The 54,122-nt window shown below is 41.6% G+C and overlaps 1 non-coding gene across 1 annotated transcript; it reads left to right on the top strand.

Annotated features, from left to right (window-relative positions):
* Positions 1-6,844: 6,844 nt before the first annotated feature.
* On the top strand, positions 6,845-6,951 carry LOC116523766. Its single transcript, XR_004257128.1, has one exon. It is a non-coding gene; the product is annotated as a U6 spliceosomal RNA (small nuclear RNA).
* Positions 6,952-54,122: the final 47,171 nt, after the last annotated feature.

The raw sequence follows: 54,122 nt of genomic DNA, 5'->3' as shown, positions 1-54,122 counted from the left end.
ATGGAAAATAGATGGAAAAGAAAGGATAAGTTGATTTATTTTTAAAGAGAAGGGAAAACTACATTGTCTATAGATGTTAAAAATTAGAAATTGGAAAATATGAGAAGAAAAGTAATACGGCTACAATTGGAAATAATGGAAATATAATGTAAAATGAAATACGTTTTTTGTGGGAATGTTAAAGGGGGAATCCAGACCCACATTCTGTTCACAAAAGAATCTTTTATTATGTAAAAAAAATGAAATAAAAAACTTTTTATATAAAAAAAAGATTATAGTTGCCAAGATCTAAAGCAGAGAATGTAGCCATGTCTTTAAATGAATTGGTCTCCAAGGTTCCATTTCCCAGGAAAGAAAATGCACAGGCATAGTGTAGATTTTCCAGTATGCAGCAGAATGGATAGTATAGGCAGGACAGTGTATTTTCCAGCAAGATTGCTCTCAGCTTTAGATGGTTTAACTGGGGGAATTGCTTGACGAGAAGGAACATGCATCTTTCTCAATGGATGTTGGCTCTTGATCACAGAACTTGAATCACATTTACAGAGAACTGGATCGGGATATATATGGGATTGTCTTTTTCTAAGAGTCTTTCACATCTAACCAGATCGAGTAGAATGGGCATGCTGAAGATCCTATCAGCCAAAGAATATCAGCTGGAGGGCATTAGACCTTGAGCTTTCTCTGCACCAGCTCCTGCTCTGTGGAACATCCTCTCTTAATACAATACAATACAATACAATAGAAGAGTTGGAAGGGACCTTGGAGGTCTTCTAGTCCAACCCCCTGCCTAGGCAAGAAACCCTATATTGTTCCAGACAAATGGCTATACAACTAAAGACTTCCAGTGCTGGGGCATTCACAACTTCTGGAGGCAAGCTGTTCCACTGATTAATTGTTCTATCTGTAAGGAAATTTCTCCTTAGTTCTAAGTTGCTTCTCTCCTTGATTAGTTTCTACCCATTACTTCTTGTCCTACCCTCAGGTGCCTTGGAGAATAGTTTGACTCCCTCTTCTTTGTGGCAACCCCTGAGATATTGGAACACTGCTATCATGTCTCCCCTAGTCCTTCGTCTCATTAAACTAGACATACCCAGTTCCTGCAACCGTTCTTCCTATGTTTTAGTCTCCAGTCCCCTAATCATCTTTGTTGCTCTTCTCTGCACTCTTTCTAGAGTCTCCACATCCTTTTTACATCATGACAACCAAAACTGAATGCAGTATTCCAAGTGTGGCCTTACCAAGGCATTATAAAGTGGTATTAACACTTCACATGATCTTGATTCTATCCCACTGTTTATAAAGCCTAGAACTGTGTTGGCTTTTTTGGCAGCTGCTGCACACGGCTGGCTCATATTTAAATGGTTGTCCACTAGGACTCCAAGATTCCTCTCACAGTTACTACTATTGAGCAAGGTACCACCTATACTGTACCTGTGCATTTTGTTTTTCTTGCCTAAATGTAGAACCTTACTCTTTTCATCATTGAATTTCATTTTATTAGATAGTGCCCAATGTTCAGGTTTGTCAAGATCCTTCTGTATCTTAAGCCTATCTTCTGGAGTTTTGGCTATTCCTGCCAGCTTGGTGTCATCTGCAAGTTTGATGAGTTCCCCATTTATCCCCTCATCCAAATCATTGATGAAGATGTTGAAGAATACTGGGTCTAAAACAGAGTCTTGGGGTACTCCACTGCATACTTCCCTCCATGTAGAAATCAGAATGGCCAAAACCTTGTTAGCCTTCTGTAAGACCCTAAAAACCTGGCTATGTATGGTGCTGAATGTGTTAAAGGCCCTTTTTCCTGACTGTACTGCTAACTGGCCAAGTATCTTGCTCCTATGTATATTTAATCTGGCTGTATTTATTGTTTTAAAATATTTTTAGTATTTTTAATGTTGATATTAAATTAATGTTGTGTATGTGGTGACTCAGTGGCTAAGATGCTGAGCTTGTCGATCAGAAAGGTCGGCAGTTCGGCAGTTCGAATCCCTAGTGCTGTGTAACAGAGTGAGCTCTGGTTACTTGTCCCAGCTTCTGCCAACCTAGCAGTTTGAAAGCACGTGAAAATGCAAGTAGAAAAAATAGGAACTACCTTTGGTGGGAAGGTAATAGTATTCCGTGTGCTTTCAGCATCTAGTCATGCCAACCACATGACCATGGAGACCTCTTTGGACAGCATTGGCTCTTTGGCTTTGAAATGGAGATGAGCACGCCCCCTAGAGTCGGGAATGGCTAGCACATATGTGCGAGGGGAACCTTTATCTTTAATGTTGATATTTTTTTTAATTGTAAGCCACCCAGAGTCATTGACTAATGCTATAGAAAATAGATGATAGATAGATAGATGTTAGATAAATAGATAGATAGATAGATAGATAGAGATAGAGAGAGAGAGAGAGAGAAAGATAGAGAGATAGAGAGATAGAGAGATATAGTTTAAAGCTATATAGTTCTTCTCTATATCTACTGGAGCATGAAAACATGCTCCTCTAGATACCAAGAACTATGTAGCTTTAAACTATATCTCACAGTTTATAGTTGCACATCATCTAATGCATTTCATTAGTTTTAGGATTGATTTAACTATAAGATGTAGACCAGTTCAGACTGAACAAGATAACCACAGTTTTTTCTCCTTTTTCTGTTATTTTATGGACATTAAACTCAGAACCATTGATACCAGATGTTATTCACAATAGCCTGAGAAGTCTATATGGACTTCATCTTAAAATCTGGGGTTCTGACTGTTATCTGCAGTTCAGCGGTTCTAATCTCACCGGCTCAAGGTTGACTCAGCCTTCCATCCTTCCGAGGTGGGTAAAATGAGGACCCGTATTGTTGGGGGCAATATGCTGACTCTGTAAACCGCTTAGAGAGGGCTGAAAGCCCTATGAAGTGGTATATAAGTCTAACTGCTATTGCTATTGCTATAAATGTATACAATCACATATTTTCCTGCTGCACACCAATTGCAAATGCATGGATCACCCATTTTTCAAAAGGACAGTTCAACAATGACATTTTTATCTGGCAGAATTATACTTCTAATCCTGATTCTTTGGTGTTATCTTCAGATCTTGGTTTTGTTTGTTTTTATGATCTTGATTTTTTTAAAAACTGATAGACAGAAACACAGTCACTGAAGGGCAGGTGGATGATTTGAGAACTTGGAAAGAATGAGGAACCTTGAAAGAGACCGGCTCCTTTTGCACACTAATGCCATGCAGAAGGTGTGAGGTGCAACTTAATACCTTTGAAGTCTTAAGGAAAAGCACATAGCAACAAGCTCGTTAGATCAGTAAGTTACGAAAGATGGTGAAATGTTACCTAAAACAGTGCAGAGTAAGCATCTGTGGGTTTTGCTTTCAATCTGAGAATCATATAGCCATGCCCTGTGGCCTCTTAAAATTCCTGACATTAGGCACAGCAAAAAATGTACACTTGTCTGAACCCCAATCAACTAAATTCTTCTAAGGTTTATGGATATTTATTTATTTGAAATTTTGTTTTATAAAGCTTGCCCAGTTCAGATTGGCTGAGCTGTGTATAATTACAACTAGCAAAATACCTGAAAATAACAGCAGTAAAAATAAAAAACAAAAGAAAATAGTGTAATGGGAGAGAAATACATATTACAGGCAAAGCCAACAATATCCATCCAATGGGGGTACCATTAATCTCTCCAAAAGATTGAGGAAAAGGCCATTTTTTTAAAAAAAGAAAATATTTTAAGATTATGGGGTCAGGGTTGTGTGATGGGGTCCTGAGGGGGTCAGCCTCAGAAGGCTTTTCTTCGTTAGCATTATTTGCTAAATGCATAAATTCTTGTTTAGTCACCGTTAAAGGTAAATTGTCTTAGTGATGCATTTCATCTCCAATTTGCACTTGTTAACATAGTCTATAGAAAAGCATCTTTTCTATTCCTGAATTTGGGCTTCAATTTGTAAAGCTACAGATTTGCACACAGTATACAAAAACAAGGGATAAGTGGACTTCCCTGCTGCTGAGAGGCTATCGTATTGCTGTCTCCTTTAAGCAGAGCATGGAATCTGCAGATTTAACGTACACATTCTTGTCATTTTCTTGGCAACAATATAGGAGTAGTTTGTCACTGTCTTCTGAGAAGTTTTTTGAACTACACGGTCTATCTTACAATCATAATATTTCCTTGTAGTCTCCTATCCAAGTGTGAAACAGGTCTAGTCTCGCTTACTTTCCCAACCCAGACATGGCTGGGCAAGCTGAGATACTATATTATTAGGCTGAAGAAAGATAAATGGATTGTCACACACTTTTACTTTGGAACAAATGTTTAAAGGCTACAAACATTGTTCCTTTTAGATTTGAGTTGGAATTACCATTGCTTCTGTGTGAAGGGTCACCATTGGTCTGGAAATCAATCAATCAGTCAGTCAATCAGTCAGACAATCAATCAATCAATCAATCAATCAGGATGAGGCAGTTGGAAATGAGTCTTGAAAGCACTACATCAGAGAAGGACTTGTGTTCGGTCATTGACAACAACTTGATCATAAGCCAGCAGTGTAAGACAGTTACTGAGTCATAGTGGCACAATGGTTAAAATGACGTATTGCAGGCTAATTCAGCCGACAGCCAGCAGTTCAATTCTCACTGGCTCAAGGTTGACTCAGCCTTCCATCCTTGCAAGGTTGGTAAAATGAGGACCCAGATTATTAGAGGCAATAGGCTAATTATAAACCAGTTAGGGAGGGCTGTAAAAGCACTATGAAGTGGTATGTCAAAGTGCTATTGCTATTACTTGAAGAGCTAACATCTTGAGATGGATTTAAAGATGTGTAAAAGCTTTATTCCCTTCTCTTCTGCCTGGCTGTGATAACATCTCAAGTTCTGGATGTTATGTTAGCCACCACATTTCCAGAATGTGATTCTGGCAGGTTCAAATAGGTCCAGAGAAAGGTGACAAAGGTGTTATAGTGACTTGAAAACAGGTGGAAGTAACTGGGGTTGTTCAATCTGGAGAAAAGAAGATGAAGAGTAATCCTGATATCAATGTTCAATGACATGAAATGGTGATGATCAATAACAGTTTTCCATAGGTCCATAAATTGCTGCGAGCTATATTTTATTTACAATTAAGGAAAAAAACTTTTGATGTTGAGTTCCATAAAACAATGAAACAGTATATTATGGTGGCTGTAGTTCTCTATTTCAGGAAGTTTTTAAGAAGAGATGAGCTAGCTATCTCTCAAAAATAGATTGATTTCAATGCACCTTGCAAAAGATGGGTGCTCCTTCTAGTCCCCTTCAACTCCACAAGTCTATGATCCTGTGATTTGGCAAGGATGACAGCAATGAAATGCCCTACAGAGGTGCCATATGACACTAAGACTGCTATTAATCATACCATAGAAAAAAAATCATTTAAAACTTAACCAGCACAATCTGTTTCATTTCCTCAGCAAACAATCAGTAGGGTGAGAATGCATAATGTTCACCAACTGATGTGCTTCTACTTATATGTGGACTCATATATATATTTGGTGTTTTAAGCAGTACACAGAAACCATGATACAGGAAGTAGGAGGGATACTCTCCAATGTAAAGTATTCTAGCCATCATCAGATCACTGGGAATAGAAATGAAAGGACCTTGGAGGGATCTTAGTTCAAGTTATAGGATCTCTGTTGTTTACCTACATGAAGGTTTTTGCCCTTGTACCTCAAATGCTAACAACAAATAAAGGTTCTGGGAGAAACTTTTATTCTTGATTTATGAAACAGAATACCTTCTGAAAGAGCTGAATTAGAAATAGATCCACTCCCCTTTGTACTGAAATTGGATTTTTAGCCAAAGAATTATTTTTCCAGTGTTCCACATGCATAGCAATAGCAATAGCACTTAGACTTATATACCACTTCACAGTGCTTTACAGCCCTCTCTAAGCAGTTTACAGAGTCAGCATATTGCCCAAAACAATTTTGGGTCTTCATTTTACCCACCTTGGAAGGATGGAAGGCTGAGTCAACCTTGAGCTTGGCGAGATTCGATTTGTCAAATTACAGGCAGCCACCTTTCAGCAGAAGTAGCCTGCAGTATTGCACTCTAACCACTGCACCACATGTACTTGAGGAAGTACTGAGATGAAGAATAGAATGACTATACCAACAATATAAATATGTCCCAGGCTCATAATTTCCTCTTCGGCCATACAGATACATTGTCTTCTCTCTTCTCCATCCTAAATGAGATAGCCTTAATTGTTCTGGTCATAAGATTTAATATTTCTTTTATATAAGAGCAGCCCAAGAGGAGTAAAATCTGGTAGACTTTGTCACCTTGAATGGAAGTCTGGTAGTGATTGGAAACAATGGAGCAATAGACAACAGAGGCAAAATATGGATCTGCAATAGGGATAGAAATACCATGCCAGTTTAATTTTCTGTTTAGCTCAAGGATAAATAGGATTGTAAATCCATAATGGAGAATGGCACAGTCATTTTGCTCAACTCTTTATGTCCCAATAAATGTATGAATCAGAGGTCCTGGTGCAGTTCCTAGAAGCTTCAGATAAATCATCAAAACTGGCAGCAGATTTGTTCTATCTGCAAGTAGGCCTTTGGGATACAGCAGGAAAGCAGGATCTGTGGTTATTACTAACTTCATCTGGAGTGTTTTCCCTTTTCCCTTTTTTACAGCTAGATAACAAACTCACTTGTACCGAGTAGACATGGAATCTAGGTCTGCCATTCAAATTATCTGAAGATGCTGCATCCAGTTTCTTAAAGGAGTTTGTTTTGTGATGAAGAAAGAATACCTGCCTAAAATTCTATGAAGGATGAAAGAAGTCAGAAATAGCAGAGTGCTCGCTTCGGCAGCACATATACTAAAATTGGAATGATACAGAGAAGATTAGCATGGCCCCTGGGCAAGGATGACACGCAAATTCGTGAAGCGTTCCATATTTTTACACAAGCCCAAAACCTGAGAGAAAATTTTTACAAGATGTTCTATAGATGGCATTTAGATCCTAAAAAGTTGGCTTCTATGTATTCGAATTTACAACCCAAATGTTGGAGATGTGGTTCTCTCGGTGCTACATATTTCCATATGTGGTGGACTTGCCAAAAGGTTAAGGCATTTTGGATAAAAATATGGTGGATTATGCAAAATATTCTTTAAAAAAGGATTAGGTTTACTCCTTTTTTAATTTTTGTTAGGTATAATTACTGACTGTACAGCGGTAGAGATTAATTTGATTTTGCACTTGATAACGGCAGCACGACTGTTGGTGGCGCAATACTGGAAGAAGGAAGACTTGCCTACAATTCAAGAATGGACATTGAAAGTCACAAATTTAGCCGCGATGGCTAAAATATCTGCATATCTTAAGGACCACTCAAATGAGAGATATAAACGAGACTGGAAAAAATGGATTGATTATATACAAAATAAATACGGGACTAAGAAATTACAGATAGCCTATGCTTAAGATCAGGAATGATTTAAATTGTTTAAACTTAGTCTAGCAAGGAGGAGCTAAGTTCAATGTAAAGATGTTATTAATCTCTTATTCTTTTTTTCTCAATATATCTTAGACTGTGTTTGTTAAAAATCTATACCGTGTACGGTTTCTGGGAAGTCGGGGGGGTAGGTTGTGAGGGGTCGGGGGGTCGGGTGGGGGGGATGGATATATATCAGGCTAGATAAGACGTGTTAGATTTCATGTAATTTGATTCCACATGTATACTGTTTTTTTTTGTTTTTTTTTACTTTTTCTTTAAAAATAGGATAGGCCAAGTATATTGACATGTAGTGGAAATACACCAAGGAGAGGAGGAGTGGGAAAGAAGAAAGATGGGCAGAGTGGGATGGGAGAGAGGGGGAGAAGATGAGAAGGATGGGGGGGAGTGGATTATGGAGAGAGGAGGGGTAGAGGAGGAGGGGAAGTAGAGTAGAGGGGGATGATGGAGGGAAGATAGGAAGTTGGAGGGTGGTGGAAGAAAGAGGTGTGTGGAGAGCGGAAGAGCTATAATGGGTTTCTATTTTGGGGGCATTGTTGGCAAGAGGAACTGATGTAATTATTGTTTAATGCTGTATGGTGTTGGCTATGTGAGTGCGTGTAATGAAAATGAAAATGGAAATAAAATATTCTCAAAAAAAAAAAGAAATAGCAGAAAAATGATCTACGGAGGAGGGTCACTGTTCATAGACAATGCTGATTCTCCAAGTAGAACTTTGGCCATGAGGAAAAATATGCTTTTTGTGAGCTTTTGTCATTATTTTACACACGCCTTCTAATATTTACTGGTGAATTGACTTTGTGTTTTCTAAATACTATGAGTAAGATTATAATCTCGAGACTCCATAGCTTTAAATTCTCTGATGATAACTGATTTGGATCCCCCAAAGTCAGGGGTGGGCTGCTCCAGATTTGTCCGGGTGATCCTCTGTTGAAGATTCTGCGTGGTTTGGCGAATCCTCAAATCCCACTCCTGGCTGGCCCCTCCCACCCTGCCCCTCCACATGGCCTGTTTTGGATGCAAGGTAAGTGCAGGGCTCAAGGAGGGTGAAAAATGGGCCTCCTCGAGACTCTGGAAAGTCAGAAATGGGCCTGTTTCCAGTCTCCAGGGAGCCTCCGGAGCCCGGGGGGAGGTCATTTTCGCCCTCCTGGAGGCTCAAAGAAAGCCTCCAGAGCCCAGGATGGGCGGAAACAGGCCCCCAGCCATAGTGCAGGAGGCTGACCAGGCGACACCCACCATGGCCACACCCAGCCAGCAACCCAATGCTAACCTTTTTGAAGCCCACCCCTGCCCAAAACCTAACCATATAACATATACCAGAGTGTATTAAGTATTCCGTTGTATCCTGCTCTCTTTTAATTTGGACTTTGAATGTTAAAAAGTAATAAAATGTGGCCTTTTTCAGGGATTTTACTGTGACATATTCCTTAAAGCCAGGCAATTATATTGCAAAGAATGTATGTCACTAATAGCATCTCCATTCACTTCTATTCGCTTATACAATGCCAGAAACATGATGGGAATAAGGTCATTACAAGGACATCTGGGAAAGAATCAAACCTGAAACTCCATAAGGCGATATGGGTGGGATCTGATATTATCATATCTGTGTGGGAGGTTTTGTTTTTGTTTTCTCCAGAAGACAAGGTGTGGATTCAGTCTCATGCCAGCTCAGATGCCCGTAAAGGGGCATATGTCCAGACTTGCTCCTGATGAATGCAATTGTAAGAAAAAAATAATGCTAATTACCAAATCATCATGCTATAAGGGGGAAAACAGCTTTTCTGCATCTGGAATATAAACTTCACCCTAACAACACATAGCTCACAGGTCGTAGTTTGATTGTTGCCTTCTTCCTCACAACTTTCCTCCTCATCTATATACATATATGCATGTTTATAAACATACATTGTCCCTGGGATTTTTTTTTCCTCATCAGAGACATGTAAATGAGAAAGAGAAAAACAAAAATGAGTTTAAAAAGCAAAGGATGAAGGAAGTCAGAAAAAGCCTCTGAGGAAGATAGGAAGCTGTCAAAGATAGTCAGTGCTTGGGCAGGGAAGGTATTCTCAATTGCCATGGAAGCAGTTTTCTTTCGCTTAAACTAAAAGTAGAAGCCCTGTTGGCTGTTTATATTTAACCAACCGGTTGATCTCAAGGCTAAGTCAGATTGGATTTGGTTACCTTTTAGATGGGAGAATAATAGGAAATCCTAGCAGTGTAGGCTAACTTGAAATTTGGAATAACACTTTGGCTGAGGCAATAGCAAACCACTTCCAAAGAATTTCCAAACAAGCTACAGAGATATATCTATTAATCAGTGAGAGTCAGACTCAACTTCAGGGGGATTTCACTTTAAGAGAAGTCTACTATTTTAGGGGGTGACTGTGCCATACAGTATTCCTTCCCTATAGTAAGTATGATCTATCTGAATAAGTAGCCTTACTTCCACCTGTTTCCTGATTCCACATGGCCAACACATTTGTCTTGTTATTTTTGATGTAGATGTTTCTCATCCAGATGTTGGCTGGTGTGTATGTGGAAAAGGGAATCTAACTGTGTGTTGCATTTCACATGCTGCTGGAAGTTACTTTAAGTCCCATATTTGAGAGGAAGTTCAAAATGAAAGCAGTTGTAGGAGGGGAAATTGAAATTTACCTGTACTTGAATCAGACTCCCATATCCTTACTCTGGAAATAATAAAAAGGCATAGAATTAGTCACATGGTACAAGTGTGACTTAATGGATAGTTGAATTAGTGAGTCACCATTTAAAACTGCCTCGTGTATTTTTTTTTTTTTTTTGGAAAGGGAGTTCATGGCAAGCAGTGGTGGAATATGACGGGTGTAATGGTGCTTGCTGGGAGCACCAGGTATTGTTCCGGTATGGTGCTCCAAAGGGCCCACCCACCCACCCACTTTACCTGTATTTGAGCCGATCAGGGCTTTTGCACAAGCACACGGAGCGTATGGCCCCTGCGTGATGCTCCGCCAAGCAGCTGGAGTGTCACGGGTGGTAAGAACTCATGCGTGTGCTGCACATGTGCTGCACACATGCACGTGGTGGACGCCCAGCCTGTTTCACCGTACTGGTTGCACCAGAATCCGGAACCCACCACCAATGGCAAGTTATTGTATATGGATGTGCAGGAATCTGATTTGAAGGGCAGAATATGATTGATATGACAAGTTGGCATGTATATAGCACCTGTTAGATATTTCTTTTTCTAGGATCATCTATCAGCTATGTGATATCAGCATTTTTTAGCCAGGAAAAGATGCAGCTGCTTTAAGATAATTCTTTTTTAAAAAAAGTTTGCTTATTTATTTATTTATTTATTTATTTATTTATTTATTTATTTTTAAATACAGGTTTACATATATTATAGAAACAAAGTGTTGTCCGGATCTTCCTTTTTATGTCCTCTCATTTACATAATCCATTTTACCTCATAACTTGGTTTTCAATTTCAGCCATATTATTTTCTTCCATTATTTTCCATTTTTATACTCATAAACAATATCTTCAATTGCCCCTTCAAAAATTGCACCAAATTATCATTTCATATTTCTCCATTGGTCTATTTTATTATAAACAATATATATCCTGTAGTTACATTTTGACATAGAGAGCATTTCTTTTGTTTTTTTCTGCAATTAACAATGTATTATACTTTCTTTATTTCTCAAGTAGTTGCGTAACAAACCAATCATACTAGTATTCCCTTTAATCTACTAATACAAATCTTCCCCCCCTTCTTCCTTTTTTATTCATTTTCTCTTGGGCTCCCACGAATTCCATTTTTAATCATTTCTTCTTCTTGCTAGAGGCAGTAGCCAGGTTGGTGGTGGAGTTCCCCAGACTAATGGTACTGGGGGACTTTAATCTGCCATCTCTTGGTGAACACTCTGATGGGGCACAGGAGTTCATGGCCTCCATGACAATCATGGACTTGACCCAAGTAGTTCAGGGTCCAACTCATAGAGCAGGACACACACTCGACATTGTATTTCTCTCGGGGCAGTGGAGACGTGATCTTGAGTTAAGGGGAATGGAAACCTCACCCTTGTCATGGTCATATCACTCCTTGCTGAGGCTTGACTTCAGGACGCTACTCCCCCATTGCAGGGAGGTGGAGCCAATTAAGTGGTTCCGCCCCAGGCATCTGATGGACCCGGAGGGATTTCAGAGGGAGCTTGGAGAGATACCTGACTCCCTTGTCCGCAATCCGACCGAGTCCTTGGTCGCTGCCTGGAATGTTGCAGTGGCTGAGGCACTGGATCGGATTGCGCCTTTGAGGCCTCTCCACGGCAGTGGATCCAGGAGGGCACCTTGGTTTACCGAGGAACTCCAGGAGATGAAGCGCCAAAAGAGACGCCTAGAGCGATGCTGGAGGGCTAGTAACTCTGAATCTGATTGAGCACTATTAAAGCCTTTATCAGGACTTACCTAGTGGCGATATGGGTGGCAAAGTGTACACATTTTTCCGCTCTTATTGTATCTGCGAAATCTCGCCCAGCCGCCCTGTTTAGGGTGACCCACTCCCTCCTGAAAGGTGAGGAGGCCGGGGAACCCCTGCAGGGAAGAGCTGAGGAGTTCATTCAGTTTCTGTCGGATAAAATCACTCAGATTCGGACAGACCTGGAAGCGGATTATCTAGACTCCTTTCAGTCTGGTTTCAGACTTGGGTACAGCACAGAAACCGCTTTGGTCACACTGATTTATGATCTCTGGCGGGCTAGGGATAGAGGACATTCCTCTATCCTGGTGCTTCTTGACCTCTCAGCGGCTTTTGATACCATTGACCATGGTATCCTTCTGCAACGCCTGGAAGAGGTGGGAGTAAGAGGCACCATTTTATGGTGGTTCTCCTCTTACCTCTCTGACAGGTCGCAGTCGGTGTTGGTCGGGGGGCAAAGGTCGACCCCCAGGCCCCTCAAATGTGGCGTGCCACAGGGTTCAGTCTTGACCCCCCTCCTATTTAACATCTACATGAAGCCGCTGGGTGAGATCATATGACAGCACGGGATAAAGTACCACCAATATGCAGATGATACACCACTGTATCTTTCTGCCCCGTGCCAGCTCAGTGTAGCGGTGGATGTGATGTGCCGATGCCTGGAAGCCGTCAGGATCTGGAAGGGGGTGAATAAACTTGTGCTCAATCCCGATAAGACTGAGTGGTTTTTGATGCTGCCCCCGAAGGACAGCCTAGACAGTCCATCCTTAACCCTGGGGGAGTGAAAATTTACACCCCTCAGAGAGGGCCTGCAATTTGGGGGTCCTCCTGGATTCACAGCTGACACTGGAACACCATCTGTCCACTGTGACCAAGGGGGCCTTTGCCCAGGTTCGCCTGGTGCATCAATTGCGGCCCTATTTGGATCGGGAGGCACTTCAAACGGTTACTCATGCCCTTGTCACCTCAAGGTTGGATTGTTGCAATGCGCTCTACATGGGGCTACCCTTGAAAAGCGTTCAGAGACTGCAGCTAGTCCAGAATGCGGCCGTGCGAGCGATATTGGGTGTACTGAGATACACCCATGTTACATCTGTCCTCCGCGAGCTGCACTGGCTACCAATTGGTCTCCGGACGCAATTTAAGGTGTTGGTTATTACCTTTAAAGCCCTACATGGCTTAGGGCCAGCGTACCTGCGAGACCGCCTACTGCCACATACCTCCCAATGGCTGGCGGGCCCCCTGTGGCTGTTCCAACTCTTTGGAATCAGCTACCCCCAGAGATCCGGACCTTACCGACTCTCATGGCCTTCAGGAAAGCTGTTAAAATCTGGCTGTTCCGGCAGGCCTGGGGCTGTTGACCTCATTGTTGAGGTCCAGCCCCGATTAGAACGAATGCATGTGTTTTGTGGTTTTAAACTGTCTTTTTCTTATTATTTTTTCTTTCTCTTCTTTCTCCTTTTGTAAGCTGCCCGGAGTCTTTCTTTTTTCCTCTTTCCTGTTTTTATGGTTGTAGTATCTTTTCTTCAGAGTATTCATTTTTATTATTCTGGTATCTTTCCCCCGGGGTTTCCCCTGTTCTCCTCCCCTTCTTACTATCATGGTTTCTTTTTGGGGGAATCTCCCCCTCTGTCTGCTTTTTCTTTGTAACTCTAAATCCCAATAAAATCATCTGTGCTTTAAGCCAATTCTGAGGATGTTGTGTTCATGCCTTGTGTGTGCCAAAGCACATTTTGCCATTTGCCAGATTTCTGCATACCATAGATCTGGACTGTTGTCTTAGATCTGAGGAAACATGGCCTTTTTCTTGTATAGCCTCCCTGGAAAATCATAGGTTTGCTTTAGTCAAGCAAATTTTAAGTCATTACCCAAGGACACATTTAAAAAATATTGACTTATATATCAATCCTGCTCCTTTACATTTTGTCTCTTGCATGCAATAAAAATATTCAAATGATAGGTTGTTCCCTGATCATATATATGGGGCTTTTTAAAAAAAAATATTGGCCACAGGTTTCTTCTCAGTCAATGCTACACTTTTTTTGTGGCACAAGAAAATGCCTTTAAATAATGTCGTATTCTTCAGCTTTCTACCTGTTTCTGGGGCAGTACAATAAATGAGCCACCACCCATTTCTCTGCCTTTGCCCTGAAGTACAACAAACCAATCCTTTTCGTTTCAGGCTAAACTTATCCCCATCTCTTGATCTAGCATATCTTTGTGTGAGGCCAGTCTCTTCAGGCAAAATCTCTGTGAAGCTATATTTAGAGGTAGTCCCCAGATTTGTTTCCTGATTATGTGTTGCTATAGTTCACCATACCAAACTTGACCTAGGAATGTCCTCGGTTCATTTTGTGAGCACTTGAGCATGATCTAGCAAAATTGCTAAGTATGATTGAGAGTTCAAATGCTTTACTGCTGAAGGCAATGGGATATTCTGTTATTTAAGGGAGTGTTGTGTAATTAATTGCTGCCTTGAATTGGAATATTTCAAAATCTTTAAAGTCAGAAGTTGAAAGTTCACAAAAATAACTTTAAAGTTATTTGGTTCCTCTTATAACTAAAAGGCATAATGGGAAGCTGGAAAACATAAAAGGAAGTGATGATAGTGATGGGGGTCATCCCTCAGACAAAACATATGGAGATTTATTGTCTAGGTAGGTGGAGGTACTTAGCCAGCCTTGGTTAATTTTAAAAAGCTAAACAGGGTTGAATCTGGTTAATATTTGGATAGAAACCATCAGAAAAGGGATATTAGTTCTGACCAGGAACTGGGGCAGAATAAAAGTTGAAAAGCAGTATCAGTACAAGACATCACTGGAGAAGAGCCTAATGCTAGGAAAGATTGAGGGCAGAAGAAGAAGGGGACGACAGAAAGTGAGGTGGCTGGATGGAGTCACTGAAGCAGTAGTCATGAGCTTAAATGGACTCCAGAGGATGGTAGAGGACAGGAAGGCCTGGATGAATGTGGTCCATAGAGTTGCAATGAGTTGGACACGGCTTCGCAACTAACAACAACAAGACATCAAAGCTACTTTTCCTGTGAACAGCCTGCCCCCATTTCCTTCTACATTTCCCTCTGGAACATTACAGGAATAGACTTTTCAGAAGGTAGCACTGTGGCAGGTTTGTAGCTACCAGAAAGGATAGATATAATTGAACAGTACCTATGTTTAACCTGTCTTATTATAAATACATTGGTTCAATCCTTGAGAGGTTAGCTGATAACATTAAACTCTGTCAGAGGAGGCTATGCAGATGCTAAATAATGTAGTTAGTTGGTTTGTTAGTTCAGGGGTCCCCAACCTACCACGCTATGGCCCACAGTGTGCAAAAGGAGCTGTCTGCATGCATTTGTGTTTGCCCGTCGCTCATGCAGAACCATCCCCTCTTTTACACATACCACTGCCGGTCTGCAAAGCCAAAAAGGTAGAGGAACTCTGTAGGTTTTTAAAGGTTTTTTTATTATGTTTATATAGGGTAAGTTTTTAAAAAAATGACACCAGGAAACATAATGCAAATAAAGCAATAGTGCTTAGACTTATATACCACTTCACAGTGCTTTTACAGGCCCCTCTAAGAAGTTTACAGAGTCAGCCTATTGCCCCCAACAATCTGATTCCTCATTTTATTGACCTCGGAAGGATGAAAGCCTGAGTCAACCTTGAGCTGGTGAGATTTGAACTGCTGAACTGCAGCTAGCAGTCAGCTGAAGTAGCCTGCAGTACTGCACTCTAACCACTGTGCCATCTCGGCTCTTATATAAGAGCCAATAAAAATGCAAACAGTTATCACTGTGGTTGGCAGAGGTGTTCTCTAGAGCACCAGAGCCATGGTGGCGCAGTGGCTGGAATGCAGTACTGAAGGCTACTTCTGCTGACTACTGGCTGCCTGCAATTTGGCAGTTTGAATCTCACCAAGCTCAAGATTGACTCAGCCTTCCATCCTTCTGAGAAGGGTAAAATGAGGACCCAGATTTTGGGGGGCAATATGCTGACTCTGTAAATCGCTTAGAGAGGGCTGGGAAGCCCTGTGAAGCAGTATATAAGTCTAGGTGCTATTGCTATTGCTAATAACTGCACAGGTAAGGGCAGGAACCTATATAGTGGGAGATGATAAGGGATGTGGGCTGGTGGGGGAAGGGAGGCAGACAGCAGAGAATAGGAAAACCCTGTTTTCCTTCTCCACATTCCTATAATAGCACCAGAAACTGTTATCTTGCCCTTGTTTTGAAAGCATGGCAAAAGAGGCCCTGTGGGGTCAGCAACTTTCCATTTTCTTTTGGCCTTAAGGTTGGTCTTCCTGTCTGTCATTGCTGATGAGTTGGAGAACAGCCCTAAGTAAAGCCTTTCTATGATTGCCATCAGCCTAAATTTAGTTAGCAGAACCAGTTCGAAGGAAAATTCCCTGAAGATTATTGAACAAAGGCTGCTATGGGGAAGAGGCTGTTCTCTCTTTGTTATTGGCCTGTTTTGAAGATGTAAGTTTTAAAATGTCAAAAGCATCCTGTAGTCATCAGGCATCTGTTCCAATAAGAATAAAGCATTGCTATGACTGAGGTCTTGTTCCAAAAACAATAGATGGACCTCTGAATAAAAATAGGTTGCGACCGACTCAGGAAGAGCAAGTTCAGGGGAATAGTTGCACCTTTCCTTGGGCCCCATAATGATGTGGTGCTCCCTGAAGGAGGGAGCTGCATCTTTCGATTAGCTTTGCAAAGGGTGAAAGACCCTCAAGCTCATTTTGGGTGACACAATGATATTTCTTTTTTTTTTCAAGTGTCATTTCAAAGCACAGTTGGAGAAGTTGCCCTTCGCAACCTCCCCTTCTGGTATTTAAGAGGACACGAATCATAGACATGGCTTTCAGCCCCTGCAGAAACTTTCAAATACAGATGACATTCAGAGTAAGATCATGGAGGATAAGCGGAATGTTAATCCTCTTTCTCTTTCATCCTCATACACTACTTGATATTACACCATGTTGTAACCACGCTGTATACATACATACATACTGCATTTGTACTGATAAATAAATAAAGGGAGACTGGTATATATCTATTTCAAGCTATGTAGCTCTCATCAGCTAGCCATACCCTTACTGGGATTCGAAACTGGGTTGTTTTTACATGTTAGGCAGTTGTATTAGCCTCTAAGCCACAAGCTCTCATCCCTTAGCAGCTGAGCCAAAGAAATGATTAAGTGTTATATCAAAGCACCTGGAATGCCCAAATATGGGAGGGAATATGCTGCTGATGAGAGCTAAATAGCTTGAAATAGATCTATACTAGTCTCCTTTTATTTATTTATCAGCACAAATGCAACACAAAATGCAACACAAACGCTTTCTGCCTGGAAGACTCCTAGGGTGGAGCTGAAAGGCAAAAGGGAAGCTGTATGCTCCCTCCCATATTTGGGCATACCAGGAGCTTTGACATAACACATACACACATACACATACACACACACAGAGACACACACACACACACACACATGTACACACCTATGTCTGTCTGTCTGTATATGTATATATGTGTATGTGTATATATTCTATCTATCTATCTATCTATCTATCTATCTATCTATCTATCTATCTATCTATCTATCTATCTATCTATCTATCTATCTATCTATCTATCTATCACAGGTGGTATTCAGCAGATTCTGACCAGTTCTGGAGAACCGGTAGTGGAAATTTTGAGTAGTTTGGGGAACTGGTAAATACTACCTCTGACTGGCCCCGTACCCATCTATTCTCTGCCTCCTGAGTCCTAGCTGTTCCCCATCCCCAGGGAATGGGGATTTTGCAATAACCTTCCCCTGGAGTATGGAGGTAATGGCATTTTTGCAGTATCTTTCCCCTGCCATGCACACCAAGCCACGTCCACCAAGCCACGTCCACAGAACCGATAGTAAAAAAAATGAATATACATATTCCCTAACTTCTGCCTTCTGGGTAGGTTAGACCAGTGGTCCCCAACCTTTTTATCGCCGCGGACCAGTCAGCCTTTGATAATTTTACCGTGGCCCGCTGAGCGCACGCAGGGGTGGGGGGGCGTTGTTCTGCAGCGATCATGGCCCCCAGCCATTAATGTCTAAACTGCTGCAAGATATACTTAAATATTTATAAAATGTGAGGGGGTGTACTCACTTCTGTGATATCTATCCATCCATGTCTGTCTCTGTCTCTGTCTCTCTCTGTGTATGTATGTGTGTATGCGTGTATGTGTATATATCCTCTATCTATCTATTATCTATCTATCTATTTATCTATTTATCCATCCATCCATCCATCCATCCCTCTCTATCTATCAATCACCTATCCACCATCTATCTATCTATTCTAGCTGGCTGGGCAATTTGGGGAGTTGAAGTCCAAAAGTGTTAAAGTTGCTGAGATTGAGAAATGAGGACGAAACAAAAGGGAAGAGAATGAAACAAGGTCGTAGAGAGAGATTGCAAAATGAAAGGGCAACTTCTCTTTTTATTTCCTTCCACCCCCACCACCCCCACCACCCCCACCGTGCCTCTTTGGCAATTGGCTGCCCAGGAGGTGGGGAGGGGAAGATGTTTCACAGACAGCTGCCACCCGCCCATCTCTCTCTCTCTCTCTCTCTCTCCCCCCGCCTCCCCATCTGACCTCGGCTGCTCCATGGCGGAGACCCCAGAAGGCAAGCAAAAAAAAAAAAAGGGCTCAGGAGTGGGGGAAGGAAACAAACCCCATCACGTTCCTATCTGTGAAAGCTCCCCGCTCCCTTCCTGGGCAGCCAATTGCCAGAGAGGCAGTGTGTGTACGTGTGTGTGTGGGGGGGGGGGTTGGCAGCCCGCGGCGCGCCTAGTCCGCTGTGGAACACGCTGCCACCCGCCCAGCGCTCGCTCTCTCGCTCTCTCCCCCCCTCCAATCTCCCGCTTCTGCTTCGACCGGCCAGCAACTTGTCCCCGCTTGCCCGGGGACTGGCCTCTGATTGGCTGGCGGGGAGAAAGCCTCGCCAGGGAAGGAGGTGAGGACTCCGCGGTGACGTCATGGGGACAGCGCCCCCAGGTAGCGGCGAACCGAACGCGCTCCGTCTCCACGGGCTACCAAGGTGGCCGGGCGGGCGGATGGGGTGGGAGTGGGGTTTGGACCGGAGAGGCGGCTCTCGGGTTCGAGTCCCGGGGTTGATCTCAGGCTGCGCGTGTGGGTGAAGAGGCAGCAGCGATCATGGCCCCCGGCCGCTGTGCGGCCCGGTGCCAGGTACTCCACGGCCCGGCACCGGTCCGCGGACCGGGGGTTGGGGACCACTGGGTTAGACTACAAGTCCCATAATACTTCAGTCAGCATGAGAGATGGTCCACCATATTTGCATAGCACGAAAAGGAAGGAGAATATACCATAAGAAACAATCAAGGGCTGAAAGAGAAGACTTGGGATTTGATTGATAAGTAATCCTGTGAGCTGAATTATGGTTTGATGATTGCTGTGGAATCCTACTGAACCAATGGTAGTGTTCCAAAATTGATACATAAGTTGATACATAAAGATTTACCATAAATTAATGTGTTTGTTAAAGTATTTATAAAAATGTGAAATATTATAAACAGATGATTTAAAAGATTTTTCATTTGAAAAATAAATTAAAACTATAAGGGATTCCACATAAATGTGGAGATAATAATTTCTCATATTCAAATTTCACAGACAAATTTGAGGGGGGGGGGAATCCAAACTTTAAATGTTCATTTTAGCACTAGCATAATAACCTTTTTGGAACCTTCTGCTTATTTCTCATCTTGGAACGCCATCCTAAACTAAATTTCCTATATCTCTGTACTTTGCATCCTCCAGCTTAATATGGAAATTGAAACATAGGGAAGGGGTAGAGAGGAAGTGTCCTCTAACAATACCAATAACAATAATTGTGCGCATATACATACAATCCTTCAGAACAAAACTGTCAGGGTGGATAAGCATATCACCCTCTTTAAGTAAAGAAATAGACTGTTGTACCTTGATATTACAAATTTGAGACAGTTGTTCTGGTCAATATTGTGGAGAAATACAGCCACATATCCAATGCAAAGCAGTAGGATCCACAACATCACACATAGTTTATCCAATTATGCCATCCTGCTGGTAGAAGCAAGATCACTCCTTCTGTTCTCTATTTGCTGGTTGCTAAGCAAATCCTGGGCTCATAGAGAGTCTGGAAGAGAGACAATAGATCAAGGCCAATATGTTGTAGGATTGGTTGTGGCCTGTCATTTAAAGCAAGCTTGCCATTGATCTCTAAAGGTCACCAAGTTTACTATTTTCTCCCTCTCTTTCAGAGAAGGATGGAGAGGGGGGAGGAAGACAAAGCAGGGTCTGCAACAGAGAGCTCGCCTAAAGTCCTTCTTGACTCAAAGATGTACAAGAAGAAGAAGAAACAATTTTGAGGATTCTTCATCTATGAAGTATTCTCTTTCTTTTTCTTCCTCACTATTTCTACTAGTGAAGAAATAGTCTGGACAGAGGCTAAGAAAGTCGGTCAGGGGAATGAGAGATGAGGGAGAGATTTAGAAATGGATACAGAAGCAAGAAGAAACAAAACGTGAAACTTGTTGTGCTATAATGGATAGAATGGCAAAAGGATTCCACTTAGACATTCTGTAGTGCTGGATATCTTCAGTATTTCTATGTAGACATGAAATCTGAGATCAAAATTCAGGAATCCCAGGAATGGTTTCTACAAACATGGGATGAATTGCTATTTTTTTTAAAAAAAATATATAGCTGTCCAGCTCACATGTGACTTGGAGCATTGCTTTTGGTTAAATAACAAAACAAACCAATCAACCAATTAAAAAACAAACCGATTAAAATGCACTTGAAACAGTTTAAAAATATAAGAACAAAAAAGTGTGATACAATTATCTTCATATTTCTTCTCTTTGCAAATACAACTATTTATCTTGTGTTTTGCACAAGACATGGGGAAAATGGGAAATGTTTTCTATGAAATGCAGAATGTTGATGCAGCTATGAAACTACTTATGAAATATAAGATTTTAAATATGAAAACAAACAAGGTCCCAAAATAATAATTACCTGTCATTAAGTTCTGGAGCACAAAATGAAAAGATGAGCAGGACATACTGAAACAGTCTAACAATCTCTAAATGGTAATCTATCAAGCTTACTCTGATGGAGAGTACTAGCCAGGTTTGTGTGTGTGTGATATATTATAGCTCATAGAATTCAGTTCTTGCAAGAAATTGAGCTTTGGTAAGGCTTAAAAATAATAAATTTTAGTACTAGAACAATGTAATTTAGAACAGCTTCATTTAATTTATATAACCCCAAATTTCATTTAATGCAATGTTGTCTTTCCTTTCTCAAGAGCATTGGAATGCCAGTTGTGCTTCAGGATGTATTGGAATTTGTTCCTTACTAGGCTAGGTCTGCATGAATGCAAATATCCAATCCAATTGTGAATCTAAAGAATTCCATCCTAAAAACCTGTTCTCTCAAAATGCACCTGTTTGCAGGCATGTCAAACTGATCATATACATCTGCCCAGTTCCATGATTTGGCTTTCCCTGTCTAACACAGGCACCAACAAATGCATTGTAAAGCTATTAGTGAACAGAACAGATGTGTATTTTGAATGTGATATGACCTGGGAAATGAGATGCAAGAACTCACAAAAGAGAAAGCTGATTTTAGGCCATTTTCTTCACAGTGAAATGGTGTGTGATAAACTTCCATCCAAAACTGCAATGGATCGATAAACATCTGAGAATTCATTAAGGAAGACGGAGACAATAGTAGAAAAATGTTGAAAATTTGGAGTGAAAAGTATAGAAGAACAAGCTTTTAAATAATCTTAAATTTTATATGGCCCAAGACTGAATTGAATAGGAAGTTTTAAGTGGGAAACATTTAAAATCCAATCTGGGCAATCTGGAGGCAATATTTTTTGGGTGGCATGGGATGGAGGAGGATGTATTAGTTTAATTTTTTTATTAAACCTATATGTCACTTGATTCCCAGTGAGTCTCAGCAGTTTAGAAATGATTTAAAATATGAAAAATGTAACAATAAAAACAAGAAACAAAAAAAGGTACTGATGACAGAATCAGTGGAAAGCAAAGTGAACAACCTACAGTAGGTTAAAAGAAGGCCTGGATAACCCCACCCTTCAAAACATTAGCAGGCTTGGGGCCGTTTTGATCTCGGAGGCTCCACATTCCATTGGGGAAGGGGCTGTGACAGGGAAGGTCTGCTTCTGATGCCCTGATAGGTGACATTGCTTAATTGAAGGAACCTGGAGCATTCCAACTCTGCTAGTTCTAACCAGCCAGGCAGATGCTATGGGAGACAGGCAGCTCCTCAAATAACCAGGCCTTGTGCTATGCAGGGGATACCAATCAATATCTTCAATTCAGGGGTGGGTTTCTCGCCCCGTTCCAACTGGTTCGGTTGGAACGGGGCCAGCGGCGTCCTCGTGCACGCGGGCGGCGCGCGTGTGCACGCAGGCGGCGCACATATGCGTACTAGCGTCTGTGCAATGCTCCAGCTGCTCCTGGAGGATCGCGCAGGCGCTGTATGCGTCCTGCGCATGCGTGGAAGCGCAGAACTTGTCAAAACCGGGTAAGGAGCGCGGGCAGGCGGCTGGGCCCTTCGCCGTTCCCGAAAGTTCCTTACTTCTGGGTTCGCCGACCAACCGGTTCGCAGGGACCGCCGCGAACCGGTTGAAACCCACCCCTGCTTCAATTGCAGTCTTATGTCAAATATTTATTTTATTTCTTTTAAAAAAAACACACACCCAAATATTTCATCATTTGTCAATCATTAAGACATTGAAGTACAATTTTTTGTGTGTGCCCCTCCCTCCCTCCACCCCCAACCCCCTCCTCCTTCCCCCCCCCCCGACTTCCCAGAACCCGTACACGGTAATGATTTTTAACTAACACAGTCTAAACTTCAATTGCAGTCTTATGTAAAAGTGAATTGCAGTATTTTGAGGAGACCAGAGCATGAACGGCTTTCTTAAGGCTCCATCAATCTAGGAAAGGTGCAACTAGTGGCCGAGATGGAACTCTGCACTATAGACAGTATATATGGTTTTTACATTTAAAACAATGCAGCACCGCGAAGTCGAAGTGACCGTACAATTACATTATATACAAATAATCTCATCCAAAAACTGTTAGCCTACTTAATAAATTATCTATCCTTCTATCCAATCACATTATTTAGAGTTTGTTCCAGTGTTGTCACCTTGTCTTATACCAATAATAGAATCTGTTCCAGACTTCAAAATATTCTGATTCCCCTTTATTTTTTTAGTTCAAGGGCCTATCTGCTTCCGCACAGGCCAAATTTTTTCTAAGTATATATAGCCTGCGTTAGATTTTTTGTGACAGCAAGCTGGGTTGGGGGGGATGCTCTTTGGGAAGTTCTGTCTTTTTATTTTTGCTGAACAAATATGGAGAGCAGGGGCACTATGCCTATTTTGTTTTAGGTTCATTTTCCATTGAAAAAAGGAGCAAATAATCTTCCTAATTTTAACTAAGCTACTGCTGCATTTTGGCACTTTGCTTTTGGAGAATGAGAATTAATGCCTAATTTATCTGCTTAAAGAAAAAGCTTTACAAAAACATACTATTGTTATAATACTGAGTTTCAGAAAGCCTTGCTGATCAACTGCGTAACTTATTTTCGTATCTCTGCTTCAAGGAATAGAAACTGTGAGCTCTACATGTGTTGCTCCCACAATTGATTTCCTTTCTAGGTGAATGGGCCTTCCTCCAGGCTGCTCACTTGTGCACACTTGCCACATCTCATAAACATAATGTCATAATGTATGGATCTGACAATTGTACTTTTGCAATGGTATTTTGCTTAGGTTGAGAATATCAATTTGCATGATTTATGTAATATATGCATCTTTGTATACATCCATATGTATATTTAAATACACACTCATCCATATAAAATTAGTGTGTGTATGTGTATGTGTGTATATATATATATAGGTATAAGTATATCTACAAATATATATATTTGTAGATTTTCATGGGTGTAGGTATGCTGGTCTTGTTGTATTTGGGTCTTTTCCCATATAAAATTGAGATTGTCTTGGCAACGTTTCAACGAGGTCTCACTCACCATCTTCAGGCTGGTATTTTGGGCTTAAAGCATGATTGGAGCTGTCGTCCCTCTACAAACCTTCGGTGGGGGAGTGCCTAACCCTAACTATAAGTTAGAAACAACAATTGACAAATAATAAAAAACCAATAGGGGAAAATAATAGGAAAGATGAGAAATGACACAGTGCTGTGGGAATTAAGTGTTCAGCAGAGTGATGCAGATGTGGTATACAGCCGGTTCTCCCGGTACAGGCGAACCAGTAGTGGTGGCTGTGGGAGGCTCCACCCACCTGACCTGACATAATGTGCGACCTTCTGACCATGCGCAGAAGGAGGTGCGCATGCGCAGAAGGCGGTGTGTGTGCTCACATTTGTCAACCGGTAGGGAAGGTAAGTGAATCTCACTGCTGGATTGATGGCATGGGGGGAAATTATGTCTGGTTATTTGGGCATGCAATTCTCTATAGTGGAGTCTATATGTACAAATGATGTTGAACCAATGAGCAGTCTGGAGTTTGCTGAACATATTTTCTTTGAGAAAGCCAGACCGAAGAATTAATCTGAAAAGGATAAAGTCTCCTCTGAGTTCAACTCAGAGTAGACATTGGCAGTGAAACTACAAATGAACCCATAGGTTTAAAGTCTGTCTAGCAATCTTAGGAGCAGGGGAAAGCCTGAAATTGTGACTCTAGAACAGTTTTCTGGAATTTTGCAGAAGAGAGCAAAGTTGTAAGAGAAACTACAGAGTTTTTTTTTCCTTCTAAAATAATCTTTTTATTCAGCAGCCAGGACCCTATTTTGCTTTGCAGGCAGTCCTCTGCCATGGCTCCTTAAAACTCCGGCTATAGAATTTGTTCATAGCAGTTGAATTCTTTGTTTGGATGAGAGTTATGGTCTCACACATGAAAGAAAGAGATGTATTTGAGAGGTTGGGGGTTGGGGGGAGGAGACTCAGAATGGGTGTGCATCATTGTGAGCACAGGAGCAGCTGGATGTGGCAGGCGTGAAATTAGAGCAAGGACTTTATCATTTCTACAGATGAGGTGATGACTGCATCGAGGAGGAGGAGGAGGAGGCGGCGGCGATGTCCTCTGTAGGCTGCCTTACTCCATCTCCTTCCACGAACACCACAGGAGCAGATGCATTTTAATTTCCTTTTATTGTCAGTGACCCAAATGGATATGGGGTAGTAGGGACCCCTGCCTGTGCCTGCCCAAGGAACAGAACGTTTATCAGCCAGAATCAGTGTTATTGGTGACCGTTCATCACGCTTGCTCAGTGTGTGATAATGGAACTGTGTGCTTCCCTAGGACAGCCTTTGGTTGGCATAAAGACCATGACACTGTTGAATTCATGGCCAACTTGAAGCGCTTTCCCCCTGCTTTTCTTTTCTCCCCCTTTAACTTTCCTTCCTACGGTACCATTGTCTTCGGCTTTGTTGGTGATGATGGTGCCTGCATTCTCTTTACTGCTCGATTTCATTTCAATCTTCTTTTCATGCCACACATTCAGAAAGTTTCTCTTGCTTTTTCTAAAGTGGGTGGTGGAAGGTGGGGGAACCCAATGGTGTAGAGCCTTTGGGCAGAGGGCAGTTTTGTTTTGTTTTTCAACAGGACCTATTTTTAAACGTATACAAAGTTGTACAAACACAAAGACCTACATAATTGGGTATTGGGGGGGTGGGAGTTGTGTGAATATACCAATTGACATGACTTTTGGTTTATTCTCTTGCCCACCCATCCCCATCTGCAGCTGTTGAAATAATAGAAACACACATCTAAGGTTAAACATGCTCCCTTGGAAGTAAGTTCCGCTTATTTTGTTGCTTAAAGGTCTTTGGGATTATAGATTTAAATTTAAAACATTTTCTGTAGTTTTCATGAAGAAAATTTTAAAATAATGTGACCTCTGCCATGAAAAATAAGCCTATCCTTTCTTTCTCTCAAAAGTCATTATTATAAGGGGCTTCAAGATATGGGCAGAAAAATTGAGGACAACTAGATGGCAGCAGTGTTTGAGTTTTGCGTAGCTTCTCCCTCTTTTGTAGTCCAAATCTGATAACACCACTAAAGCTCCCTTCCCAGGTGGGGTGAAAATTCTGGGAATTATAATTCCAATATGTCTGGAGTGCCAGCATGTCCAATGTCAGAACAGATTATTTCAGTAGTGGGATTCAGCCAGTTCACACCTATTCGGGAGAACCGGTTGTTAACTTTCTAAGCAGTCCAGAGAACCGGTTCTTGGAAGAAATCTCCTTTTGTTTTTTTACACTTTACAGGGCTAATCCTGTAAGCAAGGCAGAAAAGAAACATTCTGGTGTTTTTTCTAGCCTAATCTTTATTGCCCTGCTTACAGAAACTGCCTCTCTCATTAACCCTTATTACATTGTCACAGATAAGGTGAAGTGCCCATCGACCTGAGTGACGTTAAGTTGGCCATGCCCACCCAGTCACATGACCACTGAGCCCCGCCTACCCTGCTGGTCATTAGGGCAGAGAACTGGTTGTTAAATTATTTGAATCCCACCCCTGGATTATTTATACTAATTCCATCAGCTATATTATCTCTACTCATTATAGCCTCTTTGTTTCTTCTGGTCTGGAAACAACCTTTTATCTCACAGTCATGTAATATCAGGAAAAATGCTCCCATTTTGAATCCCAGTTAAAAAAATGTGAAAAAGATCAAATGGTTCATATATTTTTCACCCGGGAAAACTGTCTGTCCAACCTAATTTGGAATTTAGAAAAATCATCAGTGCCACATTATCCTCAGTATTCACTAATGTCTGTTTAATGGCTCACATGTTAAAGTTGGCATGTCTGAGAAAAACCAGGACCCTCAACTTATCTCCATTGCTCATTTTTCACCAACATGGCAGAATTATAGTCAGACTGTCATGACACTTCCTCTTATGTGGCTGATTACTATACTATGTTAAGGCTGAAAGTAGATGAAATAAATATATGGAACAGAACTTCAGCCAGATATCAGCAATGACAGTTTCTTTGGCAATGAAAAGAAATAGGAAACTAAATGAGACATACATATAAGCAACAAGGGAGTTCAATAGATGTGGTAGAAGAATTCAGGATGTGAATCACACATCAACAAATCAAGTGGAGCTTCAGTGGTACCAGTGTGACCTCCCTCTTGACTTTATGATTTGTTTGGTTTTCACCATACCCTGTAGACACTCCACAAGTGAGAGGTCCCAGTGTATCCTTTGAATACAACCTTCAGCAAATTCATGGGTGCCAGCCAGATGTGGGAGTGGCCTCATAGTGTGGCCTATATTGGAAACTGGAATAAATTGGGAAATCCAAAGCAAATAGGCAAACATTTGATTTGATATGTCTTGTTTTAGTGCTAGCACTTAGAGATTTATATATTGCTTTATAGTGCTTTACAGTCCTCTCTAAGCAGTTTACAGAGTCAACATATTGCCCCCAACAATCTGGGTCTTCAATTTACCCATTTCAGAAGGATGGAAGGCTGAGTCAACCTTGAGCCTGTGAGAATCGAACTGCTAGCAGTTGGCAGAATTAGTCTGCAATACTGCATTCTAACCACTGTCGGTTCTTTTTCTGTTTTCCAAAAACAAAGAGTCTGCGGTAAGTCTTCGGCACAACTGAACCTATTTCAGTCCTGCCACTTTAAGGTTATGACCAAGTAAAGATTCCCTGGTATGAGTTATTAATTATTCCCCTTCACACATGGTACTGCGTTTTTGCTTTGTTCATCATCATACCTGGTCCTGAGTTCCAAAGAACTCAAAAGCTTGCTCAATAGTTTGTAACTTTAAGACAACTAAAGGAAGATATTGCTCTAGTGTAGCTTTTGGAATTTTACTGATGCATGCCTGGAAGAAAGCTAGTCTTCTCCTAGCCTGTAGTTTGCTGTGTTTGAAAATGAATGATTACATTTTGTTTGCTTATTTACTTTCTGATATAAAGGATCACTCAGAAATCAATCAACTCATGAACAAGGCCTTCCTTGTCTTGAAAACCTTGTAAAGGAAAGAATGGGGCAACAGAACCTTGCACTCAAAAGAAAAAGCATCTCACATACCTGAAGTGGAAAAGGTGTATGATTTTCCTTTGGGCTTCAGCCCACCTTTCTAAACTCACAGTACCTTCCAGCAGACATTCAACAGGTGCAGACCCAACCAGATGATTCGCCTCCAGAAATTCCTCCCTAAGAAATTCCAACTCCATCATTGAGGAGAAGGAATTTATTCATAAAAAAGGTTGTATATGTGCATGTGTGTGCATCAGAGGTGGTTCTCAGCAGGTTCTGACCAGTTCTGGAGAACCGGTAGTGGAAATTTTGAGTAGTTTGGAGAACCAGTAAATACCACCTCTGACTGGCCCCGCCCCTATCTATTCTCTGCCTCCAAGTCCCAGCTGATCGTGAGGGAATGGAGATTTTGCAGTAACCTTCCTCTGGAGTGGGGAGGAAATGGAGATTTTACAGTATCCTTCCCCTGCCACACCCACCAAGCCATGCCATGCCACGCCCACTAAGCCATGCCCACAGAACTGGTAGTAAAAAGTTTTGAATCCCACCACTGGTGTGCATGTGTGAATGACAATTCTTCATGTTTTATAAATTAGGAGGGAAAAAAAGGAAAGAAGACTGGTTTTTGAAGGGCAAGTTGGCACAGGTTAGTTGGAGTTGATAGAACCTAACAGAGTGGTAGACTTCCATTTTTGCTTCTATTCTCATGCTTGACCCATGCAACTATTAAAGCGACACAAGGGGGAATGTTGAAACTCCTCCTCCATCCCCTCCCTCCTCCTCCTCCCCATTGGGACACCATCTGTTGACTGTCAAGCTGCTGCCACCCCTGAGTTGCTCCTGAAAGACAATTGAAGTAAAAAGAAATGCTGGGCGGCAGTCGCCATAGAAGCATTGAAAAGAACATCTTTCTTTCCCTTGCTAATTTAGGGGTCAAAATGTGTGTGTTAGGAAAAGAGGGGGTCAGAGGAGGAGGAGAAGTTAAAGGCCCTGACAGTGTACATCTGATAAATCTCTGACAGGAGTAGGAATGGAAACCAGCTCTCTCTTTGACTCCAGAGATACTCTTGCGCTACCCTATTTCCCTTTCCAGTCACGGGGTACTGCTGCCTGATTGGAGGCAAACAAACCCAGTTCAAGGGACAATATTGTCTCTCTTAGATGCTTTTGATTGGGCTGGGGGACTAGGCTTTGACTGGCACAATGGGCTATGCATAGAGATAGAGTCTATCAAAACAGAGAAAGCTACCTTCTCTTCTTGGGTTCTGAAAGGAAAATAGTGGCTGTGACTTTGTCCTTGTATTTCAGACTGAAAACTTACAGATGTGTATCTCATCAACAGACTCATTTAACTTGGATGTTGTGGTGTGGAAGTTGTTATGCTCCCTAGATACTTCTATGCAAAGCAATATGATTAATAATCATTTGTTCTGGGTTCATTATAACTGTGCTTGAAAGCTTGAAAGATTTCCCAAGTAAATGTTAAATATGTGTGGGCTTGAGATATGTGTATTTCTTGGTACATGTACACAAACAATACATATATGTATTCCTTGGTACGAAAAACACATCATGCAATTGTCTACCCAATTTTAAACCGAGGCAGCACATAAATATTAAATTGGAGCTTATTGTTTTTATCGGTGATGTGGAAATGAGATATGCAAAGCCTGATAACAATGCTACTTGCTCCAGATCTAAGTATCTAGATGAGTCCTTTCAACCTGATACCCTTTAGGTATCTTGTCCCAAATATTATCTCCCTCCTGATATTTTTATGTGCAAGAAGAGCCATCTCTATCGAGTCATTTTGTATGAATATACCTGTGATGGAGAACCTATGGCACATGGAGGGCATGCAAGCCGTGTACTTCCCATTGGCCAGCTAGTCTTTGGGTCTCTGCCACGCATTTGGGTACATGCGCGCATGCGCAGGGGATGGAGGTGGTTGCATGTTCATACGTGGGGGTGAGGTTAGGTACACATGGAGGGGTGGGGTGGGGTAGAGTGTGAGGGGACTGCTAGACCCAAAATGGGTGCAGGGTGTGTGTGCGATTTCGGCACACGAGGAGAAAAAGGTGAGCCATCACTGGAATATACAAATTTTCCAGACATTGAAGCAGATATTTTGTCAATTTAGCTCAATGGTTTTTTTGGCATCTTATCTTTTCTTAATCCTTTTATATGTTGCCCTTCAAGTGGAATATTTTCTCAGTGACACTTTTTTTAAAAAAAGAATAGTTATATTTCTCTAAGGAGCATAAAACTATGTGCTTCTTTTTTCCTTCTGTGCTATATTTTATCATCCCAGTAATCCAATAAGATAGATGATCACCCCCCCCCCTTAAATGAATGGAATTGCATATGCTTTTGGAACTTCTAAAGACACTTAATTTTTGAAGCAATTTAATCCAAATATTAATTCTATTAGAGCTTGATTCACAGTCCAATTTTTCTACTTCATTTCTGTTGTGTGAAATGAATACAACCCACTCAGTTCAATTTCTTTATTTTTGCACCTAGGAGCCTCCTTATGTAGTTTTTTTCCCCAACCTGGTGCCATTCAGATACATTGGATTACAGCAGGCCCTTGTAATTTAACACACCTGAAGAATATTTGGTTGACTACTGCAAATTGTGTAAGCTTTTATTTTCTTTCACCAAAAAGAAAAAGATATCATTTTACCTTCTTTCTTTCTTTCCACATATTTCAGCCAGGGCAACAAAGATCCATTTTCATGCAAATACCTCAAGTATTCAAAGTTCAAAGGACTCTTTGAATTGTGATTATAGTCCCGTCTGCACAGTTTTTTTGGTTCGTTTTCAACAGAAGGGACTTGTCCCTAACCGGTAACACATCATCCATCATTACCATTAACTGTCTGATCTGTTCCATTAAAGTTGTTCATGGAAAAGACATAGCCAATTTTCTTTTTCAAGTTTGTCAGTTCACATGACCAGGATCAGAAAGCTTTCCTACAGCTAGTACAATTGCTATATACTATTGAATTATATTTTCTCAAATGTAGCATGAATATCATGTGCCTTGGTAAACTTGGAATGATTTGTTATATTAATCATACAAATTGGGGTTTATTAATGTAGCATAGATCTATTAATCCATATTTTACAGATATGGCAAATAAAGGATATATGTATTGTTTGGGGTTTGATCCAAAATCTACAGTATATTGATTTAATTATGGTATATACCAGTGAAAACTCAGAGTAGTTTATAGTATCCCATCAAGTTCACCTATAATTATTCCAAGAGCAAGTAGCAACTATTGCCACCTCTTCAGGAGGATCAAAGCTTTAGACCAGAGAAGAAAGGCCATATTAGACAGAATTTGGACGCTTGCATAGTTGTTTTTTTAAAAATATGTGCTGATCTTCTATCATAAATTTCAAGTATGCTTAATCAGAATGATATTGACATCTTCATAGGGCAACGTGGAACATCTAGGCAAGGCACCATTCTATGTCTCTTCCGAGGGGATCATTCTGTCACAAAAAAACAAATGAATGGAGTAGAAAGTTTGGCAACCTTAAGGTGCGAACAATATCCTTGTAAAAACAAATATTGGACTATGAACCAATCCAGAATCCACCCCAGTTTTCATTTTTTAAGGTTGGTTGATATCACAGAGGGATATGAAGCCTATACCTGGTCCTCCCCAAAGTTCTCTCATCCATCAGGTGCAACCTTCCTCCTACAGAAGCCCCCCTTACTAAGCCATCCTCTCCTCCCAGGAGTCAACCTGTATAATCCAAGCCACTTTGGATTGGTCAACTGGCATGATCCTGATGAGGTGGGCACACAAACAGCCTTCTAGGGGTTTGAGCAAAGAAATCAAGCTGCTGGAGTGCTACACACTGGCTGGGGAATTCTGGCAATTGAAGTCCACCCATCTTAGAGTTGGTGAGGGTTGAGAATGAGTGAATAGATAGTGCATACATTATAATGTAACATGGGTTGAACAGTAGTCCTGAAGCAAAGGAGTTCTTGCTTTCTAGAGCAAAACATGGATGGTTGCACTTCTGAAATATTTAAGCATTTTAAAATCTTGTAAACAACAATCAATAGAAAAACCAGTTTTGAAAAAAATCAAAAACTTGAGCGCCAACTACTTCCTGTTAAAAGACTGATTTTAAAAATACATTTATAGGTTGCTTTCTAGATCATTTTTTATCCATTATTGTCTATTAGGACCAGGGATGGGTTCCGGCAGGCACTACTGTCAGTTTGCTTGTGGATGCGCTGTGCGTGCATGCACAGTGCAATAAAAATGGTTCTGCGCTTCTGCAGAAGTGAAAAACAAGATGGCGCTGCCTATGGCACCACCTGGAGAACTGGTTCGGGAGCATGGCAGGCCTGGGTTGCTGCCAGTTCCAAACCAGTAGGAACTCATCACTGATTAGGTCTCTACAAAAAGTAAGGGTTTCTGTATTTTTCAAGTTCTGGTTTGGGTAAAAAATAAATAAACAGTTGCTTTTCACTGATTTGCTAAAATGTCCTGACAAGCCTGATTGGCTTTGTTCAATAAAACATTATTTATTTAACTTAATGTTCATTGATAAGGGTTAAATATGTCAGTGCTTGCATTGATGTTTCATTAGAATTGTGACTGGATATGGAAAGTAAAACTTAAGAGTTTATTTTATATATATATAAAATAAATATATATTATAATATACTGTATGTATGTATGTATGTATGTATGTATGTATGTATACACACACACACACACACACACACACACTTGGCATAGTTCTTCTCAGGTGATTAAGATACATAGGTGTCTAAGAGAGGATGAGGAGAGGAGGTATTAAAAAGTCAAGTTGGCTACAATTATATAGTTGAGGTTGTTATCATGACTTCTTAACCCTCCTCCCCCCATCCCATCCCCATAAATTCACATCTAATTTATCTTTTATCAGCCATTCTCATGATGCCTGTGGATATTAGGCCTGTGGGATATGAGTTGGCTTCATTCTGACAGGGTGCTTCATGCCATGAAGGCAACACCATGTGCCTTATCAAAGCACTTCTTGTCATCTTGCAGCCTCAATCCACATTTGGAATAGCTGGAAGAGTTTTCAGTGCAGAAGCAGCCATGTGTAAATGTCTCTTCTAGCTGTTGGAACAGCCAGAGGAGGTAGCATGAGCAAAAGAATGTGGCTTTGCTTCATTCTTATAAGGGGGCTGCATTGCTTCATCAAGCAACCTTGAAATACGGCTTCCTCAAGAGTTCCTTGAAGTGAGAACCTGTTCAAAGGCCCCCTGTGTAGGAGGCCTCTGATCCCCTTGTTTACCATGTACCAGTGTTTGTACCTCCAGTAACCTTGTGAGCTGAAAAATCAGATGGAGTTCCTACATGGATAGATATTCAGTTTTATGTGCTTTATAGAAGCCTTACTGAAGGACACTTAATATTGCCTAGGGATGATTGATGCAAGACAATAGAAGAAATCATCATAAAACACTTCCTCAAACATTCCATCTTAGAGAGGCAGCAGATAGTGCAAGAGAGATAAATACATTTTAGATATTAATTTGTCACTTTTTTAAAGATGCCACCACCTTTCTAATAATGTATTAAAAAAATGAAATGGAAAAATTTATTTTACGTGTGGTGAAATGAACAAAAGCCATTTCACTGCTTTGTATAAATGTGGCCTGTAATCATATCTTAAGCCCGCTTATTTAGTTATTGAGATGTATGGTTACTGTGAAATGGGGTGAATAAGCTTAACTTCAGGGAAATTGCCTCTCTCCAATATAATCAAATGGAATGTCTAAGGAGGCCCAAAACCTGCTTTCTCAAAATTGGAAGGCTTTCATGGATCTTAGGTGTGTGACCTTTTACGTTTTATTTAAAAACCTGTTCTCATGGCCCCATCGTGTGGTCAGTTTTATGTATTGCCTAGATGTGTGTCGATTTGACAACATTCAGTTTGTGATATGTTTTCATCATTAACTGAAGGTATATTTATACCTTCAAAAATCTATAGTCTCTTATTATTAATGCTTTTTTTAAAAAAGTAAAGGTTTCCCTGTTAGTCATGTTGGAATCTAGGGCACAGTGCTCATCTCCGTTTCTTGGCTGAGGGAGCCATATTCTAGTGAGCTGTCTAGATACTTTCCATCAACATGTCTCCATTGTCAAATTATTTTATATCTTTTTATTTATTTCGTATATTCCCTTTCCCCTTTACCATCTTCAAAGTAGTTCACTTTTTGTAAATCAGGGGTGCACAAGCAATAGTCATGCAATTAATATTGAAACAGAAAATAACCAAGTTCAGCAGGAACTATGAGCCCATGGGAGATTGGGAGACACTCTCCTAAATGTTCATCTGGGAGACAGGTAAATGCCTAGAGCTGGATTTTGGGTATATAAGCCTAAAATACCATTGCTATTTGGTTTCCTTCTTTCAAAGTCTAGCTCTGGCTTCTTAGAGCTTGGCTTCCTAGAGAGATTATTTTTTTAGTGCAAATGTTTGCAAAATGTTTCTTTCCTTTTTTTGTTTTGTTTTGTAGTTTATTAGATCCATAAGCAAAGTGGAGATGGTACATCAGCCATAAGGAAGAAAGAAAGCAAAAGGAAATGTCAGAACATGCAAAAAGGTTAGTATTCAGTACTTTTGCACTTGGAATAACAACTTGACCTTAAGGAAACAACTCAACATTTTAGTAGCTCCAAAAAAGACTTAAATTTGGGCCTGAAAGTTAAGAGTTGCCCTGGTTCCATAAAATTCATGCAACCGTTTGCCTATTATGTGACTAATGTAAGTTTAATGAATTTCCTTGTGTAAGTTGTTAGGTATCAACTTTCAGGTCCATTTATCTGTAGGTTGTGACCGTAGGTATCAACTTACAGAAGTAAATTCATTGAACTTAAATCAATCACAGAATACACAAACTGTTGCATGAATTTTATGGAACCAGGGTAACTTTTTAACTCTCAAAACTTTCAGGTGTTAAGTATCTATTATGTGTTCGCGATATACTTGGATCAGTGATGAAGATTGATAGCATTAGATGCAGGATAACATATTTATAAGTTATGTCTAACTATAACACACTTAAGTGACAGGTTTTGCATTCATTCAGCAGTTGGCTCCTCCTGAATATGGCCAAAGTAGCTCAAATATCCACTATGGTTTGCATTAGGATGATTTATGTAACTATTATCAAACTACAGGTGAGTAGTTCAAAAGCTGTGTCTTAGTAGATGTTGTCAGAAGGTCATGGTGCCTGGGGCACAGACCAACCATTTCATGATTAATTACAAGGTGTGAATGGATCTCCTAAGATGCTGATATGTAACTGAAAGACCTAGCATGGATTTACCCATGCATGGCTGCCACTTGATTACTTGAGAAGTGGTGTCAATGGAATAATTGCTCTCCTGCTGAAATATTTTCTACAATTGAAAAAGATAAATGATAAAATGTGCAGCATTTTCATTTCAGAATGAGTATTTTTTAATGCCCTGTGCTCCCTGGGTCCTGAAGTTCTATCTCATTGTGGTGGTGATGATGGGCAGGATAGTGTCCTGGAGGGAATCTATGCCAAGCATATATACTCCTAATAGGGCCACCCAAGATATAAAGGTCATCCCAGGTACCCAGCTAAAGCAAGAAGGCACTTAGATAGATCAACAACAATATAGAAAGTTGCGGGAAGGGAATGGTTACTTCAATGACAATGGCAAAGGCATTATGTTATATTGCACAGGAGAAGGCAATAGGAAACCACTCTTGTATTTTATAAGGAAAACCACATGGACAGAAACTATAAACTGGTTCAGAGGGTAATGTCAGATGATGACCCCTTCGAGTTAGACGGTGCTCAATCTCGCACAATTCTAATGATAATTATGACACAGATTAAATGCCTTAGAGATATCTAGTTGCTGATTCCTCCATGCAGAAAAAAAGCGCCAAACTGCAAAAATAGGATTCCAGTGTGAATAAGGAATGTAGACAGAGGTGGTATTCAGCCGGTTCGGACTGGTTCGCCCAAACTGGCAGTGGAAATCATGTGTGGGCCTGCCCACCCACCCTGGCTCTATGCTGTCCGATTTAGGCATGTTTTCAAGCTGCACACATGGATGCAAGCCATGCATACGATCAAAGAGCATGGAAGGCCGAGTTCATGTGTTGATGGAGCGAAGCGAGCATGTGTGTGCATGCTGACATTTGCTAACTGGTAGAGAAAGTAAGTGAATACCACTCCTGAATGTAAAAGCATGGAAATACCACAATAGAGCAAAAGATGAACTGACAGCCCATTGACATCATAGGCATCAACAAAATCAAATGGACTGAGATTAGACAGTCAGAAAATGAAATTTGGGAAATCAAAAACAAAGAAGGAACAGTGCAGCCCTAGAAAGAGAAAAATATAGTTAGATTATATGGTCTAGAAAACCAAAATGAAGCAGGAGAATGATTTATCCATTTCTGTCAAACTGATGATTTCTTCACTGCCAACAACTCAAACAACTTCTGCATACATGAACATCATCAAATGGAATACACAGAAATCAAATTGACTACATTATTAGTACAATGAGATGGAAGAACCTCAGTTATTTCAGCAAAATCTTGGCATGGAATGACTGTGGAATAGATCATGAACTACTGATGTACACTTTCCAATTCAAGCTAAGCGAAGAAGAAAGCCAACAATCGTTTTCCATGATACGCCCTAGAGCAGAAATGCACTATTTACTAGGAGAACGTAAGAAATCACATGGAAATCCTGAGCCTCATTGATAGAGAACCAGAGGAATTGAGAAATTAAATTGAAGAAGTTGTTAAGGATGGATATGAAAAGAGATTGCCAAAGGCTAAGCAACAGAAGAAAGCAAACGGGATCTCAGCACACACGTAGTGTGCAAACCATTTTACAATGTTCTTAATTTTATATACCGTACTAAGAAAATAATCATTAAGTTCATCCAAAAAGATTATAATATTGTACATGGAAAAAGAGATGACAAATGTTTAAGATGGCTATAAAAAAGTCCAAGGAACAAGAGACATTATTGTTGATGGGACATTGGATGACTGAGAAAGCCAAAACGAAGTCAGTATATCTTCATTGATTATAGAAAGGTCTTCAGTAGTGTAGTTTATACCTAATTTTGAAATATTATTGGGAAAATTGGAATCCCAGAAGATCTCATTGCCTGGTGACACATCTATATGTAGTTCAGGAACCAATTAAGATAGTATTTGTAGCTCATGGTTGAAATGAGGGGTCCTTGGTGCTCTCTGGACATGGTTGTTTTCTTGCAGATGTTTCATTATCCAAACTAAGTAAGATCAACAGTGCCTTATAGCTCAGGAAGCCACGGTCCATACAGAACATGTTGAAACAAATTGGCTGCAGGCTGTAGCAGTGTAATTAATTATGACATTTATATAATCCAACATAGCTATTCAATAAGAAGACATATGTACATCACTGATAGAAGATAATCAGGCTTTGTGGAATAAGAGATTGAGAGATTGAGATTGAGATTTGTTTTATTTATATGCCACCCTATTCCCAGCGGGACTCAGGGCGGCGAACAACTCAAGGGGGAAAGGGAACACAAAAGTACAAGACAAGCATTTAAAATAGCCAACAGCCACACAGGTCGAGAGGGGAAGGGAGCTCATCAACCCCAGGCCTGCCGACACAGCCAGGTTTTAACGGCTTTTCGGAAGGCCTGGAGAGAGGTGAGGGTCCGAATCTCTGCGGGGAGTTCGTTCCAAAGGGCCGGAGCTGCCACAGAGAAGGCCCTCCCCCGGGTCGTAGCCAGATGGCATTGGCTGGTAGACGGAACCCGGAGGAGGCCTAATCTGTGGGATCTAATGGGTCTTTGGGAGGTAATTGGCAGCAGGCGGTCTCTCAAATAACCCTTAGAATGCTTGTATTTGAGCTACTTAAGTAAGAGTCACAAATACTTCTGGCTACAATTCCTCATCGTAAACAAACTTTATTCTAAGAACAGTTCATGGGTTTTTTTTTCCCCTTTTACTTGGAGCCCTGACAAATCTTCAGCTCTTAGAATATAAACCAGAAGCAAACAATCCGTTGTCCTTCAATGTGACAGATAGAATATTTATCGAACCGTTTAGTGGGAGATATAGACTACTTGACAAATGAATCAATATATTTGCCTGGGTTTCATATCCAGAGCAAAACATGTCGAAGCACTGTCTGGAGGTTCAATTAGAGTTTCCTGCCCTGCTGATATTTTTTCCTGGTTAAATCTCTTTGCTTTTCTAATTGAATGTATGTGTAATACAAGGTTGTCTTTATATTAGAGAAAAATGCTAGTGCTTTGCTGAACACTTAGAATTGGAATACTTTTATTAACTGTCCCCATCCATAGTTCTTGCAAAACAATTGCTTTTCAATGATGGAGAAACTGGAGGTAACATAAGAAAGATCTAGGAAGACTTTTTAACATCTTTAGATACAAACTTTGGGGAAATTATAAATGCATTAGTTATAAAGATGCACTCACTCAGAAGCTGGATATCACAGTATTTGATTTGATTTGATTAGGGTGCACAGTGCTTTGGATACAGAAGCAAAATAATTTGGAAAGTATGGGAGATCTCACATCAGGGGTGGGTTCCTGCCAGTTCTAACCTCTTCTATAGGTTCTAGAGGTTCCCCAAATATGCAGTGCTGTTTAGAACCGGTTCCAGCTCCCTCCCTCCACCCATCTGCACATCATCAAGATGAAGAGCGAGAGGAGGAATTCTGGGAGTTCAAGTCCACAAGTCTTAAAGCTATCAAGTTTGAATACCCCAGGGTTTTTTTTCTAAAGGTTTAGGGGTGCAAGGGTCTTGTAACTTGACCGCTTTAAGACTTGCATGCTTCAAATGCCAGAGTTTCTGAGCCAACATTTTGGTTGCTAAGCAAGAGCATTGTTAAGTGAGTTTCACCACATTTTATAAGTTGGTCACGCCCATCCAGTCACATGGCTGGCAAGCCACTCCCACCTGGTCACATAGCCAGCAAGCCACTCCCACCTGGTCACATGGTCAGCAAGCCACTCCCACAAAGCCGGCCATACCTATAGAAGAGGTTCTAAAAATTTTTGAAACCCACCACTGGCTCACATAGAATCTGTCTGTAACTTCTTAAATCCGTTGTGCCTTTCCATGGAATCACATGGCTACTTTCTGTACTTTCATGGCTGTAGCTGAATTCTGGGAAAAGATGCATTTCATTCAACAAATTACAGACAACAGCCTGATTGTATGCTTCAAAACAGGTTTTTGCTTCTGAATCGACTGTATGCAGCCCAGCCCTATTATTTGAAAGGTATTTTTTAAAAGAAATGTAGGAAGAAATTTCTAGGACTGTGATGGCTAACCTATGGCATGTGTGCCATAAGTGGCACGCAGAGCTGTCTCTATGGGCATGTGCGCCATCACCAGTTGCTCTTTTGGTTTCTGGGGCGCCAGCTGGTCTTTGCATGCGCCGGAGTGCCGGAAACCGAAAGACCAGCTGGTTGGCATGCTCATGTGCACCAGCCAGTTGGTCTTTGGGTTTCTTGTACTGCGGCGTGCGCTAGTGCACATGTGCGTGCACACACACACACACACACACACACACACACACACACACACACGTTCCAGTTTGGGCACTCGGTGAGAAAATGTTCACCATCACTGTTCTAGGACTTTTAATCTTTATTTCAAATTGTACAATCTCTCACTTTACAAATTTCATAATTACAATATGTAAAGTGGGAGATAGAAATCTGGGTACACTATGTTGCTTTCCTGTGTTGCGAATAGTCATGTTGTGACAGCAGCATCAACATTTTTAGAAGGAGTTTGGCACTTGTTTGCATGAAATACCTTGATTAGAAATGGGAGAGAACAGGTGATGAATGTTGTGATGTATATACATTCTTGACGAATGTATCTTTTCTTTTATGTACAGTGAGAGCATATGCACCAAAGACAAATTCCTTGTGTGTCCAAACACACTTGCCCAATAAAAAATTCTATTCTATTCTATTCTATTCTATTCTATTCTATTCTATTCTATTCTATTCTATTCCATTCCATTCCATTCCATTCCATTCCATTCCATTCTGTGTGCAGATCCCTTGCAATCATTTTCACATCATTTGCAACTGATGGCAAGAACATGGAGCGAGAATGATACCACTATTTGCTTTTTCAACTGTTTTCTGCTTTGTTGCTACAGGTAATTCTATGGTTTAGTGTGCCATTCTTGCAAATTGGTTGACTGATTTATTGCCTTCTTGCAAATTGGTTGACTGATTACCAGTGGTGGGTTTCAAATTTTTTTAGAACCTCTTCTGTGGGTGTGGCCTGTTTTGTGGGAGTGGCTCGGTGGCCATGTGACCGGATGGGCATGGCCAACTTGGAAAATGTGGTGAAACTCACTTAAGGACACACTTGCTTAGCAACCACAATTTTGGGCTCAATTGTGGTCATAAGTTCTTTCTTTCTTTCTTTCTTTCCTTCTTTCTTCCTCTTTCCTTCTTTCTCTCTCTCTCTTTCTATCTTTCTCTCTCTTTTTTCTCTCACTTTCCCTCCATTCCTTCCTTCCTTTTTTGTGTGTATCTCTCCCACTTTCTTTCTTTCTCTCTTCCCTCCCTCCCTCCTTCCTTCTTTCTCTCTTTCTCTCTTTCTCTGTCTCTTTCTTTCTTTCCCTCTTTCTCTTTCTTTCTCTCTTTCTTTCTAAATCACTCTAAGGTTTGATGAAAGTTTAGTGTGAAATAAGTCTTTCTCCAAAACTTAAACCAGGATTTCAACAAAAACCTCTAGGTCAACATCAAGCTCAGGTTTTGACTTTTATCCAGAGCCCACCAGCTTCAAAAGTTTGGGACAGACCAGGTTTCTCCAGCTTAGATTTCCCAAATAGTCCTGGCAATCAGGAAACCATGGGTGTGTGCCACCTCTGAACCCTCAGCCACCCTTGATACTACAAGAGGACTTATTGATGCTCAACTATCATAGGCTTTCGGAGAGTGGCCACCACAAGGGATGGAAGGCAAGCAAGGCTAGGAGGCATCAGAAAGGAAGGCTAGGATGAGAGATGTCTATGGAGATTCTTGGTCATCCAGGATGTCCCAAAGATGCTTTTTTTCCAAGAGGCAGCTGGACTTTCTGCTTTTTCTTTGAAGACCTTTCACTTCTCCTCCAAGAACCTTTTTCAGCTCCTCAGAAGCTTCTTCAGAGCTGAAGAAGCTTCCTGGAGGAGAAGCAAAACATCTTCAAAGAAAAACCAGAAAGTCCAGTTGCCTCTTGGAGGAAAAAAAGCAGCTTTGGGAGAAACGGATGAGGGCACCTGGTCCTAGCCTGTGCCCCTTGTGTATGGACATCCATCCCAAGGAAGGACTCAACCTGGCTTCAAAAAGGGCCCATGCTCCACAGCCAGCCAATCTGCAAAAGCGTGGAGGTGGGCAGGAGGGAACGCTCTTGTCCCGTGTTCAAGACCAATCATGTAATGCTTGGACATGCGGGGGAGGGGGGGTAGGTGGATGGGCAAGGGATAAAAGTTGCGGGTATGGCATCCCCCCTCCCCCGCAAAAAGCATCCCCGCCTTTGCATCAGGTGGTTTCTTCAACCCTCGGCTGCGCTGAGCTTTTGCAAAACAAGCCTGCCTCAACTGAAAGCGGGTGTGTGGGCAGCCACCATTGCTACTGTTGTTGCTGAGCTCCTGAAGAGCCATGCTCATGCTGGCAATCTGGAGGGCAGGGGGAAGAAGATTCTCCTCTGCCTTATGACCTCCTCTCCTCCTCCTTTACCCAAAGCGAGACATTGCTAGCGGAGAAAACCCTGTGGTAGCCCAGGGCCAAAATGCCCCATTTTAAAGTTGTGCCCTTTTCTGTGCCAAGCAGGAAGGGAGCGTAAGCAAAGGAGGAGGTGGAGAGCTGGGTGGAGGAAGGGGGAAACCCTAGCAAGGGCTGCCTGCCACCAACTATAAGCCAGTTGATCAGGGTGGTGTGCTGTTACCCCTTGTGCCACACTTTGCAGGCGCTGTAGCCCCATGTGGACCTCTTATGGGGTGTTGGACAACCTGGTTCTGGGAATCCCCCCAAAAAAGACCCACCACCCGTCGCTCTCGTTCTTTCGGCTTTTGGGGGTTTCTTTTAAAAAACACCTCTCCAGATGATTGGATGGGCAGCATCATTCAAGATCATCTGAAGAGGCCTTTTTAAAAAGAAACCCCTGAAAAAGCCGCAAGACCTGGAGAGATCTTTTGCAAAGTGTGGCATGAGTGGGCAGAAGCCCCCGAACCCAGCGGGGAGCCTAAGCAAAGGAGGAGGCGGAGAGCTGGGTGGAGGAAGGGGGAAACTACTGTTACTGCTGGAGCTGCCTTTCCCCACTGGGTTTGGGGACTTCTGCCCCTCGTTCTGCGCATTGCAGCCATCGGAGCAAGATGTCTGTGCAGGGTTCTAGTGGCTGCAGAGTGCGGCATGAGGGGCGGAAGTCCCCAAACCCAGCGGGACAATGCAGCTCCAGCAGTAGCAATAGTTTCCCCCTTCCTCTGCCCAGTTCTCTGCCTCCTCCTTTGCTTAGGCTCCCCACTGGCTCTGAGGCTGCAGGCACCCAGGAACGGGAGGAGGGGAAAATGCTGGCCATCTGCCCCACTCTCAAAGCAACCATGCAAGTTTTCAAGATCCTCTGGAGAGGCTTTTTTTAAAAGAAACCCCCCCAAAAGCCACAAGTTCTGGAGAGATGGGTGGGTAGTCTTTTTTTGGGAGGGGAAGGGAATCCCAGGAACCAGGTTGCCCAGCACCATGAAGAGGTCCATGTGGGGCTCCGGCGGCTGCAAAGTGTGGCACGAGGGGGCAGAAGCTCCTGAACCCAGCAGGGAGCCTAAGCAAAGGAGGCGGAGAGCTGGGTGGAAAAAGGGAGAAACTACTGCTACTGGTGGACTGCAATAGACGTCCAGAAGTGGTGGGGGCTGTCAGGCTGGAAACCCAAGTCCCATTAGCCCCAAAAGCTGCTGCACCAGCAAAGAGCTTACTTACCTCCTTGGCAGGTAGCAATAGAGAGCCAAGGACTCTCTATAGGGCTCTTAGAGGCGTGGTGCGGATGGGGGGGGGGGTGAGTGGACCAACGGTGACCAGATGGGCAGGGCCCGGGGGTGAGCGAGCGAGGAGACATTCCACTGTTAGAACCTGTTCTAAACGGCATGTTAGATTTGTGGAACCTATTCTAGCAAACCGGTTAGAACCGGCAGGAACCCACCCCTGCTGATTACCCCTTTATTGCTAGACTTTCCCTTTATTGTTTGATCTTCCATTACTTTCTTCCAAAATTACATTCCTCTCCATTTTGCTTCTCACCCTTTTCTTTCTTCTATATAGTGAAGGTCATAGTTTAAGGCACAACCTTTTAGGCAACAGGGACTCGTTTCATGGAGAACAGAGGAGTCGTGTTTCTGCATGCTGCATGCATCTCGCGGATGGAGCTTTGCTTGTTTGCATGGCCCAGTTGCTGGCATACTGCAGCCCAGTGCCAGCTCAGTGCCAGACCGGTAGTTGGGGACCCTTGTTTTAAGGGACAGTGGGCTTCCCAGGTGGGAGGAGACAGAAGGGGGAAGGAAGGAAAGAAGTCTGATTTTTTTCACTGATGATCACCCCTAGTGGCTGTGCATTTTTTCCCACAGTCTTAGATATTGACCACATAGTGTTAAGGGCAATGCCAGATTCTGAAGTCATTCAATGAATTTGAATAGAGATTTAAGAGAGAGAAAAAGAAATATTTCACCACAGTGCAATTAATTCATTTGCTGAAATTACTACTACTGTGGTAAATATACTTTTGGTAAGTGCCTTTGAAGGGGCTCTAAGTGTGTAAGGATGATTCAGGACTCAGACCAAGTGAATGCCAAATAATAAAGAGAGTCTTTATATGTCAACGTGAGGGAATTCTTGAAAATAATTTTACTGCTGTGGAAAAAAATACTAGTTTACTTGAATATTTGGTCTGATTCAGGGGCAATTATTCTATCTCTGCCTTAGGAAGGAGGCAATGGTGAACCACTTCCAAAAAATCTTTCCAAGAAAATTCAGGGACTTGTTGTCTGGAGTCGAGACTACGTTGAAGTCCTCCCATCCCTCGCTCGCCCCTCCCCCCCAAAGTTTGCAATCTTCCACATCTCTGTTTCTGAGAAAAGTGAACTTTTCGCAAACCTTACAGGACTCAGAATCTCATATTCAATTTGGCTAATCCTGTTTTTAAAAATCACCCCTTTTAAAAACCCTCCTCCCGTTTTAAAATGACACAGATACAGCAGTGGAAATGCAGAGAAACAGAATTTATTTCCTCCTCATATTCCTCATCTTCTCCCTGACCACTTGCTCCCACCCAGCATATAAGCCATTGTTTGCACAAGGGCATAAGATGGCTGGTTGCTGAGCTGGTGTACGTTGGCCAATGTGTACAGTCTCCGGTTACAAAGGTCAGAAGTGCAGAAAATGCCAAGCCTGAAGGGACATGCTTATATTCATCAGCATGTCTGATGAAACAGCTTCTGCCACTGACACCTGGGGGTTGTGTCAGCTGTGCTGAAAGAGACATGGATCAGAGGCAATCTGAAGTGGGGGGGGGGAAGGAAGGGGCAGGGAGGTGGTGGCAGTGGGAAATTGCCTGAAGGCTGTTGTTCTTAAAAGTGGGTGCAAGGGAGGCTGAGCACGTTGAAGCTTTGTGCTGTTCCATATCACTGTCTGGTGACATATTCCAGGGTCCCAGGTGGATGTAACAGAAGCAGATGAGAAAGGCAGGTCCTCACGTTGCTCGGTTTTATAGCGAACAGCCTTGGGCCAAAACAGGATCCAAATTAAATGGAAAGGGAGTATATTGTCATTAGCAGAAAAGAGCCACAGAGGCCTCTCCTAGGCTGATCTCCTGACTTTCATCAGCATCCAATTATAGACTTCATTTCAGGTAATTTTATTGAGCAAATGATGCAGCTTTAAACGGGCTACACAAATTCTCCCCCACCCTTTAGCATTTACTGAAAGAAACTGCTACCAGTTCCTTACTACTCCAGGAAGTCCTGGTACTCTGAAGGTTTTAGAAATTATCTTCCCTTCAATATGTTTCCAATGATGAGACTATTGTCGTACATTTATTAAACTTTATTCAAGGGCGACAGTCTCCCCTCGTGGTGGCAAAAACCAGCTCGGAGAGTATGATTCAGTGGATTGGGCCTGTGACTGGCATTTGAGCATCAGTAAAATCTTTTCTAAAAATTTACATTTGTGCTCCCCCCCACCCTCCAAACACACACAGGTTATTTCTTTTCCACTGTGAGAAGCAACAAGGGAGTTGAAAAACACTTTCCTCTAGATCAGCTCAAGAGAGAAGAGCGATATAATCATAAGTATTAGGAAGATTCCGGGAATAAGAGGCTATTCCGCATGTGGTATAAGGAAGATTCACAATCTCTTTTCTCATAATCCTTTCTTGAGATGGAGCCAGTCTTGGACTTGGGTCAGAGGGCTGAATAGTACAGTTTGATATTTGGAGGCTGAAGCAAATGGGAAAAGAGGCTTTGGTTTGTTTGGTGTTGATTATTTTTTGCCCTTGTATGGAAATTAAAAAAAATGATTTTTTTTCTGAATGTTTACCTCAGTTTCCTATGTTATGACTTGCTCGAGTCAAAACACCTCAGTGATTGGAAGTGGCTATTTTCATAGCAGCCAGCAAATGAGAGGTAGAAGTATAGTCTTGAGTTAGTGACTATAAACTGTTAAGATCAGGAAAAGTCTCTCAACTAGAATGGTGGACACCACATGGGAAGCCAGGGCTTGGAGCTCTAATTCGGGTGTAAGCTTCACGCAGAATGGAGTTGGTTTTCATAAATGTATTTACTGTTTGTTTATTAAAAGTTTTAGTAAGTTTTACAATTATATACCTTTCCCCTTCCCTCCCTCCCCCCCAATCACACCCCCCCTCCCACCTCCCCCCCCCAACCTCCCAGAACAAATACAGGGTATAAACATTTAGCAATCATACACTAAAGTAAACTAACTAGCTTTAGCATTGTCCCTTCGCTTGTACTTTAACTCCCCTTTTGTAAAGCTAACTTAGATAAGTTATAACATTCCTTGTTCCTTCATTCATAAGCTAACTGAAATTTCTTAATCCCATATTTATTTTGAATATAATCAATCCATCTTCTCCATTACAGCTTGTATTTCTCATCTGAATGGTCCTTGAGGTATGCTGATATTTTAGTCATCTCTGCTAAGTTTGTTACGTTTGTTTCTTGAATAGTAGGCAATTCTTCCTTCTTCCAGTACTGTGCCACCAACAATCTTGTTGAATGTATTTACTGTTATAGGGTATTAATAAGAGAAACTTGAAACATAGTCAAAGATTCCCTGTACTAGTACATCTTATAACATATTAAACCAAGGCAGAGTTATTTTAAGTATATTGTTTTTCTATCCCAGGATGGAATAGTTTTCTGAACCTTCTTCTCTGTAATGTTCCTCACAAGATTTCCAAGGCTAGATTTAGATTCCAACATGGCTCCCTATAGAAAGAATGAAAAAAGAAAGAAAAGAAGGAAAGGAAAGAAAGGAAGAAAGGAAAGAAGAAATAAAGGAAAGAAAGGAAAGAAAGAAAGAAGGAGCCACATAGTAATATAGATAGATTAGCCTAAGATAAAGTAACCACCAACAGAAATGAAATGGAAAGCCTTGTTTTAATTGTCTATTAACATGTTGAAGGAGTATAGATATGATTTAAAGTTCAAAGCATGTATTACAGCTACTATTTCTTCACTTGATCTTTTCTGGCCAACTGTCAGCATAGTCATTTCTACAGGCAATCAGCAGGCATTTTATGTTACGGAAGCAGATGACAAGGCTCCAAATTACAGGGCCCAACTAACAAGAACACATTTGTGGAAGGCCATAATTGGCATGATGATGTTGAGCCATTAAAGGGCTTGGTGACTAATGCCAATTAAAAAAAGAGCAGAAAAAGAGAGAAGGGGAAAGACAAATGCTGGGTCTTTGATCAAAGAATGACTAAAACCTTTACAAAAATCTATTGGCAGGGAGGAAATTACATCGTTTTCCTCCGTTGATATTTTCTATTTGCATCAATATTGTCATTTAGCCTTGGAAAATTCAATCTGCATTTTGCAAAAAAGTTTGCATCAAAAATGGAGGTTAACATTTCTGCGTATCTCTGTTTACACTGTATTGTTCTCTCTCTCTCTCCCTCTCCCCCCCCCTCTCAATTTTAGGACGTGCATATTTTGAAAATATGCCTGCTTGAAGAAACTGACTCATTAAAGTTGCTGTGACTTTTAAACTAATCACTGCTTTTTAAGTCTCAAGCAGAAACTTGAAAAAAGTTGGACTACTTTATAAGGGAGAGAGTCATACTTGCGAGAATTCTTCTGAAGTATTTCTTCTGATTTTTTTTGCTTTGGTTTTTAAATTTGATTTTAATCAAAACTTTTGAAAAGGAAGATTATATACAAATACAAACTAATATCAAGAAAGGAGGAAAAAAGAACAAATTAGGAAATCAAAGACAAAATAAAAAGTGCAAGGAAAGTTAAAAATAGAAAAGATAAAAATAAAATACAAAAAAGGGCTTGCAGTATTTTTCATAACATATTTATATTATAACGTCTCACTCTAAAGCTATATTATAATAATCTTCTTTTTATAAACTATCCTGTCTCCCCATCAATCACAACTTCATTTTTTTCATTTTGCACAAAAAATTCCATATGTTACCAATAAATGCAGATAGAATATGATTTATCCATCTCAGTAAGATCTGATCATTTCATCAACCTTTCCTCCATAACAGGTAGATGAATATTTCCATCTTTATGCATATTACCACAGTGATCATATATTGAAACAAGCTTCCATACTTTTTTCTAACTGAAAATGAAAAAAATTAGGTTCAAACTGTCCCCAGGTAACCAAGCAAGACTAAACCTCAGTTAATTACATAGGACCTGTATAGCTAGAATCCAACCCTAGATAGATTTGGATGATGTTTGGGGTGTTACATGGTTGATAGTAAGAAAACTTTGGGAGCAAATGAACCATCCATAATGAAATCAGCTGTTATCATTTTATTTATCTGCCCACATCTATGGAGGTATAATTTTGCTTTTGTCTTTCATCTGACACAGAGATTTTAGCAACTAGCTGAAGCCATGCTGCTGTAGTTCCTCCTCTTATTTTCTAGAGAGTTTCCCTAAGGATTCGTGGCCACTCCTTTTGCCTATTCCTTAACTACTAAGAAATCAGATACAATCTAAAGAGGGAAGTTATTCACATTTCTTAATGCAACCTTACAAAAAAGGAAGTAGTAAAACAGAGGGTTGGAGAGGACCCAATGGTCCCACCATAACTTGTAAAACATTGAAGCATAGTTCATATAATGTCTCCTGCCTTGAGCAAAGGGTTGAACTAGAAGACCTCCATTCCAACCCTATGATTCTATGTTCATTTTGGTGGTGTGTATTTTATTTCTGTCAATGATTCAGCCCAAAATTTGTACTGAATAAATAGGGATAGGGACTCAATGCGCTTGCTGCAAGCAGGAGTTGCGTCACTGGTGGAGGAATCAGCAGGAAGGCATTTTTGCATTTCCCTGTTCCTGTTTAACAAATATGCCTGCTCAAGTTTTTTTTCATTGAAAGTGATGTTTGCTTAGACTGGATGTGGCAATGTGATAGGAGCCATGATGAGATATGTTAGGCTTTCTTCCACTTTTATATATGATGTGACGTAGGTGCTTGGGCCCACTAGTACTCATTATTTTGTTCATTTATTTGATGTATTTGACTTCATGCAGCCTCTGCCAGCCTGATTTTCTATTGAAATTTATTTTTCATCAAGTATATTACGTTAAGGTTGTGATCTGCAGGCTGTTTTTTATTTCTGAGTTTCTGCTTCTCCTTTAGTTTCATTCCTCAGAAGTTTATCTTATGGATCAAAAATAGACTGAGAAACTTTCACTCCATCTCTACGGTTCTACAGCTATATTTCTCACTTCATGGAGTAGTCAAGGAGGCATAAAGGATCCAAATGATCTTGAATTTCAATATGATTATCATTTCATATAAGCTTATGGAAAAATAAATGGGCAGGTACCAGTGCTGGTGCTCATCTCCATTTCAAAGCCAAAGAGCCAGAGCTGTCTGAAGACGTCTCCGTGATCATGTGGCCAGCATGACTAAATGCCGAAGGTGCACGGAACACTGTTACCTTCCCACCAAAGTGGTCTGTTTTTCTACTTGCATTTTTACGTGCTTTCAAACTGCTAGGTTGGTAGAAGCTGGGACAAGTAGCTGGGAGATCGCTCTATTAAATGGTGCTAGGAAATATGAAAAAGGATACTTGCTGTAGAATTATAAAAAATGTGAATGAGCAAATATATAATAGAGTAGGTGCTGCAGAAACATTTAAAATACTATATAACATGTGTGTGAAGAAAAAAATAGTTGCAAATGTAATTAAAGTACAAGGAAAACTTGAGATTAAAGGATTAAAAGGTTCCAGGCGGCAGGGATTGGCAGTGGTGGTGGCGATCCCTGCCTCCTGGAATGGGCTGAAAACACGACATGCAGAGGCCAAAAATGGTGTGTGTGGAGGCTGAAAATGTGACGTGCAGAGGTGGTGATCAGAGGTGATGGGCTGTGCCGATCCCCACAGCCTGGAACAGCTGATTGGCGGTATTCTGGGAGACCGATCCAACTGCCAATCAGCTGCTGGCGCTGAATCAGGCTGCGATAACATGCTGAAGCTGACCAGGCTGTTTGCTGTTTGCTGCAAGGACACTCGCCAGATGAATACCAATGGATGCTGGTAGACAGAGGCAGATTGTTTTTTTTTGTTTTCCTCCACAAAAACTAATGTGCGTCTTATTGTCCGGAGCATCTTATACTCTAAAAAATATGGTATATACCACTTCACAGTGCATGAAGCCGTCTCTAAGTGGTTTACAGAGTTAGCATAGTGCCCCCAACAATTTGGGTCCTCAATTTACTGACCTCAGAAGGATGAAAGGCTGAGTCAACCTTGAACCTGGTGAGATTTGAACTGCCAAATTGCAATCAGCCGGCAGTCAGCAGAAGTAGCCTGCAGTACTAATCACTGCGCCACCATGGCTCATAGCTCAGGAAAGTTCTTTTGTTTTTGGAAAGTTATGTTTTAAAAGGTAAATTTAAAAATGCCATGATTATCAATTATCAATTTTGAAGTTTCAATGTATTTTTAAAACCAATGCATGTATGCATGTGCATGCGGGCGCGCGCGCGCGCACACACACACACACACACACATGCTGATCTTGTTGTATTCAGGTCTTTTCCCATGTAAGCTTGAGATTGTCTTGGTTTACATCTTACATGGGAAAAGACCCGTATACAACAAGATGCAGTTGATCATGCAAAGTGGCATTCAATGATCCAAAAAGATAGCAATAGCAGATAGACTTATATACCGCTTAATAGGGCTTTCAGCCCTCTCTAAGCGGTTTACAGAGTCAGCATATTGCCCCCAACAACAATCCGGGTCCTCATTTTACCCACCTCGGAAGGATGGAAGGCTGAGTCAACCTTGAGCCGGTGAGATTTGAACAGCCAAACTGCAGAACTGCAGTCAACTGAAGTAGCCTGCAGTGCTGCATTTAACCACTGCGCCACCTCGGCTCTTAAGAGGACCCTGCACCTGTGGGAATATGCTAGGAAGAAGATGATCTAGCAAAGTATGATAATACCTTTTTTTAAAAATGATCCTTTTTTTTTAGGATTTCAATATTTATGGACAAAACGTAACTAATATTTAAAATTCAGTTCTTCACTCACTAACTGTTCTCTCTCATTCCCTTTTTGATGATACCACTATTATATGCTTTTTCTTTAGGGATAGTCATCCGTGAATCACTATGACAGAAATTGGAGAATTTCCTTTATGCATACCTATTTTTTAATTTTCTTTGGAAATCAAAACTGGAGACACTTGTATTGGAACAATTACACTGAACCCATACTAGCATTTTACCTTTCAGTAGGTGCTAAGGTATTATTTCACTGATCATTTCAGAAATAGATCTTTCAAAAGCGACCAACTCTTAATGTTTGTTTTCTATGCATAGGAAGAACACTATATTGAACACATTGTACTTTTATATTGTGAGCCACAAACGGCTGCTTTTGCATCATTATTTTTGCTGCCTTCAAAACTTGCTAGAGTTTCCTTATCAGAATATGTGTTTAGCCATTTGGTCAGTAACTGTTAGGAACATTTGCCTTTATCCAAGTCTATTTATCTTCTTTGGAAATTTCATTAATTCAATACTATGTATATTTTTTTATATTTGTTCGTACAATCAAATCATAAGTTATTCACGAAAGGAAAAATTCAATAACATATAGATTCAAATATCCATGTTTCAGAAAGGGAATGATCTGGCAGACCATCTCTGGGTTGAGTTTCAGGATGTTGCCTCCGGGGATGTGGACAAGGCTATGCGAGCTGTGAGCGCCTCCACCTGTATACTGGACCCGTGTCCCTCCTGGCTGGTTGCCAACAGCAGTGAGGTGACACGAGGCTGGATCCAGGCGGTTGTTACCACCTCTCTTCGGGAGGGGCATCTCCCCACCGCGCTGAAGGCGGCGGTGGTGAGACCCCTCCTGAAGAAACCGTCCTTGGATCCAGCAATTCTTAACAACTACCGTCCAGTCTCCAACCTCCCCTTTGTGGGGAAGGTTGTTGAGAAGGTGGTGGCCTTCCAGCTTCAGCGTACCTTGGAGGAAGCTAACTATCTTGACCCCTTCCAGTCTGGCTTCAGGCCTGGTTACAGCACAGAAACCGCTTTGGTCGCATTGACCGATGATCTCTGGAGAGCCAGAGATGGAGGCCATGCGTCCATCCTGGTTCTCCTTGACCTCTCAGCGGCTTTCGATACCATCGACCATGGTATCCTTCTGCGACGACTGCAGGAGGTGGGGGTGGGCGGCACTGTTTTGCAGTGGTTCTCCTCCTACCTCTCGGACAGGTCGCAGTCGGTGTTGGTGGGGGGGCAGAGATCGTCCCCGAGGCCCCTTACTTGTGGGGTGCCGCAGGGTTCGGTCTTATTCCCCCTACTATTTAACATATACATGAAACCGCTGGGCGAGATCATTCGGAGGCACGGGATAAAATACCATCAGTATGCGGACGATACACAGTTGTATCTGTCCGCCCCGTGCCAACTCAATGAAGCGGTGGAAGTGATGAACCGGGGCCTTGAGGCTGTCAAAGACTGGATGAGAGCTAACAAACTGGTGCTCAACCCGGAAAAGACCGAGTGGCTGTTGTGTTTTCCTCCCAATAATTTGGCTAATGTTCCATCAATCAGGCTGGGGGGACAAAATTTATACCCCTCAGACAGGGTCCGCAACTTGGGAGTCCTCCTGGACCCACAGCTGAGTTTTGACCATCATTTGTCAGCTGTGACCAGGGGGGCATTTGCTCAGGTTCGCCTGATGCGCCAGTTGCGGCCCTACCTGAACCGGGAGGCCCTCACAACAGTCACTCGAGCCCTTGTGATCTCCAGGCTGGAATACTGCAACGTGCTCTACATGGGGCTGCCCTTGAAGAGCATCCGGCGACTTCAGCTAGTCCAGAATGCGGCCGCGCGAGTGATCGTGGGCGCACCACGGTTCGCCCACATAACACCGATCCTCCGTGAGCTGCGCTGGCTACCTGTTGATCTCCGGGTGCACTTCAAGGTCCTACTTACCACTCACAAAGCGCTCCATGGTAGTGGATCTGGCTATTTGAGAGACCGCCTTCTGCCAATTACCTCCCTGCGTCCCATCAGATCGCACAGGGTAGGCCTCCTCCGAATTCCATCCGCCAGTCAGTGCCGACTGGCGACTATGCGGAGGAGAGCCTTCTCAGTTGCAGCTCCGACGCTATGGAACAATCTCCCCGTGGAGATCCGCACCCTCACCACCGCCCAGGCCTTCCGCACGGCCCTTAAGATCTGGCTATCCCGTCAGGCCTGGGGATAAAAATCTTAGTTCATCCCCTCCCGAATGATGAATGAATGTTGTGCTCTATTTTTAATATTATGTATTGTCTTATGTTTTTTTGTCTTTGTACCCCCTTCCCCGTGTTTTGTAAGCCGCCCTGAGTCCCCTCAGGGAAAAGGGCGGCCTATAAATTATAATAAACATTCCAAACATTCCAAACATTATGGATCATATGTTAAGTTCTGCATTTGACCAGGACACTTTGTAAAGGTATGGTTCGAAATAAGCCAGATGATGTTTATGGCCTCATAATCCAGATCCCTCTTTATGTAAGTTGTTACAGGTACAAAGAAGAGCACCTTGGATTGCACTACTGGGTCTGTCATCTTGCCTATTTTGATGAAGCCCCACCGCTGAGATGGCTTGGCATTTAGCCATGTTATGATATAAGAGATAGATGTACAATAAAGGCTAAAAAAATATTAACCCTACCATTCTAGCCATTGTACCTAAAAATGGTTCGCATATGTTTAATCAAATAAAATAAATATTCCATTATATAAAAATATAATATTTTAGGAACCAGGTTTATTAATAAAGGTTTAATTAAGCCATTGCCAAGAGAGAATTAGCTAAGTAACCCAGAGATATTCTGCTGAATTCCTTCATCACAGCAGAGAGAAATTCTGCTGCAATTAGGCCAAAATGAATACTGTATGTCAGCCAGGGCTGTCAAACTCATGGCCCACGGCCTGGATGTGTCACACACTGGCCACACCCACACCTGGTTTATAAAAGAGGAAAAAGTTGTGATATGTCATGTGACAATGCTGTGATGACCTGAGTTTGGCACCTCTGCTGTATATTATCTGCAAAAAGAAAGGCAACATTCCACTGGACACCAGCTGGGAAATAGGAGTGGAATAGAGCTCAATTTTTATCCTATCTGACTGGTGAACACCCAAAGAGGTATTTGCTTGACCCCCGAAGAAGACAGGTTG

Source organism: Thamnophis elegans, chromosome 1, assembly GCF_009769535.1.
Source record: "Thamnophis elegans isolate rThaEle1 chromosome 1, rThaEle1.pri, whole genome shotgun sequence".
Classification (NCBI taxonomy): domain Eukaryota; kingdom Metazoa; phylum Chordata; class Lepidosauria; order Squamata; family Colubridae; genus Thamnophis; species Thamnophis elegans.
Note: the sequence above shows the minus strand (reverse complement) of the source record. Positions and strands in the feature narration are given on the sequence as shown.